The 72,089-nt window shown below is 36.7% G+C and overlaps 1 protein-coding gene and 1 pseudogene across 1 annotated transcript; both read left to right on the top strand.

The window, feature by feature from the left end:
* The first annotated feature begins 34,551 nt into the window (after window positions 1–34,551).
* On the top strand, window positions 34,552–35,247 carry LOC118858647 (annotated as a pseudogene).
* Window positions 35,248–41,396: 6,149 nt separating this feature from the next.
* Window positions 41,397–42,191, top strand: LOC118857796 (40S ribosomal protein S3a-like). Its single transcript, XM_036768312.1, has one exon. It carries the CDS (start codon window positions 41,397–41,399, stop codon window positions 42,189–42,191), a length of 795 nt encoding a protein of 264 aa, XP_036624207.1.
* The last annotated feature ends 29,898 nt before the right edge of the window (window positions 42,192–72,089 follow it).

The following is a 72,089-nucleotide window of genomic DNA, read 5'->3' as shown; positions in this document are numbered from 1 at the left end:
TTAAAAACCCGAATGCCAAAAGAGGTGCAAAAAGCCAATGAGGAGAAGAATGCCTTAAAAAAACAGAATTGGCCAAATGGAAAAGGAGGTCCAAAAGCTCACTGAATATGTACAGAGGGCACAGGGTGAGTTGAATATGAAGGTATAATATCCAAAAAAAAATAATGGATGAGAGAGGAATGCACTGAGAGAAGGAGAAATGGAAAAAGTGGAATGGGGTAAATTATCTCATGTGAAAGAGGCAAGAAAAAGGTTTTACAATGGAGGGGAAGAAAGGGGAGGTGAGAGGGAATGAATGAACCTCATCAGATTTGGCTTGAGGAGAGAATAACACACACACTTCAGGAAAGTAGGAGGGAAAGGGATGGGGGGGGGTGATAGAAGGGAGGGCAAATGGGAGGAGAGGGCAATCAGAATCAAACACTTTTGACGATGGACAGGGTCAAAGGGTAGAATAGAATAAATGAATGGGATAGAATGGAGGGAAATATAATTAGCCTTTCACAACATGATCGTTATGGTAGTGTTTTTCATGGCTATACATGTATGACCTATATCTAGTTGCTTGCCTTCTCAATAAGGGTGGTGAGAAGGGAGCAAGGGAGAGAATATGGAACTCAAAACTTTAAAAACAAATGTTAAAAATTGTTTTTACATGCAACTGGGAAATAAGTTATATAGAAGTATATAGAAATCTATCTTGTAATACAGGAAAAATAGAAGGGAAGGGGATAAGAGAAAGGGAGTGATAGAAGGGAGAGCAAATTGGGAGAAGAGGTAATTGGAATGCTTGCTGTCTTGGGGTGGGGGCAGGAGAGAGATGGGAAGAAAATTTGGAACTTAAAATCTTGTGGAAATAAATGTTGAAAACTAAAAATAAATTGATTAATAAATAAAAAGGCACTCCTTGAAGGGACCATTAATTATACTCATTTGTATCCTCTCTCACTTGATGAATTAATAAATATGGAGGGTCTTCTGTACCAAAATTCTCAGTTCTTATCCCACTTTGGGCATATGATTAGAAATGATTCAAATATACTTATTCTTGCCATTTTCCATGAGCAGTTCTGCTTGATTTCCACTCCATCAGATATCATACTTCCTCCAGTTCAAGCTGATCACCCAAAATCTCTTTACTATGCACAGTGACTCAGTTTTTGATACTCAAAACTTTAAAACCCCCTTAGTTGTCTCTCCCATATGATTAGAAGGCTGGAGGGTGGAGCAATGTAACTTGTGGTTTGCGGCTGCTGTAGGGGTGTAAGACCCAACAAGACCAGCAGCAAGGGCTGCCAGCACAGGTTATTTGATCAGCTTTTCTAAAGAAATCAACTTTAAGGGGTTAACAATTTCACTTTAATCAAGGAAACATATATCATTTACTTAGTTCAGAGGGAAAAGCCAGCACCCTGAATTTCAGAGCAAATATGAATAGAAATTGAAAACAGAAAATATCAATAGATCAAATAACAAATCAATAGATAGGCTTTGTCTGATGAAGACATCACATACGTAGTAACCAAAAAGAGAAGCACCAATATCTGAGTTTTCTTCAAAGCCGGGGGCTCCAGCTGCTACCCAGAGTCTCCACACCAACACTCTCCCGTGACTGAGAACCCCAAACAAAACGCTAACCTCTGAGGTTATATACCCTTCTTAGGGCCTGAAGGCTTCACACCTAATCAGAAAAAGAGTGTGGGCCTGGGTTTAACACCTAGTTAGCAAAAGGGTGTGGACTTGGGGCTTTGTACCTAGTAAGACTTAATAAAAGGCACTTGATTATTTTAGCATTCTAAAACAGAAAACAATAAAAAAAAAAAACTCCCACCTTAATTAATATTACAAGTGGCTTTGCTTGATTTATACTCCATTGAACATCATACCCTAGTGTCAGGTACACCTTGTAATCTACCCTGCACAGACACACACGTTATTCATTTTCCTTTTGTGTATTGTCTTTCCTCATTTGATTGTAAGCTTCTTTAGAGCAGGGACTGTCTTTCTTTTTCTTCTTTGTATCCTAGCACTGTGCTAAGTGCTGGAGATACAAATAGCAAATGTGGCACTTAGTAGGTGTTTAATAAAAATTTTTTTAAACTTAATTGAATATATCTGAACTTCTCAATCTTGAAGTTATGACATCATTTTAACCATTCTCTAATGGGAATTATTTTATCTCTCTAAGCTCTGAATACAGACCCGAGCTACATTCCTATCACTACTGATTAACCCCATTAGTGCCTCATTTATCCTTTCTCTCCATGTGTACTTTTGTAAAGCATTTAAAAAATTCTGTAGTAATGTCATACTTATAATAGATGGCCCTCCTCTTCCTATCAATGACTTTGCTTGCTATTCATCTGCTTGTTAAAACTCATTTCACAAAATAAAATGTATAGCTTTAATAAATTTTACAGCAACCCACTCATCAGAATTAAGAGACAAAAGTAAAATCGTTTAATGAAATGTAATCCTAGTATCCTTCCAACTGAATTATCTTGAAAGAAAGGTTTCAAGATCATAAAGGTTGTTTGGATGCTTGCTAATAAATTCAACTGCTATGAGAATATCTCTGATTTTCATAATGCCAGCGTCAGATATAATTTTGAAGGGAAGTTATTGAAAAGGAAACTGCAGGTTTCTTTGTGTCTCTAAACTTCAATGAGATGTCCTTTGGAAGTGGCTGAAGCCACATTTCTATGATTCTTTCTGATGACTTAAAGATCATAGATACATGAGGCAAATGTTTTACTTTAAAAATATATATTTTCCTATGTATGCATAGGCTCACATATTAAAGCTAGAAGGCCATCTAATCCATTTTACAGATGAGAAAATTGAGGCCATCAAGGTTAAATGGCTTTCCCATTGTCATATAAGTACTAAGTGACAGTCGCAGAATGTGAACTCGGGCCTCTTAATTTCAAATCCAATACTCTTTCCAACATATCCATATTTCCTCTCATAAAATCTACTGGACACTGATACTGACTTCAGTATCAGAGATAGATCATAGCACAGAGGAGGACTTAGAGAAAACAGTCAGAGAAGAAAGAAAAGAAACAGAACAAAGAATTGCCATAATTCTGTCTACACTTCAAAATGTTCATATGCCCTTGATAAAACAGAATTGATTAATTATCTGCCCAAAGAGGGAGAGAAAAAAAATGTATTCCTCTCCTCAGTGTCCCAGAGGGCACTTGACTTGATCCTCAAAGGCAAAGAGGAAAACTAGGAGGTTTACATCTAACCTAGGTGTCTTATTGTTTTTGTTGTCATCATTGGATTGGTGAGGAATTACTTAAACCTTTTGGAAAGTTACTCCTGGTGACAGTTGCAGAGATCTATTTTACTGTCCCTCCAACCCTAATCATGAGAGGTTTTCAATGCAGAGCAATTCATATGCTGATGATATTCTCCCTTCCATCTCATTTTCATCTAAATCAGACTGCAGAGTCACCCCACTCTTGCAAAGTCTGGCCAAGAAAGGTGCTGGGATATGTTAGGAGATGAGATAAGAGGATGAATTGGCTGAGCCTCACTTGAACTGAGGCAGCTGTTACATTAAGGGGAAAAAAGACATCCAAATGAAGGGACCAGATTTCAACTTGTTTTTCCTTTGTTCTTGCTCGTTCTTTCTGTAGCACTTAGGGGTACTTTGCACAGGCTTTATAACTAACTTACTAGTTTTATTCTTCTTGTCATTACATCGCATAATTTCACCATTTTTTTTTTGTTCTCCAGTTATTCCTTGATTATGAAGCAGGATGCATATTTAAACATATCTCTTTCTATCCACATTTGGCAGGATGCCTATGACACTGTGATGAGAGCTTCATGGTCACACTGTCCGTGTTTTGTCTGATTTCTCTACCCATAATGTCCTTTAAAAATTACCCAGGAGCTTAAACTAGAGCAGAGTACAAGGAGTCTTTAGCTTATAAGACATAGTAAATTCAACACAGCAGGATCTTCATTGGATGCTAGTACACTTTCAATTGCAAATGAGGCATTGAATGTAAGATAAAAGCAGACATATAAATTATCTCCTGGTCTGAAATCCAGGAGGCTGGGCCTCAAAGAAGGTGAGATCTTCTCAAGCAAGAATGGAAGGAAATTTGGGATCAGTATTCACCTTCCAAATGTTCATGTTCTAATTAGTCCGATTTATGAGCTGGATGATAAGGGAAACTAAGGGAAAGACCAATGAGCTCGAATAGTTTGTAAAAATATTTGTGGGCCAAGGATTTTTGGAACTTTTGTTCAAGTCAAAATTAAAGGCCTGCTTTTGCTCAGATTTCTGCTTGAGGACTACCAGCTGCTTTAATTCTGGAGAAAGCTGGAGGCTGGGCATTTAACCACAAAGTTTTGTATCTTACTAACCGTCCAGTGCAGCAGGACTTAAATCTGTAGGCCTTCAGGGAAGTGAATTGAGGAAATTTAGCAGGCAATAGATGTGATATTCTGTCAGTTACATATTTTCTGCTTGTTCCATTTGCTATTTTCTTTTGCATGTGTGCTGAGGTTTTTTTTTTTAACCAAGAATATTTTTAAAATAAAATGAATATAGAAGGCTGAATTTTTGACTCCAGCAATAAATCTCACTTCTCCAAAAATGTAATTGTTTCTTTCCTTGCACAAATATATATTAGGGTTAGGGGCTGGACATGTGATCATGTTATAGGAAACTCTCGAGTGAGGAAATTCCTTTTACCAAAGCAGTTTACCATATTCTCTGCATTTTACAATTCTAAAAAGTTGCCTAAAGCACTAAGAAATGAAGTGCCTTGCCTAGGGCCATACCAGTTGCCAATATGTGTCAGATGTTGGACTTAACCCAGATCTTCTGGGCACTGAATCTCTGTCTCTATTCATTATGCCACACTGCTTCCTGTATCTTAAATACTGAGGAAAATTCAAAATTCTTATATTGATGTTTAACATTCAAGAAACCAACATAACCTTTGTATTGTGATTAAACATAGGAAGACTATGGTGGAAGTGTGCTAAAACTGGCTTATCATTTTTAAACTATACTGTATTTTTTTTAATCTCAAAACACTACTGTATCTTAGCCATTCATCAAATAGGAAACTCAGGTAGATGTGTTTTAAATCAAATACACAAATGGAATCAGGGCACAAAGCTCATCTTTCAGAAATATCAAAAATACTTCTATCTTTCCATATCTCTCCACTTTTTTTCCCCCTAAATGACTAAAAATATACCCAGGTCTCTTAATCCTTGTGTGGTTGGGAGTGGCGGGGGGAGTTGGGAAGGGTGGGACAGCAGAGAGGAAAGCTATCATTGGTTCAATTATTATGCCATCTTTTTCCTCCCTTTCATGACAAAAATTATTAATTGAATATTCTACCCTTGTTACCATCCATACCATATCTTCACCATTCTTTCTTCTCTCCTCAAGCCCCTATGATCTGGCTTTACACTTGTCACTCAAGTCAAAGGGCTCTCTGCTAGTCATTAAAGATTTCCTACTTATTATAGCTTTTTCACTTCTCTTCCTAAATGGCATCTCTATAACATCTGAAAAAGCTGACTATCCCTTCCTTCTGAGTATCCCCCACTTCCTTTTTGTCAGAGAAACCACATTCTCCTATCTCCTGTCTTTCAAACTGCACCTTCATCAGCTTTCTGTGCCTTCTCAATATTGCGTTCTTGGTCTTCTCTCCCTACACCAACCCCCTTGGCAATGTTATGTACTCTTATATACCTGCATACCATTTATGGCTTCAATTCTATGGGCAGATGACATCCAAATCTTCCTTTTCAACCCTAACTTCTTTTTTATGAGCTAATTACCTACATCTCAAACTGCTTACAATAAATTTGCACATGGAAATTATGCCTGCGCCTTGAATTCAACATATTCCAAAACAAGTTAATTATATTTTCCCTCAAAAGTGTTCTTCTTTCTGACCCCACTTTTCTTTTCTCCTTTGGAACTACAAGATTCTAATTCAAGCCCTTCATTTAACAGATGAGGAAAGTGAGGCTAAGGGAGATTAAGATTTATCCAAGATCACTAGTGAGTGCTTGAGGCAGGAGTTGAACCCAGGTCTTTCTGACTATGAGTCCATTGCTCTAGCCACTGAAGTCCAGGGATGTCCAAACTGCAGCCTGCAAGCCACGTGAGGCCTGCAGTATGATTTATGTGGCCCACCTACAAGCATAGAAATTTACATAAATGCTTTAGTAAATGAAGCTGAGCTACTGCAGAGATCTCACTAAAATGGCAAATCAAAATACATCGTCTATTGTTTCAATAAAAACCCAAGATTGGACAGCCCTGCACTAAACAATACTGCTTCTATTACCATTAATGACATCTTCCATTTTGAAGTCTTAGTGTTATTTTTGATACTTCATTTTCCCCCTTTACCTTTCATATCCAATTTGTTCCTAAATCCAGCCAATTCTACCAATGAAATATTTTTTCTGTCCCTTATACTTCGATCCCCTTCCCATCACCCACATACAAGCCATCGTTACCACCCATGTGGACTACCATAAAAACCTTCCAATAGGGTCTTCCAGAATCCAATCACAGCCACTTCTCATTTATCTTTCATACTAGTGCCAGATTAATCTTCCTAATATATAGATGTAGCCATGGTATCCCTCTTATCAAAACCCTGAAATTAGTCTCAGTTGCCTATGTAGTAAAGCACAAATTTCCAACCACTACTATTTCTTTCCATCCTCATTAGAGATATTTAAGCAGAAACTAGATGATCCCCTGTCAAATAAGTCATTGTGATGATTCATTGTTGCATATGAGTTACACCTGATAGATGTTGAGGTACATTGAACTCTAAACTTCTCTGATTCTAGAATCTTTTTTACTCAAAAAAGAAAAAGATTGAGCATCACTGCTGTAATGAATGCTATATCTTCAGGCTAGATCTTCTGGAATTTAAATAAAAGAACATTAGCTAACAATGTGTCAGGAAAGATCACTAGATTTAGAGTGAGAGTATCTAGGTTTAAATCCTACCTCAGCCACTTACCACTCGTTCAAGCTTGGCAAAGTCACTAAAGTGGACCTAAGTTTCCTCATTGGTCAAATGAAGGGGTTGAATGTTTATGGATGTGTAGACTCTTAATAGCAAGGACCTAATTGGAAGAGTAGTTTGTTTGTTTGTTTTTTCCAGCAGAAAAGAGAGATTAAAGAATGATGAAAGGTAGCCTGGAAACTTGGGAGCCAAGAAAAGAGATGCCCAAGGCAAATATGAACCAGCTAGCAAGGGCACTATTTTGAATTTTTCCTGAGCATTTGTAGTCTGGTTTGGCTCACTGACCCACTTAGTGATCTCGCCTCCCAGAAATTATTTACCTGGGTATATCTGACTGCCACACTGTAGGATATGGTGACATTATCCGTGGTCCACTCTATTTCTTCTCTTACCATTATTCAGGCAACTGACATCACTAACCTCAGAAATTCCCTGCTTCACTTAAATTTTATTTATTTTCTATCTATATTTTTACAAACATTTTTCTCTCCAGATAAAAATTAGCTGATTTTTTTTGTTGCTTTCTGAGCAATTAGTTGCTCTAAAGGAGTGGACCACGGAAGAGAAAAAGTTTAAAGTGGAAGCTCTGGAAAAATAGCCTTAGACTTAACTGAAAGCCCATATTGAAACGTTCTCTCCCTCTCTCTCTCTCTCTCTCTCTCTCTCTCTCTCTCTCTCTCTCTCTCTCTCTGTTCTCTCTCTCTCCATGCATATGTAGATAGATTAGAAAGAATAGATAGAGAGATAGAGAGATAGATAGATAGATATTGGTAGATACCTATACATAAAAATATAATTACGCTGTACATACAGTTACAAAAGAGAAGCAATTCCTGAACGCATGGAGCTTATATTTTAATAGCAGACACAATCAGTAGTCAGGGAAAAGGTTTATTAACTAGTAAGTTACAAAGATAGTAAATGAAACAATAGACAATTTTCTGGCCCTCTCTTTCCAGAGAAAGTGGTAGTAGAATGTGGGAAGGAAAGGGGAAAGAGAGTATGCATACTGTGGCAAGGGAGATAGCACATGATCACAGGAAGGGCAGAGCCTATTGGCTTAGCTCCTCCTTGTTATGGCCTCTGGTATGCCATTTTGGAGGGTGGGGCAGAAGCAGCAATAATACCTTCTGAATTTGAATCTAATGTACAAACCTAGGTATCTTTCTAGTTTCACACAGTTCTGGAAATGTTTATTCCAGTTTCTGGGATTAGGCTGTATTTGGTTAAGAGGTGCTGGATACTTTCCCTGTGTCCTAAACTTGATACTTCTGTATTATAGCAAGTATGCTGAACTGTGATCTTTTCATATTTCATAAACTAAGAAGATACAACAGTGTAAGAAAAAGAAAAGAAAAGAGTAGTTGGTAGTCTTCCAAGAAAAAAGGAGTTTATGGAACAGGCCCATTTTTTATACAGCTGGCTGCAGGTATTAATCTCCTAAAGAACTTATTCCAGCATTTCTCATTACATTTCTTCCCCACCACATAGAAATGATGATTTGAGGAAGGTTAAATTGTCTAACCAGCCCTGACCTGTACAGTTTCATCAGATTTTGCACTAGTACTGTCATTACAGAATCTTCTCCAGCTAATTGGATCTTCCTTGTGTATCCTATTTTATGCCCATGAATTATAGCCAACCTTGCATGATCCCAGAGGAGAGGCTATTCTTGAGACTTACTATATTATTGGGAGCCTTTAAAAATAGGAGCAAAAGCTATTGTATGTATTTTAAATCCAATGGGCAGAAGATGGTCTTTTACATACTAGCTGATGGACCTGCTCAGGAAAGAAGGAAACCAGATTCATTGTTTCAATAATAATATTCTTTATTGTAGGGTTTTTTTAAATAAAGTTTATTGAGGACAGAAGTGTGGCAACTTGTAGTACACACATGAAAAAGTCACAGATAGTCGAACACTATTCCCAAAAATAATAGTGCTGTTGTGGAAAGGTCATGGGACTGAATGACAGGAAGAGAGAGAGATCTAATCCAACTTCAGATACCAATTAACTTCTTGACATTGGGAAAAGCACTTCATTTTTCTAAGCCTCGGTTTCCTTATCTGCAAAATAAGGGGTATGGATGAGATTTGCTTTAAAGGTTCTTTGAGCTCTAATATCCTGAGTCTTTCAGTATTGATTAACTAACTGGTTGATAACAGCCTACAAGGAGGCCTCTAGGTATATACTGCTGGACTCTATTTTCAGCCCTATCTTATTCAAAATTGTTTAATTAACAATTAAGATGACATTACCAAAGGTTATAATCATCTAAAAGATAGATTATACAAAGCAAAAGGAAACCCAAATTCATTGGATGGTAGAATCAAGATTTAAAGATTTTTCATATTAGAGATTAGCTAAAGACAAGGATATCCTGGAACCATTTGGAACCAGCAAGCAGGAACTGATTGTTAAAGTTTCATTTTGAGCATTTATATCTTGGAAATATATAAATGTTATAAACTGTGGCTTGATGTATTGTTTAGTTCATTGTCTAGACTTAAGACAATGATAGCAAAAATATTAATAATGCATTTTAAACACAAAAGTGTATATTTCATACACTTAGGAGTGAAATAATTGCTTGTTAAACATTTACCATCATACCTCCGATGAAAGTAACATATAATTCAAATGAAATGAATGAAAATAGCTGCACTCATGATCAAAACATAAGCTATCCAACAGAGAATGAGGGAGATCTGTTTTAACAACAGGTCATATAAAGAAGTCCTTGGTTGAAATTACAAATGAAAGTAAACTTAATGGGGTCCTTTCATACATTTTTAAAGTAATGTAATATTCAACTGCATCAATAGGAATATAGCATTTACAACAAGAAATATGATAGTCCCACTGTATCATCTTCTGGTCAGAATGTAACATTTTATAAGGTTCGGTTATGGATACCACCTTTTATGAGACCTGTTGGACTAGAATGAGATTTAAAAAAAATGTTTAAATAAATGAGGGCCTTGAAACTGGAAGATTTCAGAGAGTGAGAGAACATCCACATCTTCTGTCAAGGATACTATTGAGATTTCCTATGTTGAAAAAGACATTGAACTAAATTTCCTCCAAGAGCACTTTTAATTCTGTGAACCTATGATTTTATGAGTCTAGGTGTTAAAACAAAGTGAATACAGCAAACTGTAAAAATGGTTCTCATATTTAATTGTCTTCAGCTAATAAAAATATAAACAATTTTAATTTACAACTAAAACAATGCCATTTCTATTAATTTAGTTATTTTAGAACTGATTAAAATGTAATCTTGTTGAATTTAACTGATTTCAAACACCAAATTTAGCTTTTATCTACATTGATTAGGTCACATCTGCCAATTGCAGAATAGTTGTTTTTTTTTTCCTTATGGATTTTATGAGCATATAGAACTATTCTTTGAAGAATGTTGAAGCTAGAAATACAGCCTCTTAGAAGATTATCAACTTGCTAATATTTCATTCTGATAATGTAACCACTTTGGGTTGTATTTACCCACAGTGGCACTAATGAGTAAAACTTTATTTGTAAATTTGTACCTCTAACTTTGTCATGAATGCAACTTAATGCTTATCTGAATTTTTGTCAATCATCTTTATATTCCAAAGGATCTATGTTTTCATCAGTATGGAAAATCTCTCCAGTGACCACATCTATATAAGGCATAGGACCATGGACCTAGAGCATATAGACAGGATCTCACAGGCCATCTAGTCCAAGTCTTACATTTTTAAAGCTAAGTAAACTGAGGTCCAGAAAAGTTAACTGACTTGACCAAAGCCACATGTATAACAAGCATCAACAGTAGGATTTAAACCAGGTCTTCTGACTCCAGAGCCAGCCTTATTTCCACTTATGTCATGTTTGCCAGAGATATATAGAGGGATCCATTCCTGTCTCTAAGCTTAGTCACAGTGTCAAACAGCCTCTCCTGTCTTGCTGTATATTATTAATTTAAAAACTAAATCTGTTAACCACAGTTGTTCCTAGAGGTCAATGAAATCTTCTAATTTCCTGAAGAGATTTTAAGTGTAATCTTTAATACTTCATGGGGTAATATATAAAGCAAGGTTATTGTTTTTAGCTTTTATTTTTTTAATCAGCTTTCTTTTCTGCCATCCAATAAGATCAGTCTGAGAGATGACTTTGGCCTCAATAAAATTTAAAGAGTACTCATTGCTCGAAGGAAATACTTGCCCTTTAAGAGAGTCACATAGCGCTATCAGATTCACATGCCTTATTTTTTCAAATCACTATTTATTAATTCATTCCTTTAAAAATCCATTACTTCATCAGAATGAGATTCAGTGAACAAAAGTATTCCATCACACTCCGTCCTCAAAGGCTTAGTATAGAATCTCTTTCTAATTGGTCATACTAAGATAATAGAATAGTCTAACTGAAGGTGCCGCCAAAAAGATTCAATGTAAAACTGTGGCCATTGAAATTGTGTGTCAATATGTCACTGGAAGGAAATACCAAACCAAAACCCTTTGATAGGGATTTCCATAAAACATAGTTGGTTACCTAGCAACTCTTTTCTGAGGCAGAAGGAGAGAAAGTTTTTTGTATGAGAGTCCACTTAAAAGCATCTAATTCCTGTACACCAGCACATTAGATCAGCGTGCCTGGTGAACAGGATTTTAACAGTCAGGAGATGTGACTGTGTTTAAGATTCCTTTTTCCAGTCACTAGTTCATTGTCAGCAGCAGCTACAGAGCAGCTTTATGTGCATTCAGAGACAGCCAGGAAATTAGTTCTGCATGACTGAGTCAGCAGACGGTAGCACAGAGAACAACTATCACCCACTTCCTTAAACAATTGTTTATTTCTTGGAGTGAGCAATAACAATGTTAAATATCACAATTCTGGAGAGAAAGGGGAAACCCTGGGAAATACATTAGCATTTGTGGAAAAAAATAAAACTACCCCCAAAGTAGTGTTCTATTTTAGAGCTGCTAATGTCACGCTTGGGTTGAATCTGCAGGACTTTGCTTCTTTCTTTCTTTCTTTTCCTCCTTCCTCCTTAGTTTTTCTCTGTCTCTGTCACTTTCTGTATCTGTCTCTCTCTGTCTGTCTGTTTCTCCTTTTCTTTGTTTTGTCTCATCTTTTTTCGTCCTCCTTTTCTTCTCCTCCTCTCCCTCCCCCTCCCCCTACCCTTCTTCTTCTTCATCTTCTTCTCCTTCTTCTTCTCCTCCTCCTTCTTTTTCTTCTCCTCCTCCTTCTTTTTCTTCTCCTCCTCCTCCTTCTTTTTCTCCTCCTTCTCTTTCTCCTCTTCCTCCTTCTTCTCTCCCTTTCTTCCCTCCATCCCTTCCTTTTTTGTCTTTCATTCTGTCTATCTGACCTTCCCTTTCAGTCTTTTCTTGTTGCATTGCAAAGTATTAGCTTATTTAATTTTTGTAAACCTCCTTTAGAGCTAAATGAAGCAGGGTATTAAAATCTCAGCAAAATGAAATTTAAGGAAATGAGCATTTAAAACTGGCAAAAAACGAGATTAAAATTAAAGTGTTCTTTGAATCAAGAAAAATGTACTGGGGGAGGGGAGCTTACAACTTCAAACTTAAAACTTCTATTATATGCCAGTATTATTGATCTTGAATTAAATTCTATTTTTTCACTGATTTAATTTTTTATAGTTTCATTTCCTCTTATTAGACCTTAATTCACCACTCCCACCCCATATCTATCCCCATTTCCCTGAATACACTTTTTGTTAGATTTTAGTAATTTTTTTCTATGAAAAAGGAAGGACACTATTTGAAATGTCAGAAGTACACTTTTGTCTATGTTTAAAACATTCTTCTTAATTAGTCTTTGGGTGTTTTAAATTCTTATATAAATGTCCTACAAAAACTTTAAGTTTGAGCTGCTGTATTTCCGTTACCATACACACAGACACACAGACACACACACACACACACACACACTATTCTCAGACTGTTGCACAGACTTGAGATTTAACAAAAAAGATATTTATCTGCAATGCTGAATCTCAAGCAATTTCTACTTTTAATTTTCAGTGTGTCAGTGAAAAATCAAAGTGATAAGAGAGATATGAAAAATGGCCTGATGTATAAAAAGAAATACATAATGCGGAATATGAACAAGTATTCAGGATTGATTACTTAAACCAACAAGTGGAATCCAAAATGTAAACTCAGAAAGCGTAGAACATAGATCCCTAAGGGACATTTAAGAGTCATCGCGAAATCAACTGAAGTACCAGTCCCAGATGTTATCCATGGCTCCAGAGTTTGTCTTAACCTCTCTTTTCCATTGAAATTTATGAAAATATATTCTGTAAGGGTAGCATGTAAGCTCCTTGGGAGTAAGGAGTGTTTTATTCTTTGCCTCTGTATCACTAGCTTCTAACACAATGCCTGGCACTGACACTTCATAAATGTTTGTTGACTGATTGATTCCCTCAGAGAGGCTTGCTAGGAAATCTAATTCATTTGATCAAACCACTTTTCCAAATTACCAACTTAGCACAAATTTGAGTATGTGTTGTCCTTCACAGATAGCATATTTACATTTAATAGTTCTCTGTACTATTAAAAAAAATCCTTTGTTTTTGACCCTCCCTTCTCTGTTATCCATAAGGCTTACTTGCAACAGGCTATCTCTACTCTAGATACCCCACACACCATGCCCAATACAATTCATCTTTTTCTTATATGTTCTTGCCTTTTCGTATATATCCTTCCACACAGGAAACTTCAATTCCTCGTGCTATAGAGTGTGGACTTTCCTGGTCAATCACTGGTGTTTTCTTGAATGTGAAAAAAGATCAGGGAAAAAATCAGACATACCTATGTGACAGCCTGCTGCTTCCTAAAAAAAATCCATAATCCTCACTTGTCTCATCAAGCTGCCTTTCCATGAAGGATATAGAACTAGTCATTCTGCTCCTTTAATTTAGACCTGTGATGAAAGGATGAACCAAGTTTGAGGTTGGCTTCTTATAGGATCATGATCAAACCTCTTTTCCTCCTACTAGAAAAAAAGATAATTATGTCTGATGCCTAACAATCACCTCTGAGCAGTGAGATGTGGCTTTTCCTTAAAGTGACATACTCTGGAGTATTCTTTGCCTTAATCTCATCTTCCCTTGTCTCTTCTCCCACAAGCCCACCAGTATGCCAGATTAGACTTTATTCCTGCCCTGATGTGTCAAAATGCACTTACAGTTAAAGACTAGTGGTTTCAACATTCACTAGCTAAACCCTTTGGTGCAATCTTCAAATCCCAAAGTAGTTACAACAAATAGGACAATCTAGAAATTTTCCTATTCTTATTGATAGTGCTACCAGTTATTCTGCCTTATAACTTCAGAATGATCAAAGTTTCTTCCTTCTCCTTAATCCTCCGTACCCAATCAATTAAGTGCCGTCAATTCTACCTCCATAGTGCACTTTTTCTCAAGCTCTTCTTCTCCAGTCAGTACTCTCACTCTGATTCAGACCTTCATCACATCTCTTCTAGACTATTCTAACAGACTCCTGATTGCTTTCCTTGCTTCCTGTCTCGACTCTCCAAAATATCCTTCACATAACTTCCAACTTAATCTTCCTAACACCTTTGACACTATCACTACTAACCTCAAACCCCTATTGTCCATGAATGGAGAATGCTGGTTAGTGAAGGCCCTTCACAGTATGGTTCCAGTTTTCCTTTCCAAGTTAATTTCATATAATTTGCCTTCATGAACTTTATATTCAATCTGACGACCTTATTTTTTCTTCCTCAGATGCCTCCCTCTTCCCAAATTCAGTATTAGTGTCAGGGGACCACCATCATCCTGAAAGTCACCAGGGCTTCTCAAATTCATTGTCATCCTAGGATGACTACAGTGACTCACGCCCACCCCACATATTCAATCTGTTATGAAGTCTTATTATTTCTGCCTTCATAATACCTCATAATACCCTTTCTCTTTACTCACACAACCACTGCCCTGATGTAGACCTTTGTTCCTTCTCACTCAGATTACTGAAGCAAGCTTCTGGTTAGTTTCCCTGCATCAAGTCTACCCTGATGCCAATCCATCCTCAATTCAACTATCAAAGTGAACTTTCCCAAAGCACAAGGATGGCTATGTTACTCACCTACTCAATTACCTCCAATGGTTTCCTAGTGTATCTAGGATGATATATAAAATCATCTGTTAGGCTTCTAAAGCTCTTCCCAACCTCACCTCTTTCTGCCTTTCCAGTCTTCTTATACTTTACTCTCCTCCGTGGATTCTATGATTCAGTGACAATCTTTTTACTGTTCCTCACCCATAATGCTCCATCTTCTAAACCCAAGCCTTTTCAATGGCTTTCTGTCATGTCTGGAATGTTCCTCCTCCTCACTTCTACTTTCTGGCTTCCCTGGTTTCTTCCAACACTCAACTCAAAACCCCTCTTCTACCAGTCTTCTCTCCCTACCCCCATACTTCATTACTATTGTCTTCGCTCGGATTACCCTGTGCATCTTTTATATGTATAATTTTTTTCATGATGTTTTTGCTCCGATAGAATATGATCTCTTTGAGTGCAAGAGAAATGATTTTCCCCCCTCTAGATTCCTAGTACTTTCCATGGTGATTGGCACATGCTTAAATCTAGCTAGACAGCTTGAGGTTTACAGGCAAGATTTCTTTCTTAAGAACCATGCCTTAAACTCATATCACTCTGGCTCTCATTGACTGGCCAACAATAGGTCCCAGCCCAAGCATAACTTGGTCATTGTTTGGGTGCTGGTGGTAACTCAGAGTGAGTGTAAATAGTCTTTGTTTGTATTTTGGCCAGAAACCCTAAGAGTCTTCCCCTGACAGGTTGTTGTTGTTGTGGTGGTGTTAGTGGTGGTTGTTGTTGCTTTTAAACTAGGCTAAAAAGACAATTCTTTGCCTCATTTCTCACCTAGCCTTAATCAATGAATGGGTATTTCCTCAGTCAAACTGACACCTGGGAAAGGCTTTAACTTAAAAAATCTCCAATCATCCTGATGTATACTTTGCCACTGGACCCAGATAGTTCTGGAGGAGAGGGTGAGACTAGTGACTTTGCACAGCCCTCCCTAACTTCAATCCAATTCACTTGCTAGTCATGGCATCATACTCTTGATGTCATAGGTTTCTTCAAGAACAAAGGACAAACAACAACAGTACTTACCATAGTAATGGCATGTAGTCTATATTTATTTATTTGTTCATTTATTTGTTTGTTTGTTTATTGATAAATGCGTATTGACTGTGTGATTCACAATGGTAGGCCTTTTCGTGTAACTTAACATCATTGTCTCTTACTTCACTGCATTTTTAGTAGCCATCACTTATGACTGGAATACACTCCTCCATTTTTGCATTTCAGAGACTTTACCTTGATCCAGTTCACCATTCGGGTTCTATTTTCCATAATCATCTTTGTTACTTGCTCTTTCTACCTCTTCACACTAAAATATTTTTGGTTATGTGTTGCATCTCCCAGAAGAATATAAGCTCCTTATAGTCAGGAACTTTTTCATTTTTATTATTTCATCCCAAGTACCTGCTACAGAGCCTTATGCTTTTTTGTTTGTCAAAACATGTCATGTCATTTCATTGACACAGGGGTTCCCAGGTATAGCAATACCAGCTGCTAGGTAATGCAACAGATAGAAGTGGAGCCTAGAGTCAAGATCTGAGTTCAAATCTGGCCTCTGATATTTACTAGCTGTATGATGCTGGGGGGGGGTGGGTGGAAATCTCTATTTGCCTCAGTTTCCTCATGTGAAAAATGGGAATAATAATAATAGCACCTACTATCCTGGATTGTTGTGAGAATTAAATGAGATTATAATTATAAAATATATAGCACAGTGCCTGGCACATAGTAAGCACTATACAGATGTTAACTGCTCCTACCATTATTATTTTTTTTTATTTTATTTTTTTTTAAATGCAATTTATTTATTTAACATATTTGGTTTTCAGCATTGATTTTCACAACAGTTTGAATTACAAATTTTCTCCCCATTTCTGCCCTCCCCCCCCACTCCAAGATGGGTATATTCTGGTTGCCCTGTTCCCCAGTCAGCCCTCCCCTCTATCACCCCCCTCCCCTCTCATCCCCTTTTCCCTTCCTTTCTTGTAGGGCAAGATAAATTTCTACGCCCCATTGCCTGTGTATCTTATTTTTTAGTTGCATACAAAAAGTTTTTTTGTTTTTGAACATCTGATTTTAAAACTTTGAGTTCCAAATTCCCTTCCCTCTTCCCTTCCCACCCACCCTCCCTAAGAAGTTGAGCAATTCAACCTAGGCCACACATGTATTATTATGTATAACCCTTCCACAATACTCATGTTGTGAAAGGCTAACTACATTTTGCTCCTTCCCAACCCATCCCGCTTTATTGAATTTTCTTCCTTGACCCTGTCCCCTTTCCAAAGTGTTTGTTTTGATTACCTCCACCCCCATCTGCCCTCCACTCCATCATCCCCCCTGCCTTTTATTTTTTTTTTTTATCTTCCTCCCTCTTCTTTCCTGTGGGGTAAGATACCCAACTGAGTATGTATGGTATTCCCCCTCAGGCCAAATCTGATGAGAGCAAGGTTCACTCATTCCCCCCTCACCTGCCCTCTCCCCTCCTCCCATAGAACTGCTTCCTCTTGCCACCTTTATGGGAGATAATCCACCCCATTCTATCTCTCCCTATCTCCCTCTCTCAGTATGTTACTCTCTCATCCCTTAATTTCATTTTATTTCTTTTAGATATCTTCCCTTCATCTTCAACTCACCCTGTGTCTGCTCTCTCTCTTTTACATATATATATATACACATACATACACATACATACACATACACATAGATACATACATACATACACATTCACTTATATATATACATAAACATATATATATATATATATATATATATATATATGCATATATATATGCATATTCCCTTCAACTACCCTAATACTGAGGTCTCATGAATCATACTCATCATCTTTCCATGTAGGAATGTAAACAAAACAGTTCAACTTTAGTAAGTCCCTTGCAATTTCCGTTTCTTGATTACCTTTTCATGCTTCTCTTGATTCTTGTGTTTGAAAGTCAAATTTTCTATTCAGTTCTGGTCTTTTCACTGAGAAAGCTTGAAAGTCCTCTATTTTATTGAAAATCCATATTTTGCTTTGGAACATGATACTCAGTTTTGCTGGGTAGGTGATTCTAGGTTTTAATCCTAGCTCCATTGACCTCTGGAATATCGCATTCCAAGCCCTTCGATCTCTTAATGTAGAAGCTGCCAGATCTTGGATTATTCTGATTGGGTTTCCACAATACTCAAATTGTTTCTTTCTGGCTGCTTGCAGTATTTTCTCCTTGATCTGGGAGCTCTGGAATTTGGCAACAATATTCCTAGGAGATTTCTTTTTGGGATCTATTTGTGGAGGCGATCGATGGATTCTTTCAATTTCTATTTTGCCCTGTGGCTCTAGAACATCAGGGCAGTTCTCCTTGATAATTTCCTGAAATATGGTATCTAGGCTCTTTTTTTGATCATGGCTTTCAGGTAGTCCAATAATTTTTAAATTATCTCTCCTGGATCTATTTTCCAGGTCAGTGGTTTTTCCAAGGAGATATTTCACATTGTCTTCCATTTTTTCATTCCTCTGGTTCTGTTTTATAATATCCTGATTTCTCATAAAGTCACTAGCTTCCACTTGCTCCAATCTAATTTTTAAAGTAGTATTTTCTTCAGTGGTCTTTTGGACCTCCTTTTCCATTTGGCTAATTCTGCCTTTCAAGGAATTCTTCTCCTCATTGGCTTTTTGGAGCTCTTTTGCCATTTGAGTTAGTCTATTTTGTAAGGTGTTGTTTTCTTCAGTGTATTTTTCAGTATTTTTTTGGGTCTCCTTTAGCAAGTCATTGACTTGTTTTTCATGGTTTTCTCGCATCCTTCTTATTTCTCTTCCCAATTTTTCCTCTACTTCTCTAACTTGCTTTTCCAAATCCTTTTTGAGTTCTTCTATGGTCTGGGGCCAGTTCATGTTTTTCTTGGAGGCTTTTGTTGTAGGCTCTATGACTTTGTTGTCTTCTTTAGGCTGTATGTTTTGGTCTTCTTTGTCACCAAAGAAAGAATCCAAAGTCTGAGACTGAATCTGGGCGCGTTTTCGCTGCCTGGCCATATTCCCAACCAACTAACTTGACCCTTGAGTTTTTCAGTGGGGTATGACTGCTTGTAGATTACAGAGTTCTATGTTCTACGTTTGGGGGGGAGGTGCCAGCTCTGTCAGAGCCGCACTCCTCCTTCCCCAAGGACCCCCCGTCCAGACTGGGCTCAGATCTTCTGCAGGCTGTGCACCCCTGCTGTGATCCGCCACTTAATTCCTCCCACCAGGTGGGCCTGGAGCCGGAAGTAACAATAGCTGTAGCTGCCCCACCTCCGCTGCCCCCGGGGCTGGAAGCCGAACCGCGAACTCCTTCCACTCCCGCAGCTTTTCCCACTAACCTTCTCCGCAGTCTTTGGTGTTTGTGGGTCGAGGGGTCTGGTAACTGCCGCAGCTCACGTATTCAGGGCGCTAGGGCCCCCTCCGCCCGGCTTCTGGTCCGGATCGTCCACGCCGCTCAGGCTGGGCTCTGCTCCACTCCGTTCCCAGCTCCCAGCTCCCAGCTCCCAGCTCCGTGTGGAATAGAGCTCACCCAGAGACCATCTGGGCTGTCCTGGGCTGGAGCCCTGCTTCCCTCTGCTGTTCTGTGGGTTCTGCCATTCTAGAATTGGTTCAGAGCCATTTTTATAGGTTTTTGGAGAGACTCGGGTACGGAGCTCACTCTAGTCTGTGCTTACCAGCCGCCATCTACTCCTACCATTATTATTAATTCATACTGCAACTGTTATGCAACTTCTAGTCTTAGAATATTACTTGAGATATGGAGAGGTTAAGTGACTTGGCTACATTTCACAGTCATTATGTCTCAGAGAAAGAACTTGAACCTAGGTCTCCTGGACTCCAATGCCTGCTCTCTGTCTACTACACCATTCCACTTGCCTGTCACCTTGCACTAAGTAGGAATAGAATAAATGATTAGTGAATTGAATGTCTATTAATTAATGTGGGAACTTCAGACATCATGGCAAACCATTAAAGGACACACTTTGGTCCCAGGACCATTTTTTGTGTCTTTCACATTACATGATGTTGCAGCACTGCCCACACAAGAGATGAGTTCTGATGAAATCATTAGCTGTCATTTTTCAAACTCAGGGAACCTTGTAAGGTATTTATAGACTAGACACTGGAAGTGTAATTCAATTCAACAAGCTTTTATTGTGTGCTTACAATATGCCTAGATATCATATAAGCCATGCAAGTGCTTTGCAAACTTTAATATGTTATACAAATATGAGTTATTATCAGCAGCAGCAGCAGCATTACCCCTACTAATGGGGATTTATATGACATGGCTATTACTCTCAAGGAACCTATTGTATTGTTACCTTTAAGAAAATTTTAAATCCTAGAAAACTGTAGATTGTATAACTTCTGTGACTAAAAAAATAGGAGAAATTATTTAAAAATCAATTTTTAAAAGTCTTTAATAGAGTAGGTAATGAAACAGAACTTTTAAAAAGCAAATCCTTTCAGACTGATCAAATGTCCTTTTATTATGATGGAATGATGGACTTACTAGTTCATAGGAATCAAGAGAATTATATATTAATTCTACACCATTTTTCCTACTCTCTAAAGAATACTAATTAAATAGCACTTCAGTCTACCTACCATCAGTTTGGTTTCCCAATTCTCACCTTCCAGTTTTACTGATGTAAATTTAATCTATATGTCCATTGGTGGACGTGGCGGTGGTGGTTCAGTTATGTCTGACTCTATGACCCCATTTGGAGTTTTCAGGGCAAACATGCTAGAATGCCTTGCCCTTTCCTTCCCTAGCTCATTTTACAGATGAGACAACTAAAGCAAATAGGATTAAGTCGCTTCCCCATGTTCCCACAGCTAGTAAGTATCTGAGACCAAATTTTAAACTCAGGTCTTCCTGACTCCAGGCTCTAACCACTCCTCTGTCCACTGCACCATCTAGCTGGCTTAATACTTTGCCCTTAAAAGCTTATCCTTACTCTAATCAAAGGCAGTGTGATAAGGTAGAAGGAGAAGTGTCTATTGGATCAGAGGACATAGGTTTAAATCCTGACTAGGTCTCCCTATCTTGCCCAAGGTAGATGTAAACTGACCACTCATGAGATTTTTCATCAAAATCAATAGGAAGTTACAGTTCCTTTAAATCCAACTCCTTTTAAATCTGTCAGTGGTAACACCAAGCCTTCTATTTTGAATCCTTGACTTTGTCATTGATGACTTCCTTTCTGCCTATCCCCTCATCCTCATACACCAAGTATTATAACTTCTACCTCCAAAACTTCTCTTACCTTCTTTCTGTAACCACACACACACACACACACACACATACATGAACATGCACACACTCACTCACATATGTAACAGGTGTACTCTGGCTTCTCTTTCTCAGAGCTAGCCTATTATATTTGTTGCTCAGAGTTCTATACTACTATAAGGGATTTAAAGTTGTTTCTTCTCTACTGCCATCAGCTAAATGTGTTCTATGTTCTATGTGTCTATGTTCCCCTAATTGTTTTTTGGGGGGCAGGGAAGTTGGGGTTAAGTGACTTGCCCAAGGTCACACAGCTAGCACATGTGTCAAGTGTCTGAGGTCGGATTTGAATTCGGGTCCTCCTGACTCCAGGGCCTGTGCTCTACTCGCTGCGCCACCTAGCTGCCCCCCAATTGTTAATAGTTAACATTTATGTTGTGTTTATGAAGTGCCTGGGGGCGGGGGGGGGAGAGAGAGAGAGAGAGAGAGAGAGAGAGAGAGAGAGAGAATACATAGTTATTGACATTTTTCTTCCCCATTTGAATGTGAGCTTCTTGAAGAGAAAGGTTATGTTTATGCCCTTCTATCAATCTACAGCACAGTACCTGGGACACAGAGAAAGTTCAAATCTTTATTGACTGACTGTAAAAACAATGCTTCTTGCAGCTGCTGTGGAGGTCTAAGGCCAATAACGCCAGCACAAAAGAGGGTACTATCACAGGTTCTTTGATCTGCTTTTCTAAGGAAAGCAACTTTAAGGGGTTTCTAATCATACTTCATACATATATCATTCACTTAGTTCAGGGTAAAAAGTGAGCACCCTGACCTTCAGAGCAAACACAAACAGAAATTACAAGCAGAAATTGCATAAACAAAGCAAATAACATAAATCAGCAGACAGGGCTTTTAGCTGTCTGTCCGTAGCAATACATACATAGTTACCAGGGAGAGGAGCACTAACATCTGGGTTTTCAAAGCCAGGGGGCTGTAGAAACAATTTGCTAGCAGGTACTGTGGCTGTGTAAAACCAACAACAACCAGCACACAGAAGGCCACTAACACAGGTTCTTTGATCTGCTTTATTAAGGAAAGTAACTTTAAGGAGTTAACAATCTCACTTTAATCACACATACAAATATCATTCACTTAGTTCAGGAGGAAAAGCCAAAAACCTGAACTTCAGAGTAAATACAAATAAATTACAAACATCAACAGACAGACCTTGTCTGATTCAAATATCAATGCACAGTTACCAGGGTTAAACAAAGTCCCAACAAGCTGGGGGGGGGGGTGGCTCTTATAACTGCCCCAAGTCTCTTCAAGTTACATGCCACTCTTCCAGTGAGTGAGAGCCCCAAAGGAATATGCCAACCTCTGGGGTTCATAAATTCTGTTCCAGGTCCAAAGGCTTCACAACAAGCAACTCACCCACATGACCTAAAAGGGTCACAAACATTCCACTGAAACCCACATGGCCTAAAAGCCTCAGGTGTCAAAAACATGTGACTCAAACCCATGCAAAGGAGGCTTTCCCTTGAGGCAAGGAGGTCATCAAAGTTTCCTGAGCCAATCAAAGAAACAAAGGCCAGACTCTTCAAGGGAACTTGATTAAATAAGTGCTAAAAGGGAGAACAGTAAAAGAAAGATCCACCTTAATCACTGATACAGGGGCTCCTTAATGGCTACCCAGAGTCTTGTCTGGCCAAATCACAGGAACAGTCTTCCAATGAGTGAGCCCCAAAGCAAAATGCTAACCTCAGATTACGTATACATATATATATATATATATATATATATATATATATATATATATATTATATATATATATATGTGTGTGTGTGTGTGTGTGTGTGTGTATGTGTATATATGTATATATGTATGTATATGTATGTATATGTATATATGTATGTGTATGTATATGTATGTGTTGTATATGTATACACATACATATATACACATATATACATACATATATATACATATATATGTATGTATATATGTATACACACACACACACACACACACACACACACACACACACATATATATATATATATACACACTTCCTCAAGGTCAGAGGGCATCACAACCATGTGACTCAAACTCATGTGACTTAGGCTTTCTTGTAACTTAAGCAGATCATCAAAGACTCTTGATTCAATCAAAGGCAAGATTGAAACAAAGGCACTTGATTGCCTTCCTGTTGAGAAACACTCCAAAAGAAAAAACAGCAAAACGTCCCACTTTGCTTGTCATTACACTGACTTAACTAAAGGTGTAGGGTCCATTTGATTATAGTATTAGAATATTCAAAGGGTTATTTGTATAAAAGACAAATTTAACTAACATGTTCTGCTTGGCCCAAGTTAAAAAGCAGAGGTTTGAAATTGGCGAGAAGTAAATTTTATATCAAGCTACTGTCTCAAAGCAAGTTACCTCAGAAAAAAAAGCATAAACAAACAAACAACTAAACAAATAAATAAATAAATGAAAGAAAGAATGAATGAATGTATGAATAAAAATAGATGATTACTTGTTTTGGATTCAGTAGAAGGATGTCTTGTTCAGATATTAGATGATTTCTGTTGTCCCTTAGAATTCTGTGCTGCTAGGATTTTCTCCGTTACAGTTACTTCAAATTGTAGGCAACTAGGTAATGTAGTAGATGGAGCACAAGACTTACAGTCAGGAATATCTGAGTTAGAATAGTGCCTCAGACACTTTCTAGCCGGGTAATGCTAGGCAAATCACTGACACTCACTGTGTCCTGGTTTCATCATCCATAAAATGGGGATAATAATAGCACCTATGTCACGGTCTTGTGGTAAGGATTAAATGTGTTAACATGTGAAGTATTTTGCACACTTCAAGTATTATATAGGTACTAGATATTGTTATGAACAATTATTGCTCAAACATTTACTATACTGAAATGACTTCTTATAGTCAATACACTTGAAGAATGATATATAGAAAATAGCAAAGGGCAATGATAATAATACACACTTTGGTTGAATATTGAAACTATGAGTCAAAATAGTTCAACCCAATAAAGATTTAAGGATAAAATGATAACCTTCAAGTATGTACATATATGAGCACATATTAATGGTCTTCAAGCATACATGAGTATATATATATATATATATATATATATATATATATATATATATATATATATATGTACACGTATATATGTATATATATATATATGTATCAGTATTTTCTTCTAAATAATTTTACAAAATAATTTGGACAAGATTTTATTTGAGAAATTTACTTATGCCTCACCCAAACACTTAAATTCACTATCTCATACACACGTTCATTTGCACACCAGTCATAGCTCTATAAACTGTTTTTTTTAATGAAAGCAATTCAAGAGTAAATAAGATGAAAGCGCTAGATAATTCTGTTAGTCAATTTTATTATAATAACTCTAAAGTTGCATTGACCATACAGAGATTTTACAAATTGCTCAGCCATTGGCTGTTAATATAACTAGAAAATATTTTTAATGGTCAATTAATTTATGCAACACAGACATGCTTATAGCAAGAATGTAAAGCATACACAAACTTCTGTGGTAAGGACTACTCAGAACTCTAATGTATCTAAATCCGTTAAGAAGAGATAATCTTAAAGGCATAGTCAATAGCCAGGAGGCAAATGTATGACAAGATTTACAAATATTTAACATGAAGAAAAAGAAACCACAAAAATGCTTCCAAAGCTCAAAATTTTAGGTAGCTTTGATTCCTGCATTAAATTTTCAGAGATTATGGATATAGTATGGTCAGGATTTTGCTAAGGGGAAGGAACAGACAATAATAAAGATAGCTGGCGGCTAAATGAGAGTAGGCATAGGAGGACTGTGATCCAAAATTCTAAAAGGAAGTGAAGAGTGAGATAACATAAAGGGGCCTACACAGAATGCAACATGTGCACTCTCACATGCACACACACACATTTTCTTTTGACTCCTCCCTTCACTCTTGCAAACCAGCTTTTCTTCTCATGTCACCGATTTTTTTTGGGGGGGGGCAGGACATGTATTCTGTCTTATGATGGGAGGCCATTTCTGCCCTAATCTTGCCCTCTGATCAGTACCTGATACCCAGGGTGTCTTCACAGATTATTATTGTGGTTGTTCCTCCTATTACCATCCCTCATCATTTGTACTCAGACTAGTGCATGTGGCTGTATGTAAAAGTAATAAAAAATGCTCAGGGGTCAAATATAGACTCCTCATTCTTTCTGCTTTTTTGTTAGCCCTGTATTTCCCATAGGTGAAATAATCTATGTGACTCCACTGTTTATTTTGGTCATCCACTCTGTTATGCATATTGTTTGAAGACATGGGGCCCAAATTTAGCAATGCTTCTAATACCACAAGGATGAATGCAAATAGAGTAGATTCAAAGGGCACAAAACAGAGTACACATGCCCCATGAGAAGAGGGCACTGCAAGGTATTGCTATTAACTAACAACAAATTATAACCTATACTCAGCCGTGAAGCTCTTATTCACAAAAGGGAAGGTTCACAAAAGCTAAAATTGCAATTCTCAGTATGCTGAAAGAATGTGAAGCTTTCATTTGGTTTTCCCAAACAGAGAGTTAATGTCCCATTATGGCAATTTCTGCATCTGTGAAAGTGAGTAAAATTAGCGTTATTCATATTACGATGCCTGTGTAGTAAGGGTGATTCAAGGACAGAGGAACATTCAGCTTGATTTTTTTTATTAAAATGTATTGTTATTTTAGGATGGGAAATTTTGTGGGTTTATGGCCCCTATAACAGGAAGAGCCTATAAACCTATGTTCAAGGATATAAATAAAGTAAAACATGCAATAGATAGCATTTATAAAATGCTAAAGATTTTTATTAACTATCTCCATCTTACCAGACCATGTTTAGTGCATTTTATGCATACATTCCAAAGTTATTGACTATAACAGTGTTATAAGCAATGCAATTATTTGCTCTCAGGAAAATTTCTTAAATGTTCAAAAACACTCCCAACCTCAAGTAGAGATTTTTATTTTCTATAAGGAATTTTCTGAGTTGTCAACCATTATCTGAATGAACTGTGAAAATAATTCCTTGTTTTGTCTTTGGTAAGTGCACTAATGAACATATAATAGACTCATAAGCCTTGAAAGTAATGGTGTAAAACTTCTCTAAAACTGGCTAGAGAAGTAGATATCCCATTTCAGCCCTGATCTCGCAATGGTTGTAAATCTTATAATTTGGAATTCTCTTTGCTCTAAGGAGGTTCCTTAATTTTCATTCAAGTGAGTATATATATATATATATATATATATATATATATATATATATATATATATATATTGAATAGTAATATCTGTATAAATTTGAATCTATTATTTTAACTTTCTAAGAAATAAACAAAGATGTCAATTTTTTTATTTTTATATTTTGATTCTGGGTAATCCTTTCATATATGAAGACCAAAAATGTGATTCTTTGGGGGGTGGGTGGGAAGGACAAGAGTTTTAGACCTGTGGCAAAATCTCATGAGGTGTGTAGACTCTCCTCCAGTGCAGGTCAGCAACTAGTTTACATTTATAGTGTTAGAATTTTGCCTGGGGACATGAAAGGTTGGATAGTTTGATAGAATCATACAGCCAGCATGAACCAGACCAAACTTGAGCCCAGTTCTTGATGACTCCTGGAAATCCACTTTTCCTCTCAAATGCATGATGAAACATGCATATAAGAATTCTATATTTCACTTGAAAGAATAACATTATTTTAAATGTACAATGACCTCTGTTATCAGAGTATTTTTAAAAGTTCATTTTGAAACAACATTATTTATTAGTATACCCCAATTCCTAAAAGGAGTATCAATTTCAATTTTAAAAAAATTGCATAGTTATTTGATTTATGAATACTTGAGTCATCTTTCGGTTGTGAGAGTTTAGCAAAAGACAAAGTGCTTAGCATAGTCTACTATGTATATTTTCCAAGTTTCTAGGGAAAATCTGATTTCTTCCTCCTAGCAATTATAATTTAATGCTTTCTTCTCAAATTACTATGTCTATAACTAATATAGAATCTCATTTCAAAACCAGTTCAACATTGCTTTTTTATTTATTTGCCTTTTAAAGGTTGTACAGCGACATATCACCTATAATATAACACCTATTTCACTCTCTCATGGGGTGGAATGAACATGTATACAACAAAAAACAGCAAAGACAAAGAAAACTATGACTGATTTTATCTTATGTTATGCTAGAAGGATTCAGAATGAGTGAAAATACTGTAGTACATCTTTATTTTCCTTTAGCTCTGTTGCTAAGCTTCTTTGCATGAACCTTTTCCAGGATGAAAAGGGGAAAGACTGTGGAAAGTATTCAGTATAACATTGTCTAAAGCACAGAATTAAAATATTTGAGGGCACTTTCAAGCACAGAGAGATAGAAGGAAGCATGAAGAAGGAAACAGGAGAAACGCAAGAAAGAAAAGAAAGAGATGTATATGTAGATACGAAAGGGAAAAAAAAGAAACAAGTCTCACCGAAGGAATGCTCTACTGCAGTTGCCAATCCAGACAGAAAGCAAAGTCATAATGAGAATGACAGGACAAGAAAGCTTTAAACTAAGAGTAAATCATTCTCTCTATCATTACAGCTGTGTTAGAACAGCTACTGAATTCAAGACATAGTTGAAAACCATTGTCATCACCCATACCATAACTAGGAATTTTCACTCAATGAATTCAATTGAGGCCACAGGGCAAGAATGCAAAAACTCCCCTTGCTATGGTCAAACCAGAATAAGGAGTAACCTTAAGGAGAGTGGCAAGGTGACCTGGGGAAAGGATGTCATGTAGCTGGGACCTGGCAAGTGGCTTAGGGAAGGGCAAGGGAATGGGGACAAGGTAGAATGCTTCTGTAGGGAGGAAGCACTCTCACTCTCTATAAGATGTCAGCAGGCTAGGGCAATACCTTTGTCATCCCAGTCTAGTTACCTTGCTGATCCACTTAACAAGAATGAAACCATTTCCAAAGGTAATAAAAACAATTTTTGTGACTGAATTCATTTACAGAGTAAAAACATAACAGTTATTCTTTTAGAGGTCAAAGATCATGCCATTATTAAAGTATACTTGTTATTTATCAAAGGTGCTATCTCAGATTTTATTAATATTTTTAAGTGATGGAAAAGACCAATCTATAAACTTTCAGCACTTTTTTTAAACATGTTACACAAAAACACTGTTCATTGCTTTGGGAATACAGCCACTATTCATAGAATCAGTCATTATTTTCACCTTTCCTTGTCTCTCTCCCCATATTCTCATTCTTCCTTGATTCAAAAAGATCCTTAATTTAGGGTCAAAGAAGCCTAAATTCTGGGACAACTTCAAATACCCACATGTTCAATAAGACCTAGGTTTATTTTGAGATAAAACTGCTTCTGTTTTCTTTAAAGGAAAGGCAAACATCCCAGACTATGATTTCTTCCTACAATCTTGTCAAAGTAATAATTCCGTGTTGTTGGTAAGAGCCAATGGCTCCCTTAAGGAGGCATTATTTGTTCGCATGTCAATTCTTAGGTATACACTCATTCTAGCTGTCCCCAGTCCATTTAATCCCTTGGCTATCATAATATTAGAGTAAGAGGAAACTAAGAGAGTAATAGGAATATCAGGCATCAGAAGCATAGAAATTAAATGAAAAAATGGACTAATGGTCAGGCAGAGATATCAACAAAGAGAATTGAGTTATTGAATGGGTAACAAGAAGTATAACTGAAAGAAGCAATCCATATATCAAAGGAACAGTAAAGCATCAGGAGCCATTTCAAGCGATTTGGGAATGAGATTTGTTCTGACTCTTTTCATTAAAAAGTAGAAGTATTCAACAAACATAGTAGCAACATGTTTACTTCCCTTGCTCCTATTATCCTCAAGCCACTATTGTTTTGTATTTAGATGAATGAAAACATTGAACGGAAAGGTAGCAGGAAGATCTATACTTCTGAAATTATGTGCATCTATGTTCCTAGGTGAGGAGTAAAGGTGTTGATAGGATGTGTATGTAATCAAGGACATGTTCATCCTTGCCTATGATTATCAACACCTATAGTCTCTAATATAAGATAGTAAAAGTGAGAAATTAAAAACACCAAGAAACAAATTTAATTTGTTCCCCCAGAAGAAAAAAAAAGGAGTATTCAGGGGAAAATTGTGAAAACAGGTGGCATAAAAAGTCAGACAATTTCAAATCAATTGAAAGTGTTAGTAAGTCAGAGGGCTTATAGATATAAAGAAAAAAGGAGAATTGTCTTCTGTTTAGGCCCAAATTTTAAGAAGCCATCCAGTTTTTTTCCCCTTTTAACCTCTCAAGCAACCAGTATTGTCGTGTTATGTCTCTATCAAAACTTGATCTCAACAAAGTATCTAAAACTGTTATATTAAATTGTAAATTATTGATTACAGCTCTTTGTTGCTTCTTCCAAGAGGATTTGAATTAATAATGAACAAAGTCATAAGTACTAGAATGAAATCTCTATTAAATTGATGAAAATCTATTGACTGTATATACAACATATAACAGGGCCCTAGAGAAAATAAAAGGACAAGTAAGGGCAATCCTTGGCCTCATGGAGTTTATAGTCTAGTAGGGGAAGGGTGATATAACAGATGCTGAAACAACTATGATACAAGAGTATTATAAACTCACTAGGAAAGACACACAGTATTGTGATTTCAAATGAAGGAGGAAATACCACTGGTTGAGGAAGTTAGGGAAGATTTGCAAAGGGAAAATTTGAGCTGTGTCTTAAAGAATGATTAGAATTTCTAGAGAGATTGGGGAGAAAATTCCAAATATACTTATGCTAGTTTAAGCAAAAATACAGAGGAGAGAATGCACAAGATATGTGTACAGGATTTGAATAGTTTGGTTGGAATATATGTATTTTAATACTTGATGGAAAGAGATTAGAGATTGCAACAACAATGCTGCTAGCAGCTATTGTGGGGGTGAAAGACCAACAACAGGACCAACAACAAGAGCACACAGGAGGGCTGCCAGCACAGGTTCTTTGATCTGCTTTTCTAGGGAGAACCACTTCAAGAGGTTAACAGTCCTACTTTATTTAAACATACACATATCATTCATTTAGTTCAGGGGGAAAAACCAATACCCTGAACATGAGAAAGAATATAAACAGAAATTACAAGCATACATTATATTAACAGAGCAAATAAACACAAATCAGCAGACAGGCTTCTAGCTGTCTACCCAAGCAATACACCAACAGTTACCAGAGAGAGAAGCACCAACATCTGGGTTTTCAAAGGGGGTGCTGCTTCAATGGCTTACCCAGAGTCTCATCACCAACACTCTTTCAACGAGTGTGCCCCCAAAAGCAAAATGCCAAACCCAGAGTTCTTATACCCTGCTCAGAGCCCTGAGGGCTCAGAGACTACTTAGCAAAAAGATGTGGGGCCTGGGGCCTCACATCTAGTTAGTGAAAGTGTGCAGGCCTGCTTCTAATCAGACCTCTCTTTGTTGGACCCATCTGAGGCCTATTCAATTCAATGGGCAGGAAAGATCTTTCACTTTCAGATTGACCTTACAGAGACTAACCTGGAAATTTCCTCAAAGGAGTGGTATTAAAGTGTAGAGGGCCTTGAATGTTAGGCTAAAGAATGTGGACTTTGTTCAGTAGACAATAAGGCATCACTGGAAGGTGTTAAATAGAAGTGCACTGACCCGTGCCCCTAAGATCTAACATAGAACTTTTTTTCTACTTCTCAATGAATTGGCCTTGAATTATTGTGTGTAATAGTTGTCTTTCTTTTTCTAATTTCCTATGACACCACAAGGTCCAGGAGGGTAGGTTCACTGACTTATCTTCATTCTATCACTTTTAACACATCACAGTGCTCAAACCACCTAAGTTTTATAAATAATAAATGTGCATTGAATGAATAAGTGATAGCTTATAGTAGTGCAAAAATACTGAATTGGAGGTTGAAGGATGTGGGTTTAAATACTTCCTTTTCCACTTACTAACTACACGATGATATACAAGTTACCTTATATCCCCCTACCTTGATTTCTCATAAAACAATAGATTTAGAAATGGAAATAATCTTAAGGGACATTTTTTCCAACATGCATATTTCAAATGAAGAAACTGAGATTCAGATAAGTTATGATTTAAATATGGTCACACAGCTAGTAGGCACTAAAGGCAAGATTTGAAAATAGGTCTTACTCAGTTCAACACACTGTATTTACATTATGCCAAACTTCCCCTCATATGTAAAATGAAGGGGTTAGATGAGATAATCTCTAAAAGAACTTCCAATATTTATATTAATAATCCTATTAGTTAATAAGGGTTACCACTTTTAGGCAATATTGACTAGGAAAAGGGAATTTTTAGCAGAATAAGAAGCTTTCTTTACCTTATTAAAAATCTTACTTCTTAGATAATTATCTATTCCACTAGTTTATAAGACTGTTCTTATTTCATGTTGATGAACATTGGGTTAGTTGTTGTTACTTATTGATTCATATGGCATGTTCCTTGCATCTCACATACCACCACCACTATTGCCAAATATATATATATATATATATATATATATATATATATATATATATATATATATATCTGGGCCAGTCTCTCTCCCCACAGTCAATAGAGAAAATGGCATGCAGATATTTGTCATTTTTGAGAGATTTTAATCTTCCAAAAAGTTAAAATAATGTCATATTTAGCCCAGAAAAGTTACTATGTCTATGTCATGAGCTCCTGAGTCTGCCTTGCCATTTAGTGTTCACATGTTTTAAAAGCACACTGACTGCACTGACGATGATATTGCTGCTGACGCCAGATGTGAACACCAAAATAATGCAGTGTCTCATAGCTATGGTAAAGATGGGATGCAGTTACTACCAAATAGACCAGAGCAGAAAGTCATGTTGTCAGCATACTCTCTATCATTTTTCTATAACAGGGTGTTTTACTACCCAGCTGATGATGAACATACTCAGAATTTAAGAAGGCCCAATAATGTCTATACCTAATCCTTCTGCCTCTGAGAAATCCCAAAACCAGATGGGTAGCAATAAGCCCCCAAGATCAGTGCATCATGGTATGATATTTCATCAAAGTGGCATAATTTGATCTTGCTTTTTTACCCTAAGTTGTCCAAGAATATCAAATGATCTATTTTGGGACCCCATGGTGGAAGCTGTTATCAAAAGTTATTTTAAAATCAAATAGAATTATTTAAAACTAAAATGAATTTGGGATATGAAATATGAATACTTGTAATATCAAAATAGCTATTTCTCTTCCACAGGGAACAATAAGAGAAAGAATAATTTCTACAATGTAAGTCAAATTAGCATGACTTTTTTTAAAGCTATACCAACCCTACACAGCAAGCAAAGGATATTTGCAAACCTAGATTAGAAAACACAAAATTTCTCAGGGTAATTGATCAAGAAAATGGTAGTTTGGTAATAAAATTACCTGTGCAATGCCAGTTATGAGTCACCTTTGGAATGAACCATCCATGATGCTAAAGTTACATAAGTATGTTTCATCTGTGGTAAACACTTATTCATTTTCTCACTAATTATCACAAACCTGAATTCTAAGGAAGTGTTCTTTCCCAAAAGTTTTATGATCCAAAAATGACCATAGCTAAAATTTTATTGAAAGAAAATGTACCCTCATTTAGCCCTAAACAACATCACTGAAAGAAAGTCAAAGATTTTGGAATGTAATGTAGCTGCTGGTAATGGAAAATACTTTTTCAACACGTACATCATGGACATTTGAAATGTCCACAATTTACCTTTGGCTTTCCTTTTCCTCTGAATTACAACCATCAGTGGGTAGCTAAGTGATAATACAAATGACTGGGGATGTTCAAAGTGCCTGCCATTTTAAATTTTATGTTCAAAAGTTCAAACTTCATAATTCGATGTAATTTAGCTCTAAGCCAACCAACATTACCACCACACAGTCCCCCAAAGAAGCTTTCAGTGGAATCAGAGTTCTATTTTATCCCATTTTAGTTGCTTGGATTCCACTGGCCTGATGCCAAAACAGTGCGGAAGAAAAAAAAGAAGGCTAATTCTGTTTATGACAATAATTCTATAGCAACCTTTAAAATGCTCCAAGGGTTGCTAGTAGCATGTGCTTGTAAATGAAAATGGCAAACCAACATCAAGCATTTGTTTTGACATTAATATAATTTAAGACAAAACAAATCTATACATTTATGAATAAGCAAATAAGTTTTGCTCAATAACCTTCACTCAGCTCTGAACAATGCCTTCTACTTAGGTATTTTAACTTAATCAGTATCAGCACTTGTTCCACAAGACAAAATTGCAACTTTACGACACCTCAGTAGATGGCCTTAGTGAGCTTATGTGATCAGAAAAATTATCAACCTTACAACGGACATTTTTGATGACAGATCTCTCTGCAATTAGCCTCTTTAGTCTTCAGATGACAAGTAGAGTAACTGAAACAATTTTTGAAGTCTTTGCGAATTCTTAGCATTGGTTAGAAACCATGATGCACATGCATCATGTTGAAGAACCCAAGATCACCTCTATACCACAAGAAGGAGTCAGAGTTTGACTTCAATGCAGGAAGGTATTTTACATTAGTGAGGTCAAACTCCAAAAGAAACATCCCTGCCAGCAATATATTGACTCAGAAAACCACAAATTAAAATCTATATTGTACTGTATTTGTACTTATTTGTAAAATATTACCCAATTACCTTTTAACCTTGATCAGTCACACTCAGAGGTTTTGTGTGGTTTTGACATTTTTTCCCACACTGTTCTAAAGGCATGGCATTTAATATGTCTAATCTGTACCATCCTAGCTCCAATTCTACCCACAGGGATATATCTTGAGGCATCTTAGGAGTGGCTGGAACATTTCTTGTGAGCTACTTCTAAGGGTCAGGGTGTACTCTGTACTACTCGAGCTCAAAACCTCTTTTGTGACCTTATTTTAAATTTTTTTAGTATAAGGAAGGTACAGCTGACCTCACCAGGTAACTCCTCTTCTCTGTCTTCTCCGGACTCAAATTGAGCTTCATTAACCTGCCCACTGTTCTGCCCAGCTCCCCCAGCAACATTCGGGGGCAGATCCAAGTGATCTTGGGGCCTATGTTCCCCAGAAAAATCACAGAGCTCATGCGCAGAATCCGGCGATTCCAGATTGCTCAGTACAAGTGCTTCGTGATCAAGAATCCAAAGATACTTGATACTGCAAAAGTTTCTCCACACATGACCGGAACACTGTGGGAGCACTCCCAGCCTGCTTGCTTCAGGATGTGGCCCAGGATGCTCTGGCTGTGCCTGTCATTGGCACTGATGAGGGACAGTTTTTTTTTTTTCTGGATATTGTGGAACTCAGTGAGACCATGGCAAATGTTGGGAAGACTGATTGTAGCTGCACTGGATGGGACCTTTCAGAGGAAGGCATTTGGGAATATCCTGAACTTGGTACCACTGGCAGAAAGTGTAGTGAACCTGACAGCGGTATGCATGGAGTACTTCTGGGAAGCTGCTTATACCAAGAGACTAGGGGTAAATAAAAAGGTTGAAGAGATTGGTGATGCTGACAAATATCACTGTGTGTCGACTCTGCTATTTCAAGTTCTCAGGACAATCTACTGAACTGGAGAACAAAGAGAACTGCCCCCTGAGTGGGAAGTCATGGGATACCTCAGGCTGTCTGAACTCTTTGCTACTCAACAGATTCTACAATGCAGTTCAAACAACTGAGACAGTAAGGGTGTCCCTGGAACTGGCCTTGGCCTGGAAAGATAAATTCAAGCATTCTGGCCATATATATATTTATGGTAAAGTCACTTGGACCTGCTTCTCACTTTCTAGTCGCCCTACAACCATAGCTGCTGTTTATATCCATGCTTTGTTTCTAATTTCCCCATATCCCTCAGAAGAAACCTTTTGAGCCCAAGACTATACAACTGAATTCTACCCTTCCCCTACTTGTCATCCTACCTCCCTCCCTACATCCTCCCCCTACCAACTTCTTCTGGGTCTATAAACATTGCCAGTAAAATCTCTCAAAAAATTTGTTTTAGTATAAGCATTTATACCTCAGAACTTACCAAATGCTATGAATCATGACTTTATTATTTGTTCATTATCTATTCTTAGAAAGTGGAACAAAAGTTATTTAAGCCAACAAAACTTAAAAGTGTGTCACACATACATTTTTTTATTTCACAGATACTCATTATTAAACATTTACCAGCACACTCCTTGTGGTACCACTACACAGAATGCTATTACTACTAGAAGCTTGGTGGTAATAGCAGGGCCATAATCACATTAGAGCATGCTAGTGAAAGGCATCATCATGTCACAGCTGGACATTGGTTGGACTCCGTATCCCAAGTCTCTTTTCACTCTAATCCATCCTCCACTCAGCTTCTTAAGGTGCAGGACATGCCTTTATTAAATATACTTCATTGCCTCACTGTCTCCTAATCCAGGATCAAATATAAAATCCTCTGGTTTTCAAAAACCTTCATAACCTAGCCCTTCCTACCTTTCTAGTCTTCTTACAAACTCCTTCCTCCAAAAGTCAAAGAAACTCTGCAGTCCAGTGCCAGTAACCCTGCTATTTCCTGTATGACACTCCATTTCCTGACCCCAGATATTTACATTAAGTATCCCCCATGCGGACTCATGATGGAGAATGCTATCTTCATCCAGAGAAAGAACTGTGAAGTTTGAATACAGAACGAGGCGCACTACATGCTCGCCTTTTCTGCTTCTCTTTTGTTTTTGGTTTTGGGGTTTTTTTTTTGTTTTGTTTCTTCTTTCTCATGATTCATTCCATTGGTCAAAATTCTTCTCCACAACTTGACTAGTGCATAAATTAATTCAATGCGAAGTTACACATGACAGTTATATGAGCTTCCATGCCGTCTTGGGGAGGGAGGGGGGAGGGAGGGGAGAAAATCTGGAACTCAAAACTATGTAGAACCATGTGTGGTAAACTAAAAATAAATAATTTAAAAAAAAATTCATGTCAATAAAAGTAAACTGAGACTAAAAAAAAAAAAGTATCCCCCATGCCTAGAATTCTCTACTTATATCCGCCTCCTGGTTTCCTTTGAGTCCCAGCTAAAAACCCACCTTTTACAAGAAAACTTTCCCTAGTCCTCTTAATGCTAGAGCCTTCCCTCTATTGCTTATCTCTAATTTATTGTTTAAACATAGTTTGTATCTTGTCTCCTACATTAGACCGTGAGCTTCTTTAGAATAGAGACAATCTTTTGCTTACCTTTGTATTCTCAGCATTTAGCATAGAGCCTAACACATAGTGTTCACTTCATTAATGCTAGTTGACTGCCTGATTGATTTAACCCCTGGAGTCCCTTTTTTCCTCATCTGTAAAATAGGGATAATAGCACCTACCTTTTAGGTTGTTACAAAAAATCAAATGAGATCATGTATATAAAGTTCTTCATAAAAATGAAATATAATATGAGCTAAAACATAATCAGCTAATACATAAACATGAGCTTTTCAAGTTTTTTTTTTCTAATCTTGACTTAGGATTTCATTGCTGTAGGGACATCCTGGTGAGGAAACCCTTCCTGCTGTTGCAGATCAATACATGTTCTGTGATATATGATCTGTTGGGGTTGTATGCATAACTGAGAAGCTAATGAGATTTACCCAAGGTCACAAAGGGAGAAGAAGGACTCAAACTCTCTCCAAAATACCATGTTGCCTCAACAATAGTGTCAGCAGCAGCAATGGTGATGATAATGTTAAGAAGAGCAGCAGTAACAGTAACATTAACAGTAACAGTAGCAATAATTATAATAGCAGTAGCAGTATAGATGGTGCAAGTAGCAGTAACTGCCACAGGCCATTGCTTCAGAAGAAGTTGTTCACGGCTAGATTGTTCAGAGGATTAGGAGAGATCGTATATATGTAACATACCATAAAACATGAGCTCTTATTATAGCTATAATCATCCGGGCAACTAAAAATGGAATAACAATGAATTAGAAATGTTCACAGTTGGTCTGATGCCAAATGACTTCTTGGGCATAAGATGATAATCAATGTAACCATGACTGGGGGTGGGGAGGGTTGGTAGTTGGAAGAGAAGTCAGTGGCCCATAGAATATCAGCAACTAATAGATATGAGCTACTGATCCAGGAAGATATACTTGTTTTGAAGAGAAAATAGTGTTATACCATATTTCCCCATGCATAAGATGCACCTTAATTTTGGGGCCTGAAATTGGAAAAATATATATATATTACATAATATGCATGGGCAGAGTGACAAATTAATAAAGGGTATAATTCTGCTGACATTTGAACTCAAGTTTTATTCATCATAAAATTCATACCTGTGCTGGGAGCCTTCCTGTGTGCTGGTGCTATTGGTCTTACACCTCCATAGTAGCTGCAAGTAGTATTGTTGTTAACAGTTCTACAACTCTGAAATGAATGCCCCTTCGTGTTTGATTCATCTAATAAAACAATTAGAAAGTCTCAATCACGGTGGCAGCTTTTAAGTCCTCCTGTTGCCAGAAAAGGGAACTAAGGATCTCTGAGTTTCATACTTCAGTAGTTCTTTGATTTCATCAATGTAGGTGCTCCCTCCAGTAATTCACTTCATAACCAATCCTTGCCCTCTCATCCTCTCCCAATCAGTTTTGGGGGAAAGGAGCAACCTGAGCTAAGGGCCTTCATGTAGTTCTTTTGACTTCACCTAGATGGTGGTAGAGGAAAAGGCCTGCCCACGAGGTTTCCTTTACTCTTGCTCATGATTGATCCACATTTTTATCCAGTTGTACAGCTGTTCAATGACATTCTTTATGCCACTTCTATAATATAATTCTTTGCTGTTAATCTGTAATAGCTTGGCCATGCTACTCACCATGGTTTTCTCCATTGGCCTGAGGGTGCTACTCAACTTTAATTCTTTAGAGACTATAGTGTTTCATTTCTTGCAGCTGCAACTCTTTTAAACAAATCAAAGTAAGTCTGATCTCATGTATAATGGACTACAGTTGGGAAGAATGGCTTTTCTTGTGCCTCAGAATAAGTATGGTTATGTGCATCTTGCAAAATGGAAAATAACCAGGTATGCTGTCAGCAGAATTATACCCTCTATTAATTTGTCACTCTGCCCATGCATTTTCCCAAACAGAAACCTTCAGATAGAGGACTAAACTTGTAGTCAAGAAGCTTCAGCCACTTACTAGCCATGAGACCCTAGGCAGTTGTAATGGCAAGCAAAGTGGGACTTTTTGTTTTCCTCTTTTTTCTTTTGCAGTTCTAGTTCTTCTCAGCACTAAGGTAATCAATGCCTTTGATTGAGTCTTGCCATTGTTTGAATCAAGAGTCTTTGATTTAATCAAGAGTTTTTGATGACCTGCTTAAGTCACAAGAAACCCTAAGTCACATGAGTTTGAGTCACACGGTTGTGATCCTCTCTATGGGCTGACCCTGAAGAAGTATACTCCATATATACCCATGCGTAAGAAGCACCTTAATTTTGCGGCCTGAAATTGGAAAAAATATATATATTACATAAAGTTATTGAACTCAAGTTTTATTCATCATAAAATTTATACAACTCCTCATCACTGTCAAAACTCCCATGCATTAGCTTGTCCTCATCTGTGTTTGATGATGAATCACTGTCTTCATATATTGCCTCTTCCTCAGTTCCATCTATGGCATTTGAAATGCCAACTTCTTAAATGACTTGACAACGATCTCAATCTTGATATTATCCCAGGATCATTTCACCCAGGTACAAACTTCTCCTATTGTTGGTTTCTTCACTCTTGCCTCTCATGGACTTCTGCCATGGCATTTTCAGTAGGGTTTCTTCTTCACATAGCCAGTCTCAGATTGTTTTCTCAGTTGGAGGAGGACCAAACTTATGTTCAGCAGCACGATTTCCATTCACTTTTGCAAACTGGATCACTTTTAACTTGAATTCAACACTATACAAAAATCTTTTCTGAGCCATTTTTGGGCAGAACATTGCAAAATGTAACCTACTATACTGGTAACAAATGCAAAACAATGAGCCCAAAGACAATTAAGTACGAAAAAGCAGGAAATATAAATAAAAAAAATTCTACAACAACGAGCACAGAAATAGGCCTGAAAAAGCAGGAAATGTGAGTAAAAAAATCTACAACCACTGTATAAGGTGCACCCAGTTTTCAAACCCCAAATTTTTCAAAAAATGGTGCATCTTATACATGGGGAAATACAGTATATACTCTGAAGTTAGCATTTTGCTTTGGCGCTCACTCATTGGAAGACTGTTCCTGTTATTTGGCCAGACAAGACTCTGGGTAGCTGTTAAGGAGTACCCCTTGCTTTGAAAACCCATATGTAGACACTTCTCTTTCTGGTAACTATGTATGTATTGCTATGGACAGAGGGAAGGCCTGTCTGCTGATTTGTGTTATTTGCTCTGTTTATATAATTTCTGTTTATAATTTCTGTTTTTCCTTTCTCTGAAGTTCAGGGTGCTCACTTTTTTCCCCAGAACTAAGTGAATGATATATGCATGTTTAATTAAAGTAAGATTGTAAACCCCTTAAAGTTGCTTTCCTTGGAAGAGCAGATCAAAGAACTTGTAACCCTCCTGTGTGCTGCTGTTGTTGGTCTTGTACCTCCACAGCAGCTGCTAGTAACATTGTTATTACAGAAGTCACTTAACTTTTCTTTTTTTCAATCTCTTCAGCCTTAAAATTAGTGTGAAAAATAGCTGAAACATTTGCCTCAGAGTGGTTTTGTGTAGGTCAAATTAAATAATGTCTGTAAAACACCTCCAACCTCTTTAAGTGCTATGGAAAAATCAGTTATTAAAAGTACTATTTTTTCTGTTATTAATAGTATTATAAGGACTTATTTTCATGGTGAATAGGGACAACCAATCCCAAGATCTAAATAGATCAAAGGTATCCAAGGATATTTTGTTTGTTAAAGAGAAAAAGGACTGACCCAATGTGTGTAAGTTATAATTTGCTTTGGCATAATGTTTTTTTGTATTTTTTCCTTTGTTTAAAAATTTTAGGCTAGAAGGATCACTATCTATCTGTCATGTTTTCTAGCAAGATAACTTGTCTCAGAGAAGATTTAGCCTATTATCAAAAATATACACAAATTGTTTATTTGCATTCATTTCATGAATTATCTATTTTACACTTCCTAACAAAACATAAAACAGTTGGCCTTTATCACCTATTTTAGGTGTTCTTGAAGTCATTATTTGACTCAATGTAGACCTTTAAGATTATGTCAATAATATAGTATGTATACAATTATTTCAGATGATAGAATAGAAATAACCTTGAGAATATGTCATTAAGAAAGTGTGAGAGCAAGTTGTAATAACTGACAAGTAGATATATGAGTGGTGAATATAAAGGAAAATTGGTGAGAGAAATGTTTCAACAGTTTTGCCTTCTAAAGTAAGTCAATTTTCAGATTCATAAAGTTATCTTTTAAACCAAAATTGTTGATCCAGAAGCTTTACAAACAGCTACTGGTACATCCATCTATGGAGATGGATTATTACTAGAGGTGGAGTTATAATAAAGAAAAGTTTCTCTTTATTTGATTATCCAAAGACTTCTATGTGAAGAGAAAATATTATTAAAAGTCAGTGGTCTAATATATATGTATGTATATTTAAAATTTAGATTAATGAAATTATTATTTAAGTTAGAATCATATTATAGGGATGAAGACAAAGGATATCTCAGTGATACCTGTGGGCCATAAATTCCATGTGTCCAAGCTCTAGTCATACAGATAACAACATGGCTAAACATAACAAGAAGGTCAGAATTGTTCATAAATATGAACACATTTTTCGGCATTTTGGCTTTCAGAGCGGGATCATGGCAGTGGGCAAGAATAAGCACCTCACCAAAGGCAGCAAAAAAGGAGCCAAGAATAAAGTGGTCAATCCATTTTCGAAGAAGGATTGGTATTATGTAAAAGCAACAGTTATGTTTAACATTCGCAATATTGGCAAAACACTGGCTACAAGGACTCAAAGAACAAAAATTACCTTTGATGGCCTCAAAAGTCGAGTTTTTGAAGTGAGTCTTGCTGATTTACAGAATGATGAGGTTGCTTTTCGTAAGTTCAAGTTAATTACTGAAGATGTTCAGGGTAAAAATTCTTTGACTAATTTCCATGGAATGGACCTTACCCAGGACAAGATGTGCTCCATGGTCAAAAAGTGGAAGACCATGACTGAAGCCCATGTTGATGTTAAAACTACTGATGGGTACTTGCTCCGCCTCTTTTCTGTTGGTTTTACCAAAAAGCGCAACAACCAGATCCATAAGACCTCTTATGCCCAGCACCAACAGGTTCGTCAGATTCGTAAGAAAATGATGGAAATCATGACCGGAGAGGTGCAGACAAATGACTTGAAAGAAGTTGTCAATAAACTAATTCCAGATAGCATTGAAAAAGACATAGAAAAGTCTTGTCAGTCCATTTACCTTCTCCATGATGTATTTGTCCGAAAAGTCAAGATGCTTAAGAAGCCCAAATTTGAATTGGGAAAGCTAATGGAACTGCATGGTGAAGGTGGTGGCTCTGGAAAACCTTCAGGAGATGAAATAGGCACAAAAGTAGAAAGGGCTGATGGCTATGAACCACCAGTTCAAGAATCTGCCTAAATAAGAACTTTTTAAAAGTTGAGAAATAAAAATTTATCATCGTGAAAAAAATAAATAAATAAATAAATTTGAACGCATTCGAGTGCACGCTTCAAAAGAATGGTGAAGAAAATTGAAATTATCCAGCATGCTAAGTATTCCAGCTCCTCCTGTGGCAAGAGCAAAATGAAGAGCAAGCCATGGGTATATACCATTGTTTATCCTGTATGAAAACAGTAGCTGGTGCTATATGAACCACCTCTGCAGTCACAGTCCAATCTGCAATCAGAAGACTGAAGATTGAAAGATCAGTAAAAACCTCCTCCTTGTCAAATATCTCTAGCCCATAGTCCAACAATAAATGAGTTGATTTATGGAATAAAAATCACTTTGGTGCTTAAAATATGTGTGCTATAATATTTCAATCTGAAACAAAAGTCACTGAGAACTCAAAGCGTGACTAATCAATTTATTAGGGAATCAAGGGGTCTCTAATTAGTTGGGTCCAAGATGTTTCTCATGATCAGAGACCCCGCCCCTTGGGTGCTAATTAATTTTATTAACTTGGGAGAACACTAAAAATAGAAGGTGTCACAATTCACTGATTGGTCAGTTCCAGAAGTGGAGAAATCTTATGGTCAACTGAAAGAAATGTCCATCAATCATAACCACTTTCATAGGTCAAAAGACCTTCCACAGGTTATCAACTCTATGTAATCCCAGTAAAGGATTTCCAAAGGTCATAAGACCCTCTCAATAAGATCTCAGGGCCTTCCCCAAGACATAAGACCTTAGTGTTTGACCAACAGAGTCTTAAGATCCAAGCAAGTTGTGGGGTTGAACCAAAGGTCATTAGGGAGTAGACAGTAGTGATTCATAGGGGTAAGAGGTATTATGCCAGCAAATGAACCTTATTGTGGTATGGTGCAGATCAGGTAACAGGTAATATAGCAACTACACTCATTACATTTCTAACTAACGATATGAATCTAGCTGATAAATGTAAGTAATATATTCATCAATACATGCTGGATTAATCATTCATAACTCTTATCCTAGCAGCATTGACCTACATAACTAACTTGAACTTAATCCTATTCTGCTTAATTCACTAATACAATCACTGATACCCATCAAATCACAATGAACTGAACAAATGCTGATTAATTTGAGTACGAGGAATCAAAATTATTGTCACAATGCATGGCAGGGAGGAAGGTGTAAGAAAACTAGAAAGGTAAAAGAGGGCCAATGTAGAAAAGTCTTTCAACACTGGAGGGTTTATCATTACATAATCAAAGTATGTCTAAGCTATGGGCAAGTGAAGGTGGGAAAGGTTTAAAATGCCTATGTACCTTCAGTCCATCCCTTAAAGAGGGAGAGCACTATGGCTATGCAACATTAGTGAATGTTTCAGATTTTTTAATGTGTTGATCAGTATTTCTGAACTATTTTTCTTTTTTCTTCTTCGTTGTATAGGATGGCTCTGTGGGGGGAGTATAATGGATATTTTGGGAAATGTGGGTGATACAGAAATGAAATACGTAAGTAAAACTATATTTTAAAAAGTAAATCAAAATGATTATATTAAAGAAAATATTTCTGTACACCACTGTTTGCCTCACAAAGTTAAAGTGAAGCAGGAAAGCCATAGGCAGAATTATGAAGAGTAGTTTCACTGTGCAACTTCAACCTCCCTTTCTGAGCTTTGTCTCCTTTGGTATCGTTCCTTTTCTCCTCCTTTAAGCTCTATGAGCTTTTTCACATCATCTTTCTCACCATATCACCAACACCAACACCAACACAACTGACAGTGCCACCACATCAGTACTTATTTGAATATGACTGTAATTAATGTTATCTTTATTCAGACAGACCAATTTGTTGTTGTTGTTTGTTTGTTTTCTCTTTTTACTTTATGGGTGTCCTTATATACACATGCAGTATCAATGATAAGTTCTGTCTGGCACAATGTGTAGTTTAAATTTCATCTCAAATATTCTGACATGTGAACTTAAAAGATTCTAAATCTAATTCCTCTGTCTGCTTCCTTTATCAACAAGTTCATGCCTCAAACCTCAGGGGTGAGTGTAGTACAAAGGAGAATGAACTGGTAATCAGAAGAATGGGATTCAAATAATATTGACCAGTGTGAACAAGTACTAACCAATGTGTTTGTTACCTCTTCTGAACACACTTGTATTTGAACAATATAATGAAAGACTGATAAATCCCCCCTGGGTCTGAGGGACAGACTGAAAGTCTGGTAGCTTTGTTCAGCTTACTGTCACTACTGACAGTCAATAAAGTAGTGTAATAAATGGAAATAAATGTATTTCTTGAGATGATACCAAAGAATCTTAAGGCATCAAGCTGACATGATATCTTACCTGTGCTCCAAGTAAATATATCAATCCTGGGAAGCTCATGAGTGGCGAAACCTATGAAACTGAAGTCTGCATATTGACCCACCTTCATGAGGACATATGAGGGTATCGTGTTGCCTTGATGGAGGAGAGATGCTAAGAGTGGTAATTATACTTAAGACTCTAAAAACATCTCATAGTGCCACTCTTTAAGGCAAAGATATGATGATGAGGATGACAGCATTTTTATATATGCTATATCATTTCTACTTAATAACCCTATAAAGAAAATATTATTATTGTACCCATTTTATAGTTGAGAAAATTGAGACAGAGAGGAGTCAGGCTACTTGCTCAGGGTCACACATCTAGTTAGTGTTTGAGGTAGGATTTGAACTCTTCCTCATTCCACTCCAGACATTATCCAGTGTGTCTTCTACCTTCCTTAATAGTGTAGGGCACTTTGGTGTAGATGACAATTGCAAGTTTTATTCATTAAGAAAAAAAAAAGTAAGTTCAGAAGATGAGCTAATTTCAAAGAAAGACAGGCTTCAATATTGTACTAAAGAAAGCTCCACACAGACAGGGATCAACATGTGCATGCTACACTTTGGGAAAGTCAGTAGTTAGAATTGAATGGGACCATAAAGGTCATATAGTATAGCTATCTCATTTTTTTTCAAGTGAGGAAACAGATCCTGAATGGTTCAGTACTTTGCTCATCTCCAGATAGGTGATAATAGTAAGGGGGAGAAGGAAGTCTGAACCCCATTCTTCTGATTTCAAATCCATGTTCTTTTCATTACAAATAGCTGTGTACCTTGGATTGTAAATTTGATAGTAATGGGTGTGGAGAGAAATCAGATCCAGGATGTTTGTCTTTTAAGTCTGTATAAAGTTACAGCATTTGTGATAAAATTTAACTTTTATATTGTGTCATGATAAACTCAACATTGATATTATATTCATATATTTAAGTGTATCAACAAAGTAAGATAAGAAAAAAACATAAAACCCCCAAAAACTTCATGTCTGAATATTACCTATTGCTCTGTATAGGATAATGATTATTTGTATTCATACAATTTTATATAAGTACATGATTAAATGTGGTAAATTAATTTTGTTGTAAGTTTTATTTCATCATAATTCTAACCTTTTTTCTATATGCCCAGTCTTCATAGCATCCTTCTTATGAAGGACAGTGATTTGTTTATGTAGCATGAGAACTTTGGTAAAAATTCAATATGTGTTTAAAGTTTCATTTGAACTTTATTTGTATTTGTATTCAGCCAAAGGTATTATTACCAAGTTCACTTAAATTCATAACTGGAACCTGACCTTCAAAATTTTAAAAAGAATTTAGGCTTACTGTTCTTCATTTCACATTTTTCATTTTGTTTTATTACACTGAAATCACTGAAGCCATTAGGGTATGATAGACAGAACAATGGACTGGGAATCAGAAGGCCTGATGTATATTCCTAGTCGTGCCACTAGTGACTTTTATGACCCTGACAGACACTTACCTTCCATTTCCGTATCTTAATTTGTGAAATGTATGAGACTCAGTGAAATTTAGTGAATACTGAGATGATCTCAGAGTCAGGAAGACCTAGCTTCAAATTCCACCTCTGACATTCACTATTTGTGAATAGAAGCTGGGAAGGGGAAGAAAAGGAGAATAAACAGATATTATGCCAAGTATTGTGCTAAGTACCACCCCCCTTTTTTTTACAAATATCTCATTTGATTGACATAGTAATTCTGAGAGGTAGGTAATATTAATATCCACATTTTGCAGTTTCCTCAACAAGAGGGTTAGGTGCCCAGGGTCACACAGATAGTAAACATCTGAATGAGGATTTGAACTCAGGTCTTTCTGACTTCAGGCACAGCATTCTATCCACTGTACTCATTCTATCCAACTGCCTCAGGTAAGACACTTAACCACTCAAAACTCAGTTTCCTTTCCTATAAAATAAGGCAGTTGGATTAGCAATCCCCTGAGCTACCTTCTGGGTCTAGATCTATAACCCTGATTTTGCATATCTTAGCTGCTCAGTACCTGGGTCAACTCTCTAACACAATAACTCTTAGAGGAGATATCTATGTGATTTTGTAAAAGATCCTCACCAGAAACTCTTTGTTCCAAAAAAAAACAGATCTAACAAATAAATGAGCAATGAATTCATTAATGGATATATGAAGGCATAAATAAGATGAATGAATGAATGAATGAATGAATGAATGAATGAGATAAATACCCTTTAAAATGTGGGAATTTGACTCAGTCTTTAAGGTTCCTTTAAACTCTCAAATTCTATGACATTATGTTAAAGGCAAACCTTGTAAAAGCTGTACAGGACAGGAAATGTAAAAGAACTTTTCAAGAACATATAACACACATATCCTTAATTTATGCCTATAAATCTGTGACTCAAAATTGAATATAATTCATAATTGCTTCAATATTTATAACTCTATTCACAGGATTCCTTTCTTTTGTGCTTTTTGTCATTTAAAGGGATATTTTTTTAGCAATTTAAAACCTCAACTATCATAGTCTATAATGAAGAAGACACATAAACATGGGCTTTATATTTTTAATTCAGTTTTCCTGTGATTTATAATTTCATTATTCAAATACTTTTATACTTCAAAGGTATGTGATTTCATTGGTGAAGGCACTAACTCATGCCACCAACATAGATCATAATCTCTCCACAACCTGATAGATGGATTTCAAGAGATAGTGTCTGAAAAGTTCATCAACTCATAGACACACTAGTGACGAACCTCTCTAAACTTAGCTACTTTGGTCTTTGGACAACAAATATGCCAGGTCCATTATTTTAAAATCATTTCTAATAAATCAAACAATAAACATTTGTTTAGTGTCTGTTATATGCCAAGCACTGTGCAGGTGATAATGATTTAAAGACAAAAATGAAAGTTTTTGCTCTCAAGAAGCAAATATTCAAAGGTGGGGACAAGTGCATATATAAGTAAATGTGAAAGGCTCATAAGAGCTTTTGCTCTTCTACCATGACCTTGGAGAATCCAAGATCACTCCCACTTTACGGACACTCTAGAATTTTAGTGGGGACTACATTTCAATAAGTATATCAAATAGTCCAAGTGCACTAATATTGTTGAATCATTTTCCTTGAATCTTTAGAAATAATTAATGTATTTTTGTATGTGTTTTTATATTGTCTACAATAACAAATATATTATAAATTCTAACTAATATGTAATTATAAATAATAATATCATTGCATCTTTCTAATAAATGGCATTTAATAATGAAGTGAGGGAAAAATAATATAGCATATTGAAATTTCCCTTGATATCTCAACAAAGGAATTTTAGAGATAACTGAGTTTGACATGTTACTTTCTGCTAGAATAACTATAGCCTCTTGGGATGTTTAAATGAATATAGCTATAGGGATATTTCTGGTTACATAAGTTGTAGGATGTCAGACAATAAATCAGAAATACAAGCACACTTGGGGACATCATATGGATTTGCTCCATAAGTTAAAGGACTGACTGTCCATGAAACAAAAAATAGTTGTTTTCATCTCTGACAAATTGCATGGCTGTCCTTCCTGTTGCAACATAAATGAGGGGCAACTAGGGGTAAATAATATGCAAATATATGTTTTATTAGGTGATGAGGGCTAATGAAATCTATAATAGTTACTGGTTGGGTTAATTATACAATGCTAAACAATTCAAAGATAGTCTATGATCATTTAGAATGAAAATGTAACTTTGTTTGCCTTTTATTTCCAATAAAGAAATGTTTCCCATATGATTTCTTTTTCTGGCACAAGAACAAGACATAAGGCATACAAGTATATCAATACTCCTATAACATAATGCATGGTATAGGTTAAGTTATTGCTTATACTCAGCTAAGCATAAAATAATTTACACTTATATAAAACCTTTAAGAAAACACTTTCATTTTATGTCATTTCAACACTACAATAGTCTTGTGAAGTGGGTAAAGCATACCTGGGCATCCTCATTTTATTGATAAGGAAATTGAGGCACAAATATAAAAAAAATGAATTACCCTCTCTCATCCTGTGTACTCATCAATAGATGAGATGATTGGACTACATAATTTCTGAGGCCTTTTCCAATTTGAAATCTATTATTCTTTGATTCTATAACTTTCTTACAGTAGATTAGATCATTAATAATTATTAAAGTCTATAGTAAAACCTCAATTAGTAAGGATTATCAGGCAATAGATTATTACAATTAATAAAATTTTCATGTTGAACCAAGGTTAAAGAGAGAATCCCTTCTGGTTTCCATTCCCCTCTCCCCAATGTAAAAACTAAATTATATTAGCCAACTTTCCTGAATTACTAAGTATAGTGATATACAGTATGATTTCACTTCTTTGCATGCCTAAGGAGCTTGAAAGTTTCCGTGATTCACAGATATATAGGCTGATTGGAAGGTTATTGGTGGTAAAATGTTGGGTTTCTCTTTCAGGGAGCTACTTGGAAACACTAAAAACACTGCATACTTATCCAAGTAAAATTCATCCTGTTCTCTCTCCACTACTCAGTTCTGGTTCCTTAGGTAGATAGATACATAGATAGATAGATAGATAGATAGATAGAAAGATAGATAAATAGATAGCTATAGATACATATCTATATGTAGATATATATAGTGTTACATATATAGTTACGTATATGGTTATATAGATTTATATGTGTGTATGTGTATATGTATGCATATTCGTATATACACACATACATACACATATATGTCCATATATATATCTATCCATATATGTGTGTGTATATATACATATACATGTACATACACAAACACACACATGTATATATATCACCTCTAGATCTGTCCAAGATAGATATACTGTTGCATATGAATGCATAGGACAGTCTAGATAATGGCATATTACCAAAGATAACTTATGTACATGAAGTAGTGTAAAGTCTAACATCTAGGAGATGTGACTGGAAAAGGTGATAGAAAGGACATGGTCTAAAAGCTAGGGTTATTAGATGAGAATTCTGAAAACTACCCTGTTATCTTTGTACTGTTAAAAAAAGGAAGACTTTAAACATGTTGGTTGGCTACCTATGGTAGATTTATCAGAGAACAGGGCAAAAATTGTATAAAATGAGAAGACGTGGATGAGTTGTGAATTGTATCGTTGATGCGAGTACTGACATTGATGAGATCTTAATTCCACTCAAACTTACATGTTTAAGGCACTGTTCTACAGAGAGAAAAATAACCCAAAACCCACCCTCAAGTAAATTACAGTGTAAAAGGAGGAGACTTCAAGTAAGTATACTACAAAGGAGAGGCTGAAAAAGTGTAAAGAAGTCCAAGCAATGTACTATAATAAATCACTTTCACTGGAGAAAAGGAGGATACAAAGGGTGTCCACAGAAAGTTTAAAGGAGGGTATATAGCACTGGTTTGAAGACATGGGATGGAATTAAAGCATTGGAAATGGGGTAAAGTGGGATTGATTTGGGGCATGTGGATTAAAAAAAAAAAAGGCAAAGGCCAGGAAATGGAAGAGGGCAGGCTGAAAGGAACAAAATTTGACTGTAACAGAGAGCAGATGGAAGTAACTATTGAGAGATAAACTTAGATGTATGCCTTCAATGAAGGCCCATCTCTACATCTGTGTATGACTTGGTGTCTTTGTGTGTTATCAACTCTCTTTGATTGCCAACAACAATGAATGCTAAGATCAAGTATTTATATTTAGTTCACTGGACTCTGTGCAGACTGTGAAAGTTTTTGAGTTGAAGATTATGTAATAAAAATAGTACATTAGCAAGATAATATTTTTAGTAGTGTGGAGAATAGTTTGAAGATGGGACAAATTGAAAATGAATAAACTAATTAAGAGACAATCAAAATATTCTTAATAATGAAGACCAGAATTGGGGTGATTGGATTAGAAAGAAGAAATGGAAAGACAGAATTCAAAGCTTTTATTAACCTAATGGAATTCACAAGTCATAGAATAAGGAAAGTCAATGATGAATCTAAGGTTATAAGTGTAAGTTACCAAAAGAATGTTGAGATTAACAACAAAACCAAAAAACCTGGGAAGGAAGCAAAGAAACAAATTAGGTAGGGTAGACAATGAGGTCAGTTTTGAACTTGTTAAGTTTAAAAGGTTAGTGAGAAACACAGAACTGGTTACAGTGAATTGATCTACCCCAATGTTCAAGTTTACAGAGGTAAAATGTGAGAACATTGGATTCTCACTCTGAGACAGAGGGAAGTTTTTCCCATGAAAAGGCCTTTACATCCTCTTTGGAAGCTCTAACTTTAATACTAGTTTTAACATAGGAAGGTGCTTACTTTTTTGCATCCAAAAATAATAAAAATTCTTACCTAAGTCTATATACACCCAAGATAATTCCCACCACAGTAATCCTTCTCAGTAGAGATTTTTATGGCCTTTCCAATTTACAGTAGTACCCTATGAACCTCAGGCTTGCTAGAAAATTGACCTTCACGTGCTGGACCTACACAATCCACATAATTCATGGTACCAGTGTAAAATTCAAATTTATTTCATATTGATTATAAGATTGTTTATGAAATGCCATCTTGCCGCTGCTCACTATTTTGTGAGCTACATTCTTGTGTTAGCTAGATTCTTGTAAAATCTTTGTTCATATAATTCTGAGAATATGCTAACCACAGAATGTTCCAGGAAATAAGGGTACAAACCTGAAGTTCCCTCTTCCAGCCACAATTTCCCTTTCCCCAAAAGTTCCAGCCTCAAATTCTCTGTTCCAGACTCAGTTTCTCTGTTTAACTTCTCTGATTAACTCTGTTCTCACTGCAAGAAACTGCATCAACCACTAGCCAATTAGGAAACTTTGTAAGCATGTTATTCAAGATTATGTCATTTATATTTGTTACTCTTTATTGACTTTAAGAATTCTGTGTCCTCTATCTGTTCCTTGGTTTCTATGATATTGCTTTTTCCTACTTCTTTTCCTATGTGGAACCTTTATTCATCTCTCACTCTCTAAATGTGGGAATAAGAAAAATAATAAACAATAGACCTTTATATAACACTTACAAGTTTGCAAAGTATTTTACAGAAATTATCATCTCTGATCAGTAGTGAAACAAAGATGTCCATTATCACCAATATAATTCAATATTGTACTTGAAATACTAGAGGTAGTGATAAGAGAAGAAAAAGATATTAAAGGAATCAGACTAGACAATGAGGTAATAAAACTATCTGTTTTTGCAGACAATATGATGTTATGCTTGGAAAATCTTAGAGATTCAACTTAACAGTTAATTTTAGGAAAGTAGTAGGATATAAACCAAGCTCACTTATATCATCAGGATTTTTATATATTACCAACAAAGCCCTTTAAGAAGAGATAGTTCATTTAGTATAACCATAGGCAATATAAAATACCTGGGAGGATACTTGCCAAGACAAACAGAAATTAGATGAACATAATTATAAAACATTTTTATACAAATAGATTTAAATAATTAGAGAAATATTAATTGTTCAAGGGTGGGCTGAGCCAATATAATAAAAATGACAATTCTACCTAATCTATTCAGTGCCATCCCAATTAAGTTATCCTAAAAATTATTTTATTGAGCTAGAAAAAAAATAATTCTTTTGGAAGAACAAAAGGTCAAGAATATGAAAGGAATGAAGGAAAAAATGTAAAAGAAAGATATCTACCAGTACCAGATTTTAAACTGATAAAGCAGTAATTATCAAAACTGTCTGGTACTGGCCAAGAAATAGAAAAGTAGCTCAGTGCAAGAGAGAAGATATATAGTACACCATGGTAAATGATTATAGCAATGATGAATTATAAGTTTTGGTCTAATAATTTACTATTTGGTTAAAAAAATTGGGAAAACTGGAAAGTAGTCTGGCAGAAACTAGGTATAGATCAATATCTTATCTACCAAGATAAGGTCAAAATAGATATATGGCCTATGCATAAAGATAGATAAAAGTAAATTAGAAGATCATGGAACATATAACCTGTCAGATTTATGGACAGAAGAATTAATGAATAAACAAGATTATTATGAAATGTAGAATGGATAATTTCTATTACATTAAATTAAAAGGGATTTGTGCAAACAAAATCAATGTAGCCTAGATTAGAAGGAAAGCAGAAAATTGGGAGGGAGGATTACACAGTTTCTCAGATATAGGTCTCATCTCAAATATATAATACAGAACTTTGTCAAATTTGTAAGAATATGAGTCATTCCTCAATTGATAAATGGTCAAAGGATATAAGCAGGCAATTTGGGGGGCAAGAAATCAAAGTCACATGTGAACAAAATTATAAAACACTTTTATACAAACAGAGTCAGATTTAAATAATCAGAGAAATATTAATTATTCAAGGGTGGGCTGAGACAATGTAATAAAATGACAATTCTACCTAAACTACTCTATTCAGTGCCATCCCAATTAAATTACCAAAAAAAATTTATTGAGCTAGAAAAAATAATTCTTTTGGAAGAATGAAAAAATATGAAAAAATGTTCTAAATCATTATTGATTCTAGAAATTAAAACATTTTTGGGGTACCATCTCACACTTATCAGATTGGCTAAACTAGTAGGCGGGGAAAATGACAAATGTTGGGAGGGATGTGGAAAAATTGGGACACTGCTACATTTTTGGTAGAACTGTGAACTGCTCCAACCATTTTGGAGATCAAATTGGAATTATTTCCAGAGTCAAAACTGTGTTTAGCCTTTGATTCAACAATACCACTATTAGATTTGTTTTCCAAGGTGTTCAGAGAAAAAGAAAAAGAACCTTTATGCTCTAAAATATTTATGGTAGCTCTCTTTGTGGTGGCAAAGAACTAGAAATTGAGGTGATGCCCATCAAATGGGGAAAGGCTGAATAAGTTATATATAACCATGACTGAATACTACTGTGCTGTAATAAATGATAAGCAGGTTGATTGTGGAAAAACATGGAAAGACTTGCATGAAATTATGAAGAGTGAAATGAGCGGAACCAAGAGAACATTGTATATAGTAACAGCAATATTATTCAAAAATAACTGTGAACGACTATTCTAAGTAACATGAATATTAAATCAACTACAAAAAACCTGTAAATGAAGATGCTATCTACCTCCAGAGAAAGAACTGATATACGGAAGTATGTATTGTTTGGTTTCATGTATGTATATATCTATATCTATACCTATATCTATATAGATAGATAGATAGATAGATAGATAGATATCTGTTTCAAATGTTGGCCTTCTCTCGTGGTTGGGAGGAAGGGAAGGAGACAGCTCAGAACTTAAAATGTAACAAAAAAATAAAATGAAAGTATTCGGTGTCCTTGTACCTACCGAGGTGGTCTTGGACCCGTTCATTGGTAGTTGCTAGCCTTGCTAATAAATTGATTTCCCAAACTTTTGTCCCTCAGATTTCTAGCGCAACAGTTGGTGAGTCCCCCTTGATTTCAACTCAAAATTTCTTTGAACAGGTAAGCCCCTGGTCCCTTAAAGACAGTTGGCATTGTCCTATTATAGGTAGGAGGAAGGAATCCACTGCTACTGTAAGTAGGGATCTCCATCCCCGCAATATGTAGGAAAAGGAATTCGTCCCTTCTGTAAGTAGGGACATCTAGGGAATCTCTTATATAGCTAAGAGGGCTAATTCCTGGCACTCTTTCTATAGGTAGGGGGAATCCTCTGTTATAGAGAAGGGGATCCCTTAAGGAAACTACTTTTATAAGAAAAGAGGATAGGTACACTAAAAGGAATCCTCCTATAAAAATTTCATATATGTTGGGATCAAGGGAAACCACCAGTCCAGCCTGGGAAGACAAAAATAAGCACACAATTAGACTGTGAAATTTGGTATATAACTGCTGGAGATTCAGCAAACTATTTTGACCCCAATTCAGTTCTTTTGATTATTACTTATTAATGAAATTAAGATTTTTATTGAACAACATCACCCAAAATAAATGAGTTATTGCTTCTGCTGGGCTGCTCTGTCTGAAGGGTCATGCACACATTCTCCTAAAGAGCCCTCTTCTATCCTACTCTGCCTTCTTCTTCTGCTCTTCCAACTGATTCTTCTTCTGCTATGGTAGGAGATTTGATTTCTTTTGAAAATTAAGGACTGGCTGTTGATCTTTCCTCTCTAGAAAAGTTTCGTACAATATATCATACAGCCTGGAAGTATGGTACCTTTAAGACTATATCACCCTTTTGTCCCTTTGATCTCTCTGCATGGAGAAGAAACACTTCTAAATTTGATGACAACCCTGTGGCTGTTAAAACCCAATTTAAAGCCATATTTAGAGGTCATAATTCAACCTGAGGAAATGTGACTGGCTTAATGAAGGCCTCGCTTGCCCCTGGAGAAAGAACAGCCATTATTGAAGCTGCAAATAGACAAGTCCCAGCCAGTGCCAATCCTCCTGGCTCAAGGGGTCTTCCTAATTGGCCTTTGCAAAACAACCATTGGAACCCTAACGTTCCAGCTGATTGCACCAGGCTGTTTCAGACTAAAGAATCCCTAATTAACAAGATGGAGGCATGTGCTATTCACCCCCAAAATTGCAGTAAATTTCAAGAAACTTGCCAGGAAGAAAATGAAACCCCTACCTGCTTTTATAACAGGTAGTGCAAAAGTGTTAAGTGGTATAGGTATACAGGATTAGATCCAATCAATCCAAGGAATGCTTCAGCTTTTGTTAGCCAGTCCATGCCAGAAATATGTAATCATAAAAGTTACCCTGGATTGCATGAAAAGAATATTAGTGAACTTAAAATATTGCTTAATATGTTTATGAAGGAATAAACAGAAAGTAAAATCTAAGCCACAACCCCAGATAACCTTTGCTTTCACTGATAAAACTCTGACTCCCTCTCAAAACCAAGAGTTACCATCATGTTTTTGCTATAACAAGAAAGACCATCTCATCAAAGTTTGTCTAAAACACAAGCAGGAGTTAAAAAGAATTAATACAAGAGGTCCCAGGGGACAGTCAGGGAAAATTTACAGCATATAGATGTGGAGGTGGGAGCATCAACAAGGACTTTTAAATCTGGATATTGTTTTTACTGATCCAAGTGTCTTTTCCCCAGCTATCCCAGTCTTTTCCTTCCACCACACTGGTGAACCTCATGTTACTATCAAAGTTGGTGACACACTTTATGATTTTTATTGGATAATGGAGCCTCAAATTTGATTTTGAAAATGAAACCATATTCTACTTGTATACGTATTGGGTCTCAAAAAATTATTGGAGTTATTGACAAATTCTATTGTTTCCTTGAATGATTACTATTGGCCCTCTCTTGGTAGACCATTCTTTTCTTTTTATGTCTAAATCTCCAATTAATTTGTTAGGATAAGATCCTTTGTGTAAATTAAGGACTACCATTTATGTTCTCCTGATGGTTCTTTGTCTTTACATCTCCTGGAAGATTCCTCCTTCCTATTTCCTATGGTGATAGATTTTTCAAAAGAGAGCCCTTTCCTTTCATTCCTTGTTTCAGCTCAGAGCCACCCTCAGGAGAGCCCAAGTATTCTATCTGACATCCCTAACTCTCTATGGTTTGCCACATCCTCAAATGTTGGTTTGTTAAAATTTGCTACTCCCATCACCATTAGAAGCAAAGTGGGGCCACCACCATCTGTCTCCCAGTACCCTTTATCATTGGAAGCTATTGAAGATATTTCAATTATTGACTCTCTCAGAGACCAATGCATTATTGTTCCATATAAATCCCCTTGTAATACTCCTATTCTGCCTGTTAAAAAGCCTAAGCCCAGGTCCTGATGGTGAACCTGTTTATCAATTTATGTAAGAATTACATTCCATTAATGTTTATGTTAAATGTAGATATCCAGTAATTCCAAATCCAGCCACCATTATCTCTTCTATTCCTTGTGATGCTACCTGTTTTACTGCGATAGATCTTTGCTCAGCCTTTCTCAGCATTCTCATTCAGCCAGGCTCTCAGAACCTCTTTGCCTTCACCTGGAAGAACACACAATGGCCATGGACTCATCTGCCTCAAGGGTATGTAGAAAACCCCACCCCATTCTCTCAAATCTTACAGCAAGACTTGGTTTCTATTACCATCAAGGGGTCCTCTCAGTACAGTACATTGGTGATATAGCATCAGTCAAACTAGTAGCACCCAATCTTGAGATATGCCAAGAAGACTGTCATCTTCCCCAGATTCATCTGAGAGGCCACAAGGTCTCCAAATCAAAGGTACAGTAGTACCTTCCCCAAGTAGAATATTTTGGCTTCATTTTGTCTGTCAGCATGCTCTCTGTTTCACCAAAACACATACTGACTCTTCAACAACTATCTATTGCTAAGACCAAGAAACAGTTCTGTGCCATTCTGGGGGCTACCAGATATTGCTGCAAATGGATTTCATCTTTGGGTGAGATTACTAAGCCTCTTGTTTCTCTGACTAAAGACTCTGTTCCAGAGCCCTTATACCTTGCACAAGAATGTCTCACTGCCCTAGCTGAATTCAAGAAAGCCCTGTTATCAGCTCCAGAGCTGGGACTTCCAGATTACAATAAGCCCTTTACTCTTTCCACTCATGAATGTAAGGAGGTGGCCTCTGGTGTCCTTACTCAAATATTCAGACCCTCCCTTTACTCAGTAGCATATTATTCTGCACACCTTGATGCTAGGTTTGCTAGAATGCTGCCCTGCCTGTAGGCTATTGCTGCCACTGCTCTTCTGGTAGAGAAGGCTTGTAATTTGGTTTTGGGTACCCCTTTTAAAGGTACAGTGTCCTCAAGAGGTTGAGGCCTTTTACTACAACATATTTCTGAGGGTTTTTCTGATCAGAGACTTGCTAGATATGAAGTGACTTCATTTGGTAAAGAGAATTTTACTCTTAAGTAGTGTGTCATTGTCAACCCCATTACATTGCTCTCCACTTTAACAATATCTGGGAAGCAACTGCATAATTGGGCCTCTATCATGGAAATGAGTAAAAAACCTCACATTACCTCTCTGATATCTCCTTAACAAAATCCTGATTATATTTTGTATACTGATGGGTCTTTTTCTATGAGAGATGGTGTACATTATACTGGTGCTGCTGTGGTGGTCTCTGACCATGATGCCATTTGGGTTTCCTCTCTGTTCCTCTAAGCTCAGTGCTCAAGCTGCTGATCTTGTGGCCCTTACTTAGTCATATTACCCTGCTAAAGAAAAAAACGCCACAATGTATACTGATTCTAGGTATGCATTTGGGGACTGTCAGGCCATCAGGATCCTTTCACCTAAATTGGGATTTTTTTTTTACTTTTGCTTACAGACATTGCAAATGCTGAATACATCTAGAAACCTTTATGTCCCCTGTGCCTTCCCAATGCCCTGACCATTGTCCATTGTTCTGCCCATACCAATGGAAGGGATCCTGTTTCAAGAGGAAACAATTAAGCCTATGCTGCAGCCAAGCTAGCTGCATTAGAAAAATTTGCCTATGTGTTTCACCTCATTCCTTCCACCACTAATGATTTCTCCTTTGTGATTCCAAGGTTGGAAAATGGAAATAGATCAAGGCTAAAGAGATAGTTGGGGTCTGGGCTGACTTCAGAAGACAAACTATTCCTCCCTCAAAGCTTCTGTCACCAAGTGTGTCTTTCTGTACATAAAGCAGGGTTCATTTTGGCACTCAGAGATATAGTTGATACAATATGGCAGGCATCAGTAGCCCTGGGCATTGCTGTAGTCATAGGTTGTATTACTGCTGCCTGTCCCACTTGTCAGGCATATAATAAACATGCTTTTCAAAATGTTGCCTTAGGTCATCACCCTTTAGCTTATACTCCATTTCAACATCTACAGCTTGATTTCATATGTATGCCTAAGTCAGGTCATTATAAAGTTTCTCTTGTTATTGTAGATCAGCTTATTCAGTGGACCAAAGCATTTTCCAGCAATAAAATCATAACAAGTTTCACTGCTAAAATGCTTCTTGGAGAAATTGTGCCCCAATATTGCCGGCCTGCTTGTATTGACTCCGATAAATCTCATTTTGTTATTTGGTACTTTCTCAAATTTATTTCTGACTTGGTATAATTCCTAAGTTTCATATCTCCTATTACTCACAAAATTCTCATCAGTAAAGCAATGCACAACAAACATAAGGCATATAAACAAAGAACTTAAGACTATGATTGGCAAACTGTGTGCTGAAACCCATCTGAAAGGTCTTGATGTCCTTCCCATTGCTTTATTTTATCTGAGAAGTAGACCAAGGAAAAAATACACCTCTTTCCTTTTGAAATGTTGTTTGGGCACCCTCTCATAAAGGCAAAATCATTCTCTTCAGTTTATAAGTTGTTACTGGGAGGAGGTACCTCTGTTGCCTCTTACAAGAACTACAAAGTGAACTGAGGGAATTGTACTACATGGAAGCATCTATACAGACTGGACCTTTGGCCTTTTCATTACATAAATTTCATTTGGGATACAAAGTCTACATCAAGAACTTTCATTGGATCAACTATGATAGACTTCTCTCTTCTCAGCAATATGATGATCCAAGACAATTGAAAAAGACTCAAGGCAGAAAATGCTATCCATACCCAGAGAAGGAACTATGGAATCTCAATGATCAAAACATTCTATTTTCACTTTTTTGTGTCTTCTTAGACTTTTTCTCATGGTTTTTCCTTTTTGTTCTGATTCTTCTTTCACAATGTGACTAATGTGAAGATATGATTGATATGATTTTACATGTATAAGCTATATCAGATTACGTGCTATCTTGGGGATGGAGTAAAGGAGAGATGGAGAAAAATTTGGAACTCAAAATCTTATAAAGGTGAATGTTGAAAACTATATATATAATTGGAAAAATAAAATACAATTAAATCAGAAAAAATAAAGACATGAGAAAAAAAAGAACTTTCATTGTACCAGTGGAACACAACCCACTTGACGAGGCTCAGTCCAGCTGTTAATGACCACCACAACTGCAATCAAGATTTTTTTAAAAAGACTCTTGGATATACTGTGCCGACATAAAACCTGTTGTACTGTTTCACATGAACAATGTATCTGAAGATGCTTTTGTTTTGCCTTATCTGAGTGCTATCGTTAGTTAATTTTGGGAATGAAAAATTGTCAAATATGGGAAAATGGACACTTTTTACATTATCATTTGATTTATGCCTTACAACCTTATTCATCAAATATTTTAAATATGCTACTGTTCCTTATCGTTTAATTCTGATGCTATTACCAGTTTTTCTTTCCTCCCCAGTTAATGTTACAAATATTGAAAAGACCCTTATAGAAGAATGGTTACTTTTTGCCATACAATTTGCTCTAGATTTGGACATATTTGTTGTGATACTCTATAGAACACCTGGTTTTCTGCCCAGTCTTTTCAAAATATTAGTACTAGTACCTATTTTCCTTTCTACTCTTTGATTCCATTCTTCCCAGGAGGATTAGAAAAATCTTAACTCTGTTAGTAAGCTTCATGGTGAAATAGGACATACCTTAGATCATCTTAAAGCAATCAGGTCCCATTGACAGTGGACATGCCACCATATACATGAAGGATAAACTGATCCCTGGGAGGCTATCCCTTTTGCTTCAAATGATACTTTGCTAAGTTCTGACTCCTATATAAGTCAAAATTATCCAAAGGATTCGAATGGACCTTTTGATCCATTTTACTGGTCACCTGTCATTTATATTATCCCCAAAATGTTGTAATTGATACTAAACCAAAGCCAATCTCTTTCTCCCACCTTTATCATGATTATATAGCTACAAAAATTAATGAAACTATAGTTCCCCATGAAAGTAGGACAATTTCATTACAGGAGCTGCACCTCTTTAAAATTTTACTTACAATCAGAAATAAAAGTTTCAGTAACTCCTTGAACTTAGAAACTATTCAGGGGTGTCAACAAAATATATCTTTTCCAAACATTTTAAGAGAAGATTAACCTACTTTCATTTACTTATGCTGAGACCCTTGTTCATAACAAACAGGAGTCATTGATTTAGATATAAACATTATAAATTTGTGAATCACTTTTAACAGTTTATGCTTTTCATGCTTTTGAAGTGGTAATTATAAAAAAAATATTTTACTTCACTTTTGAGTGCCGCAGTAAGAATGCATTTTCACATTGCCAGTGTCAATTTTTAATCATTCTATAGGACCAGTGGAGAAACATTTCACTAGAGGTTGAGGAGCTTGCTGGCATAGACACGGAAAAAATGCAAATCTAGATGAAATAAAGAATTCTAATCCAGCATAGAGATATTTTTGTTCACTGATTCCAACTTTTGGGATGACTGCAGTAACAGATTCAGTTAGAAATATTTCTGTGGAAATAAAGAAGTTTGCCCAGGTCACAAGTCAGTCCATAGCCTCTCTTCAAATTGAGGTAGATTCTTTAGTTCAAATGGTCATAAAAAATTGTATGATGTTAGGCCTTCTTACAGATTCAGAAGGAGGAGTCTGCACTATAACAATCAATCTCGTTGTTCCTATATTAATCAATCTGGAGAGATTATAACAAGTTGCTACTAAATCCATTAGGTTATAACAGAAACCCAATCAGACTGATAATCAAAGCCCATGGTAGGACAACCCCTTCTTGATTTTCTTGGTAGTTCTCCTGCTTCCAAGGAGGTGGCATATTAATTACTATAGTCAAAGTGGCTCTCATTATTTTAGCCCTCATATTTTTCTGCCTCATATTGGATGCTGTGCTATATGCTGCACTAACATGTGCTCGAAGATGATTCCTAAGAAACTTGTGGCTATCCAAGATGTTGATCCAGAACATACTTATATCAATTTGGATTAAATTTTTGAGTGATGCCTGGGAAATATATTTCTTAAGCATCAAAGGGGGAAATGTGAAATCCCTATTTAACTCATATTGATTATAAGATTATTAGACTCTATCTTGTCACTCTTTCCCATTTCGTGAACTATATTCTTGTGTGAGCTATATTCTTTTGAAATTTTTGTTCATAATTTCTGAGAATGTCCTGACCACAGAGTATTGTGGAAAATAAGTGTATAAACTTCAAGTTCCCAGTTCCCAGAATGTTCCAGCTAAAATTTTCCTGCTCCCAAATGTTCAAATGTTCTAACTTCAACTTTTCTATTCCAGCTTCATCTCACCTCAAATATAGACAGACATCTATATCTACTGATGTATCTATCTATTTATTTATCTATCTGTCTGTCTGTCAGCATGTGTATTCAATTAGGCATGTCCACCTCTCCATTACCCCATTTGGGGTTTTCTTGGCAATGGTTCTGGCATGGTTAGCTATTTCCTTCTTGAGCTCATTTTAGAGATGAGAAAACTGAGGCAAATTGGAGTTAAGTGACTTCTCTAGGGTCATACAGCTAGTAAGTGCCTGAGGCTAGATTTGAATTCTGGTCCTTGATTCCAGGGCCAGCACTACATCTGCTGTGTTATTTGTTCCACTTTATTAACTATAAGAATGCTGTATGAACTGCCAATGGGTTCCTTGTACCTACTGAGGAGATCTTGAGATCATTTATTGGCAATTGCTTACCTTGCTAATAAATTTATTTCTTGAAAACCTAAACCTTTGTCCCTCCAATTTTTATCATGACACTGGTAAAGGTCAAAGTTTGTGTGGTTTGTTCTCTACATCATAGGTCTTTACTTATTTCTAAGTTCTTGCTCCTCAAGTATTTGGCTTCATCATTCCCTACTATGCTAATATTTTTCCCTCCTGTATTCCTTTACTATACCATTAATTCAATATGCCTGTTCATTGTAGTCTGCTTCTAAACAGGGGGCCACATAAATGAAGCAGCTTTCAGTGAAAATCTTTCTCCAGGTTTTCATATGGTTTAGTGTCTCTGTGTGAATCCAATTCCCCTTGACTCCACTGCTTTACCCAGGTCCATAATAATCCATCCATTTCTGCTTATATCTCACTTCTATGGTTTGTGTGGTCCTTAAATTGAAGTGGATCTCTTCTTTGAGCATGCATTCTGGAACACTACCTTCTCATCCATTATACCAGGTCTGCACTACCTGTGGCCCATGGACTGCTTATGGCCCATGGGCATGCCAAAGGATTTCAGGCATCCCACAATAAAAAGGTAAAGGATAGCTTTGGTCAAGTACTACATCCAAGACTAGAGATAAGATTCAGGTAAAGACACTAAGGAGTGTAAAAGAGGAGACTCTAGGAATTTCAATCCCTGTGACATCAATCTTAACATGGTAGGAGGTAAGGACATCCATTGATGATAGAACAGAGTTGGAGGATGTTAGAATCTTGGAAAGAGAACAGAACAGTATGGCAGTTTGTCAGTCAAGGGATTTAGAATAACTAATGGCTTGCAATATTATTCAGTGCTATGTCAGGAATACAGAAACATCAGAAAAGAGATATTCCCTGTCTTCATAATACAAATAAAATGTGTTGAGAAATCGGAAAGATAAAATAAGCATTGGTAAATACACAAACAGTAAATAATTTACTGCTTCGTTATGTGGTATAGAATCTAAGTGTCTAATCAGCTAAGCTGCATAGTACAGTGTGTTCCTAAAGTCTGGACACATAGGCAAAAATGCATATTTTCAAGAAATGAAATGAACGAAATTTTCAACAACATTTTATTTAATTGGAATATTAACAAATAAGATCTTCAATATGATTTCCATCATTTCCATCCATTGCAAAGGTTGATGCGCTTTGCAAGATTCATGTGAACGTGATGCAATAATTCCATATTGCCATCAATTTTAGCACATTCACTCTTTACACATTCAATCAAGTGTGTTGCATCTGTGATTTTCATTGAGCACTCCTTCTCCTTTAGCACACCCCAGAAAAAGAAGTCAAGGGGGTTAAGATCTGTTAATATCCTAATCTTTTAAAATATGCATTTTTGCCTATGTATCCAGACTTTAAGGACACCCTGTAGATAGACTCTGAATCAAGAATACCTGAATTCAAATTCTTTCTCAGACACTAACTGTGTCACCTTGAGCAAGTCAATAAACAACTCTTAGTCTGTTTCCTGATCTGTACAACGAAAATAATAACAACTACCTCACTGGGTTGTTGTGAAAATCAAATGAGAGAAAAACACAAAGAAATCCAAATCTATTCATATATAAAATTTTCCACACATTAAAGTGTTAGATTAGTGCTACATAAATCATTTCACAGATGAGGTTTAGCATTAAATATTAGAGTACTCAGGGAAGGTTTCTTAGGGGAAATGGGCTCTACATGTAGAAGGTAAATGAAAGGACACTATGAGTGAAGGAAATAACATGAGCAAAGGAATAACTATGTTGAAGAAAATGACTAGATGACAGCAAACCACGCAGGCTAGCAAGTAAGAAGAAATATAACTAGAGAGGTAAAGTGAAGAGGTTATGGAGGTGGTTGAAATCCAGACAGAAAAGCTCTCATTTTCTGCAATAAGCAAAAGGGGGGACATGAATAAAATATTATTTTATAAAGATTAATCTAGCATAAGGAGAAACTAGAGTCAGAGGACCCAGGTATTAAAATAATACAGACATGTGGTAATGAGAGCCTGGTCTAAGGTAGTTAGTAGTAGTGGTCATAGTAGTAGTAGTGGTAGTAGTAGTAGTAGTAGTAGTAGTAGCAGCAGCAGCAGCAGTAGTAAATAACTCATATGCATACATTGCTTTAGGGTTTGTCAAGTACTTAATTTGCATTACCTTGTTTTATCCTCATAACAATTCTTTAAGATGGGTTCTATAAACATCTGCGTTTTAAGCAACTAAAACTGAAGGAGGATAAGCAACTTATCCAAGATGTCATAACTTGTGTCTGAGACAAAATCTCAGTCAAAGTTAATCCTGACTCCAGCAGGATTGAGGCAGGTAGGTGGCTCAGTAGATATAGCACTGGACCTGGAGTCAGGAAGACTTGAGTTTGAATCCACTCCCTGACACTTACTAGATGTGTGACCCTGACAAGTCAATACTAGCAATATTGAAACATTACATTCAAAGACAATCCTAGACAATAGCATGAATGAAGCATCTGTGTAGATTTGTTGGAGTTTGAATTGGGGTCTGAATCTCAACTCTTTGTTACCTGTATGCTATTGGGTAAGTTTATCCACATATCTAGGCCTCATTTTCTTCATCTCTGAAATGAGAGGTCTAGATTCCATGACAACTAAGGTCTCTTCCTGTTCTATGATTACTCCAAGTGGTAGAATGTTTATGCTAATGTGTGACTATCCTCACCTCACCCAAGCTTACAAATTATTTTACTCTTCCTGACCTATCCACACCCACAGCCTCATTAAAAATTGCCATTCTTGTCTTATTTACTCCAGTGTTGTCAAGGCACCTGGCTTACTCTTTTAACTAATTTGCTACCACCCCCAGGATATTCGCATGTCAAAAGAGAAATTCAGATTTCAGGTTCCAACCGGATATTAGCACGAGATGGTCATCACTCCAGTACTACAAGGGATCCCTCACAGACATGGAGCCAGTACAAAGGCCTCCAACTTCGACCCAGTGTGTCAACTGATTTCATGAAATAATTTGAGCCCCAGGTTCTTCCACCTGCTTAGCGCTAAAATTTGAACTTTTCTCCTGAAAGTTGCTTATGCCTTTATCTCTTGATCCCTTTTTCTCCTTTTGATCTCCTAGTCCTGCAAACTGCTACTAGACACCAAGACTCAACTTTTGTAGATATTCATTCAATATCAGGCAATATGTTCCAGTTGTCCCAAAAATGTGGTTGCCTTTGCTTTCATTCAACAAGTAGCAAAATGTCTACAATCTGCCAGTTTTATAGGGAAAAAATCCAAGACACAAAGGCAGAGGAGCATAGAATTTAGGAGGGAGAGGTTAGAAGATTCTCAGAGAAGAAAATTCTTCAGTTTGACTGGAACATAGTGTGCATGGAAGGGAATAATATGATAAGGCTGGAAAGGTAGCATGGTGCTACATTATAACAGGACTGTAACAGTAAGTAGAGGAGTGATATGGCCAGATCTATGTTTAAGGTAAATTGCTCTGACACTGCTATGAAGATATGAGTGAGGAATTGGGATATGAAAAAATGTGAAAAGTAGAAGATCTATTAGGCAGCTATTCCAACAATACAAGCTTAGGATGACATAGGCCTGTACTGAGCAAGAAGGCAGGGTGGGGGGGAGGAGTGATATTGGATATGGACAGTTCAAATATATGAAAAGCTCATGAAAATAATAGTTTAAATCTATTTGGGAAAGAACTCAGCATAACTGGTGGATTGAGAGGTGGCCTTAAATTGATAGGACCCAGTTCAAATCTATCCTCTGTTTGACACTTCCTGGCTATAAGATCCTGAGCAGGTTACTATCATAATGCCCTTGGTAACTCTATAAGCTGAAAAAATATATGTAGATCTTCATTGGCTTGAGGAAACTTACTTACTGGGAGAATCCTACACCACTAAAATCGCAAGTGCAGACAAAAATTGGTAGGCAAGCAAAAGAGTTCATGAAAGGACTGAATATGCAATAATCTTGATTTTCAAAGCCAATTATATACTCATTCCACCCCCTTCCTACCCTCTACCATCTAGCCACACTGACCATCATTCTGTTCTTTTCATAAAACATTCCATTTCCATTCTTCTTGTCTATGCACAAGCTGCCCCCATGCCTAACATGCACTCTATCTTCCCCTCTGCCTCTTAGAATCCCTTTCTAAGGGATTGAGCTGTGACAGTTACCAGACTTCTCAACCCAGAAACATTGAAGACCACAGGGTAGGTTAGTGGGAAAACTGCTGGATAGGAGCGAGAACGGTCTGGCCCCAGCCCTCAGGGTGGCAGAGGTGGCTCAGCAGCAGGAGCAGGAAGCCCCTGTGGCTACTTCCAGAGCTCCAGTGTGAGCTGCTTCTCTAGTCCCTGGTACACACAGTGCAAGGATTCAAGCAGCAGATCACAGCGGGAGTGCAAGGAGCTCTTTGCTGGCACTGAGGCAAGTTTTCTTGCTGTGCCCTGCTTGGATCTGGGTCGCAGTCCTGGTTGGTAGTTCTTGGGGGAGGAGGAATGCTGCTGTGGCAGAGCTTTCATTAACAGTGGAGTAGAAGTAGATCTGAAAACAGCAGCAAAACCCCTAAAGCTGGGGACAAAGTACTCTCTACTCCACAAGCAGTCATACCCTAACAAAAACCTCAAAGGTCAAGTTGTTGGCTGGTAACATGACCAGGCAGCAAAAAAGGACACAGACTCAGACTCAGACTCAGACTCTAAAATCTTTTTTTTGGTGACAAAGAAGATCAAAACATACAGCCAGAAGAAGTCAACAAAGTCAAAGAGCCTACATCAAAAGCCTCCAAGAAAAATGTGAATTGGTCTGAGGCCATGGAAGAGCTCAAAAAGGATTTGGAAAAGCAAGCTAGAGAAGTAGAGGAAAAATTGGGAAGAGAAATGAGAAGGATGAGAGAAAACCACAAAAAACAAGTCAATGATTTGCTAAAGGAGACCCAAAAAATACTTAGGAAAACAACACCTTAAAAATAGACTAACCCAAATGTCAAAAGAGCTCCAAAAAGCCAGTGAGGAGAAGAACGCCTTGAAAGGCAGAATTAGCCAAATGGAAAAGGTGATCCAAAAGACCACTGAAGAAAACACCACCTTAAAAATTAGATTGGAGGAAATGGAAGCTAGTGATTTTATGAGAAATCAAGAAATTATAAAACAGAACCAAAGAAATGAAAAAATGGAAGACAATGTGAAATATTGCATTGGAAAATGCAATATTTTCTTGGAGAATAGATCCAAGAGAGATCATTTTTAAATTATTGGACTACCTGAAAGCCATGATCAAAAAGAAATTATAAAGGAAAACTTCCTTGATATTCTAGAACCAGAGGGTAAAATAGAAATTGAAAGAATCCAATGATCGCCTCTTGAAAAAGATCCCAAAAAGAAGACTCCTAAGAATATTGTCGCCAAATTCCAGAGCTCCCAGATCAAAGAGAAAATATTGTAAGCAGCCAAAAAGAAATTATTTGAGTATTGCGGCAACACAATCAGGATAATACAAGATCTAGCAGCTTCTACACTAAGGGATCAAAGGGCTTGTGATATAATATCCTGAGGTCAAAGGAGCTAGGATTAAAACCTAGAATCACCTACCCAGCAAAACTGAGTATCATGCTCCATGGCAATATATGGACTTTCAGTAAAATACAGGACTTTCAAGCTTTCTCAGTGAAAAGACCAGAGCTGAATAGAAAATTTGACTTTCAAATACAAGAATCAAGAGAAGCATGAAAAGGTAAACAAGAAAGAGAAATCATAAGGGACTTACTAAATTTGAACTGTTTTGTTTACATCCCTACTTGGAAAAATGATGTGTGTAATTCATGAGACCTTTCTCAGTATTAGGGTAGTTGAAGGGAATATATATATATATATATATATATAGACAGAGGGCACAAGGTGAGTTGAATATGAAGGGATGATATCTGAAAAAAAAATAAACTAAAGGAGAGAGGAACATATTGAGAGACGGAGAAAGGCAGAGATAGAATGGGGTAAATTATCTCATATAAAAGCGGCAATGAAAAGCAGTTCTGTTGGAAAGGAAGAGGGGGCAGGTGAGGGGGAATGAGTGCATCTTGTTTTCATTGGATTTGATCTGAGGAGGGGCACATTCAATTGGGTATCTTAAGCCACAGAAAAGTAGGGGGGAGGGGATAAAAAAGGGGGAATGATAGAAGGGAGGGCAGGTAGGGGGAGGAGGTAATCAAAAGCAAACACTTTTGAAAGGGACAGTGTCAAGGGAGAAAATTGAATAAAGGGGGACAGGATAGGATGGAAGGAAATATAGTTAGCCTTTCACAACATGAACATTGTGGAAGTGTTTTATGTAACGATACATGTGTGATCTATGTTGAATTGCTTGCCTTCCTAGGGAGGGTGGGTGGGAAGGGAAGAAGGATTAGAATTTGGAACTCAAAGTTTTAAAAGCAGATGCTCAAAAAAGGTGTTTTTGCATGCAGCTGGGAAACAAGATATATAGGGAATGGGGCGTGGAATTCTATCCTTCCCTACAAGAAAGTAAGGGGAAAGGGGATGGAGAGGGGGAGTTGGGTGACAGAAGAGAGGGCTGACTAGGGAACAAGGCAATCAGAATATATGCCATCTTGGAAGGGGGTGGAGAGTAGAAATGGGGAGAAAATTTGTAGCTCAAAGTCCTGTGGAAATCAATGTTGAAAACTAAAATATTAAATAATAAAATATGAAAAAAACCAAGACATACACACACACACACACACACACACACACACACACAAAGAATCCCTTTCACTTAAGGTTCAGCTCAATCCAACATCATACATAAAGATTTTCTTGAGCACCCAAGCTTCTAGGACCTTCCCCCTGACATTTATTTCTTTGTATTCACTTTTTGTTTATACATACAAATATATACATGTACAAGGCTACTTCCCTCACTGAATATAAACTCCTTGAGGGGAAGAATTTTTTAATTTTGGACTTTGCATCCCCAGAACTTAACACAGTACCAGTCTGGTACACAGGAAGTGTTAATAAGTGCTTGTTGATTGAGTAATATGATTTTCATAATACCTTCATACACCTGTGTAGTTTATTTGTTTATTTTGGGGGTTTGAGAGTTGGGAGGTGGTTTATTATTTTTCGCATTTTACAGGATTAAGAAATTGTGGCCAACTATATTTTAGTGGCTTGCCCAGGGTCACGGAGTTACCAGGTGCCTGAGGCCGCATTGGAACTCAGATGTTCTTGACTTTATTTCCAGCACTCTATCCACTTCACTCTTGGAGATCATCATAGTCAAGACTCTCAATTTTCACAGATGAGGTAATAAGACCTCATTTTTTGGCCTCCTGAAGAAGACATGCTTTGAGCATAGCATCTAGAGAACTGCAACATGTCAGAAAAACATGGGTTCAAGTCCCATCTCTAAAACATCTTAGTTTTGTTCTGCTTTTGTTGATTTTCCAAGAATCAGTGACCATTAAAGAGAGCTGGACTCAGGAAGACTCCAGAGTGACACTTCATTCCCCACACTTTCATTTCTCTTCCAAGGCCATAATCTTCATTTGAAGGAGAAATGAAAACACCACATGTACTCACAAATCCTTTCTGTAACTCAGGACTTTAATGTCACTGGAGATATAGTCTATGCATCCTCTGACTTCACTTATTTCTATGTGAATCAACAGAGATGAGTCAGTAGGTTTGATGAGTCTTACTTGGATACACATGCCAGAAAAAGAGCATACCTCTAAATTGTCTATGTCAGATTGACATAAACCCAATTCCATTCCATTCATACAGCTTTAACAACTACCATGGCATTTCTTTTCCTCGTGAGCAATTCCTCCACCCACTGGTTTCTTCGTATCCTCCTTATTTTTCTGTAAGATATAGAACACTACTTCAGAAGATCTAGAATCATCCCCCATAATAAAAAACTAATACCCACTGTATAGCTTCAGCCAAGCAGAAGGCCTTTTTATTCTCTACTGTGTCAGTCCTCCAAGAGTCCCTAGACATTGATGCTAATTCTTTTTTGCCCTTGGAATGCTGTACTTTCTGGCTTTCTTCCTAGAAGTAGTTTTGAATTTGAAAGAGAGAGGTCTTGCTAGCTTAACAACAGGGATTGTGATTCATGCTTTTTGAATAGGATGCTTATTGTTTATATGGTACTTTTTTTTTCCAGTCCATTACCAAGTTAGGTCTGGTTTTCTGTAGCCTCTGGACTTGATGGTGAATTTTGAAAGAAAGAGAAGTTTGACTTTCTGACAAAAATTCCTCATAATTCCTCATTGTTGCCTTCTACAATGGTGAGTTTCCCTTTACTAAACACATTTAAATGAGTATTTAGATTGTCTGGAGCACCGTACAATGAAAGATTTCAAGGGCTGAGTGCTACAACTTTTTAGATCATTCCCAACTCACTGATTCCAATCTAGAGAACATATAGTCTTCTTTCTCTTTCACCTTATTTTCCAACAGGAAGACCAGATTACATTGGCAGTACATAAAATTAGTTATAACCTTATTCTGGAAGATAAATGTTACATGTCCTTCACAGGAGATTACATCAATTTTCTCCGTGTCTATAACCATTGGGTCTCAAGAAAAAGTTATTTTATTTTGAATTAAACAAATAATCTCATTAGCATAGAAAACTTTCATGAGAAGCATTCTACCAATTAAATCAGAATTTGCTCTGAAACCTTTACTCTTAATGGGTTGCCTGGGGCACTGAGAAGTTGTGGTTTGCTCAGAATAACACAGATATGATATTTCAGAGGTAACACATGAACCTAGGTTTTCTCACATTTGTTCATAAGTATGTAGAAGACAACTAAGGTGTCTTCAAGGGAAGCTGGATGAGTGAAGCAGAAGATTCTAGAAGGACAGGAAAGAGTTATATTGAATTACTTCTTTTTTTCTTTTTAAAATAGCATTTTATTTTTCCCACAATTACAAAACCAGAAAATTTTCAGCATAATTTTTACAAGATTTTGAGTTTTAAAATTTTATGCCTTCAAATGTTTGATAGAATTCACATGTAAAACCATCTGGCCCTGGAGATTTTTTCCTAGGGAGTTCGTTGGTGGCCTGCTCAATTTCTTTTTCTGATATGGGGTCATTAAGAAATTTCACTTCCTTCTCTGTTAGTCTGGGCAGTTTATGTTTTTGTAGATATTCATCCATATCTCTAAGGTTGTCAAATTTATGGGCATACAGTTGGGCAAAATAATTCCTAATTATTGTTTTGATAACAATATTCATTTGGAAAAACAAGAGGTCTAGAGTATCTAGGATATTAATGAAAAGACATGCTAGGGATGGTGGTTTAGCCACACCAGATATTAAACTGTACTACACAGCAGCAGTCATCAAAACTGCCTGGTACTGGTTAAGAAACAGGGGTGTGGATCAGTGGAATAGGATAGGTACACAAGTAGGTGAAATCAACAAGTTTAGCAATCTACTCTTTGATAAACCCAAAGAAGCCAGTTTCTGGGCTAATAATTCACTATTTCACAAAAACTGTTGGGAAAATTGGAAAATGGTAGGGCAAAAACTGGGCATAGACCAATATCTTACACCATATACCAAAATAAAGTCAAAATGGGTTCATGATTTAGGAGTAAAAGTTGATACTCTAAGTAATTTGGGAAAGCAAGGAATAGTTTACTTATCAGATTTGTGGAAAAGTAAAGAATTCATGACCCAACAAGAGATAGAGAGCATTACAAAATGCAAAATGGATAATTTTGATTATGTCAAATTGAAATGTTTTTGTACAAAAAAAGCCAATGCAACAAGAATTAGGAGGGAAGCAGAAAATTGGGAGAAAATCTTTGCAACTAGTATCTCTGATAAAGGCCTCATCTCTAAAATATACAGGGAGCTAAGCCAAATATATAGGAATACAAGCCATTCCCCAATT

The sequence above is a fragment of the Trichosurus vulpecula genome, chromosome 7, assembly GCF_011100635.1.
Source record: "Trichosurus vulpecula isolate mTriVul1 chromosome 7, mTriVul1.pri, whole genome shotgun sequence".
In the NCBI taxonomy this organism is placed as follows: domain Eukaryota; kingdom Metazoa; phylum Chordata; class Mammalia; order Diprotodontia; family Phalangeridae; genus Trichosurus; species Trichosurus vulpecula.
The sequence above is the reverse complement of the archived record's forward strand: the minus strand, read 5'-3'. Positions and strand labels throughout refer to the sequence as shown.

Coding starts and splice junctions, on each gene's coding strand:
- LOC118857796 (XM_036768312.1), top strand. CDS start 41,397: ATGGCAGTGGGCAAGAATAAGCACCTCACCAAAGGCAGCAAAAAAGGA.